The sequence below is a fragment of the Oncorhynchus clarkii genome, chromosome 13, assembly GCF_045791955.1.
Source record: "Oncorhynchus clarkii lewisi isolate Uvic-CL-2024 chromosome 13, UVic_Ocla_1.0, whole genome shotgun sequence".
In the NCBI taxonomy this organism is placed as follows: domain Eukaryota; kingdom Metazoa; phylum Chordata; class Actinopteri; order Salmoniformes; family Salmonidae; genus Oncorhynchus; species Oncorhynchus clarkii.
In genome coordinates, this window is record NC_092159.1 from 33,138,988 (window position 1) to 33,199,935 (window position 60,948).

Below are 60,948 nucleotides of genomic sequence, written 5' to 3' on the forward strand. Positions count from 1 at the left end.
CCATGTGATTAATTTCATACAATTTAAATCATTAGATTATTATAATGTGTGTAAGTGTTAGACTCATTCGATGATTATATTATAATACTGTGTGTGGTTTTAGTCAGAATCAACGTTTGGGAACAATGTGTCTTGTGTTTTGAGAACAGACTATCTGTCTGAGCCAGATCTGGGGAGACCTTGGCTGGGACACTGAGAACTTCCCAGTCCCAGGTCTCTCCCTATCTTAGGGGAGGGTAGGAAGACACTATTCTCACGTACTCCCCTAGGCTCTATTGGCGGGCGGATTTGCTGGTTGGTGTGGAAGTATGTGTGTCGCTATAAATTGAAGGTCCTGTACTGTACACGTCAGAACGTTCCCGTGAATAAACATTTAACTTTGGTAGACTGGGCCTCTGTCTGTTTTTGTTTCTATCAGTATCTTACAAATCCTGATATAACAGACTGAGGGTAACATCATTTAATTGGTAAATGAACAGGAGTATAGAATTCTCCTGACAATAACCCACAAGGCAATTGTGACCTTCTCTTGTGAAGCCCAGACGTAAGAGAGAGAACAAAGTCTAAACCTGGTCTTAACTTCCAATGCTCCATCCCCCTGCCCAACCCCCCTCCACGCCACTCCGCCAACCGCCAGGATGCCCGGCATCAGAACATTCCAGGCATTCCCGTGATTGGCAGATAGCAGGTTGATTGGCATGTCGGACCCCGCGAACACTGGGTACTGGTAAGTACAACCCAACCACCCACTAGCCTAACACATAACACACAGCTGTCTGTGCGGGTCGCTACAATATGATTAATGTATTGTTCGTTTCGCAGTGCGTACCGAACCCGTGCACGGTGGACCCTGTACCCAATACAAATACACGCACCGTTTCACCCCTAGAAATAACACATATGGAATCATGTAGTAACAAAAAAAGTGTTAAATATATTTTATATTTGAGATTCTTCAAAGTAGCCACCCTTTGCCTTGATGACATCTTTGCACACTCTCTCTCTCACATTCTCTGAACCAGCTTCGAGGTAGTCACCTGGAATGCATTTTGTGGATTTTCTTGTTTAATGCGTTTGAGCCAATCAGTTGTTGTGACAAGGTAGGGGTGGTATACAGATGATAGCCCTATTTGGTAAAATACCAAGTCCATATTATGGCAAGAACAGCTCAAATATGCAAAGAGAAATTACAGTCTATCATTACTTTAAGACATGAAGGTCAGTCAATTCGGAAAATGTCAAGAACTTAAGGTTTTTGCTACTGCACTTGATGAAACTGGCTCTAATGAGGAACGCCACAGGAAAAAAAGACCCAGTGTTATCTCTGCTGCAGATGATAAGTTCATTAGAGTTAATTGCACATCAGATTGCAACCGAAAGAAATGCTTCACAGAGTTCAAGTAACAGACACATCTCAACATAAACTGTTCAGAGGAAACTGCGTGAATCAGGACTACATGGTCTTTGGTCTGATGAGTCCAAATTTGAGATTTTTGGTTCCAATCGCCATGTGAGACGCAGAGTAGGTGAACGGATTATCTCTGCATGTGTGGTTCCCACTGTGAAGCATGGAGGTGGGGGTGCTTTGCTGGTGACACTGTCAGTGATTTATTTAGAATTCAAGGCACACTTAACAGCATGGTTAACACAGCATTCTGCAGCGATACGCCATTCCACCTGGTTTGCACTTAGTGGAACTATCATTTATTTTTCAACAGGACAATGACCCAACATACCTCCAGGGCTATTTGACCAAGAAGGAGAGTGATGGAAGTGCTGCATCAGATGACCTGGCCTCCACAATCACCCGACCTCAACCTAATTGAGAAGGTTTGGGATGAGTTGGACCGCAGCATGTATGGGAACTCCTTCAAGACTGTTGGAAAAGCATTCCTCATGAAGCTGGTTGAGAGAATGCTAAGAGTGTGCAAAGCTACGTTGAAGAATCGCAAATGTAAAATATATTTTGATTTGTATAACACGTTTTTGGTTACTACATGATTCCATGTGTTATTTCATAGTTTTGATGTTTAAATGATTATTCTACATGTAGAAAATAGTAAAACATTAATTTTTTTTAAACATTGAATGAGTAGGTGTGTCCAAACTTTTGATTGGTACTGTAAATATTCACATCCCTTTGCCATGACAAATTGAGCTCAGGTGCATCCAATTTCCTTTGGTCCTGTTTGAGATGCCACTACAACTTGATTGGAATCCACCTATCGCCAATTCAATTGTTTATACATGATTTAGAAAGAAACACACCTGTCTGTCTACAGTGCATTTGGAAAGTATTAAGACCTCTTGACTTTTTCCACATTTTATTTCTTTAAAGCCTTATTCTAAAATGGATTAGTTTTTTCCCCTCAATCTACACACAATACCCTATAATAATGACAAAGCAAAAACTCCAGAGCGCAGAATAATAAAGTAAATGTAACATCAGTTTTTTATTTGTAATAAATGTGCAAACATTTCTAAACTTTTTTAGCTTTTTCATTATAGACTATTTTTTTTATTGAATCCATTTTAGATTAAGGCTGTAACGTAACAAAATGTGGAAAAAGTCAAGGGGTCTGAATACTTTCCAAATGCACATAAAATGAGGTCCCACAGCTGACAGCGGATTTCAGAGCAGAAATTATACCATGATGTCCAAGGAACTCCGTAGATCTCAAAGATAAGCTTCATCACAATTCTATCTGGGGAAGGGTATTAAAACAAGTTTTAGTGTTGAAAGTTTCCAAGAGCACAGTGATCTCCATCATTTGGGAAATGGAAAAAATATGGAACTACCCAGACTCCGCCTGGTCATCTGAGCAACCGGGCAAGTAAGACCTTAGTTAGGGAGGTGACCATCAACCCAATGACCACTCTCGACAGCACTTCACCTATCTGGGATTTTTGGGTGTGGCCAGATGGAAGCCACTCTTGAGAACAAGGCCCATAACAGCACGCCAGGAGTTTGCAAAAAAGGCACGTGAATTACTGAGATCATGAGGTAAAAGGTGATCTGGTCAGATGAGACAAATTGAACTCATTGGCCTAAATGCAAAGCGCATCACCTGTCTAACACCATCCCTACCGTGAAGCATGTTGGTGGCAGCATCATGCGATAGGGATGCTTTGAAGCAGTAGGGACTGGAAGACTGGTAAGGCTGGAGGGTACAATGGAGCCAAATACAGGCAAATGCTTGATGAGAACCTGCTTCAGAGTGCAAACGACCTTAGACTGGGTTGAAGATTCACATTCCAACAGGACTATGACCCCAAACATACAGCCAAAGCAACACTGGAATTGCTTCAGAACAAGAATGTAAAAGTCCTTTTAAAAAACTTTTTTAACTAGGCAAGTCAGTTAAGAACAAAGTCTTATTTACAATGACGGCCTAGGAACAGTGGGTTAACATCCTTGTTCAGGGGCAGAACGACACGTTTGTTTGTTAACTTAGCTTTCGAAGACCTTAGAAAGGCAGGGTAGGATAGATATAGGTTTGTCGCAGTTTGGGTCTAGTGTCTCCCCCTTTGAAGAGGGGGATGACCGCGGCAGCTTTCCAATCTTTGGGGATCACAGATGATACTTGTAATAGGGATTGCAACAATTTCGGTGGATCAGTTTAGAAAGAGGGGGTCCAGATTTTCTAGCCCGGCTGATTTGTAGGGGTCCAGATTTTGCAGCTCTTTCAGAACATCAGCTATCTGGATTTGGGTGAAGGAGAAATGGGGGAGCAGAGGTGTATTTGGAGGGCAGGTTGGTTAGGATGATATCTATGAGGGTGCCCGTGTTTACGGATTTGGGGTTGTACCTGGTAGGTTCATTTTTCACCTTTATTTAACCAGGTAGGCTAGTTGAGAACAATTTCTCATTTACAACTGCGACCTGGCCAAGATAAAGCATATCAGTGTGAACAGACAACAACACAGAGTTACACATGGAGTAAACAATAAACAAGTCAATAACACAGTAGAAAAAAATAAAGAAAAAAGTCTATATAGTGGGGCAAAAAAGTATTTAGTCAGCCACCAATTGTGCAAGTTCTCCCACTTAAAAAGATGAGAGGCCTGTAATTTTCATCATAGGTACACTTCAACTATGACAGACAAAATTAGGAAAAAAAATCCAGAAAATCACAGTAGGATTTTTTATTAATTTATTTGCAAATTATGGAGGAAAATAAGTATTTGGTCACCTACAAACAAGCAAGATTTCTGGCTCTCACAGACCTCTAACTTCTTCTTTAAGAGGCTCCTCTGTCCTCCACTCGTTACCTGTATTAATGGCACCTGTTTGAACTTGTTATCAGTATAAAAGACACCTGTCCACAACCTCAAACAGTCACACTCCAAACTCCACTATGGCCAAGACCAAAGAGCTGTCAAAGGACACCAGAAACAAAATTGTAGACCTGCACCAGGCTGGGAAGACTGAATCTGCAATAGGTAAGCAGCTTGGTTTGAAGAAATCAACTGTGGGAGCAATTATTAGGAAATGGAAGACATACAAACCACTGATAATCTCAAGATCTCACCCCGTGGGGTCAAAATGATCACAAGAACGGTGAGCAAAAATCCCAGAACCACACGGGGGGACCTAGTGAATGACCTGCAGAGAGCTGGGACCAAAGTAACAAAGCCTACCATCAGTAACACACTACGCCACCAGAGACTCAAATCCTGCAGTGCCAGACGTGTCCCCCCTGCTTAAGCCAGTACATGTCCAGGCCCGTCTGAAGTTTGCTAGAGAGCATTTGGATGATCCAGAAGAAGACTGGGAGAATGTCATATGGTCAGATGAAACCAAAATATAACTTTTTGATAAAAACTCAACTCGTCGTGTTTGGAGGACAAAGAATGCTGAGTTGCATCCAAAGAACACCATACCTACTGTGAAGCATGGGGGTGGAAACATCATGCTGTTTTTCTGCAAAGGGACCAGGACGACTGATCCGTGTAAAGGAAAGAATGAATGGGGCCACGTATCGTGAGATTTTGAGTGAAAACCTCCTTCCATCAGCAAGGGCATTGAAGATTAAATGTGGCTGGGTCTTTCAGCATGACAATGATCCCAAACACACCGCCCGGGCAATGAAGGAGTGGCTTCTTAAGATAAGAAGCATTTCAAGGTCCTGGAGTGGCCTAGCCAGTATCCAGATCTCAACCCCATAGAAAATCTTTGGAGGGAGTTGAAAGTCTGTGTTGCCCAGCAACAGCCCCAAAACATCACTGCTCTAGAGGAAATACCAGCAACAGTGTGTGAAAACCTTGTGAAGACTTACAGAAAACGTTTGACCTCTGTCATTGCCAATAAAGGGTATATAACAAAGTATTGAGAAACTTTTGTTATTGACCAAATACTTGTGGTGGGTGGAATGGTGGTGGGTGGAATAAGGTGCTTTAGTAACAAAACAGATGGCACTGTGATAAACTGCATCCAGTTTGCTGAGTAGAGTATTGGAAGCTATTTTGTAGATGACATTGCCGAAGTCGAGGATCGGTAGGATAGTCAGTTTTACTAGGGTAAGTTTGGCGGCGTGAGTGAAGGAGGCTTTGTTGCGGAATAGAAAGCCAACTCTAGATTTGATTTTATATTGGAGATGATGTTTGATATGAGTCTGGCAGGAGAGGTTACAGTCTAGCCAGACACCTAGGTACTTATAGATGTCCACATATTCTAGGTCGGAACCATCCAGGGTGGTGATGCTAGTCGGGCGTGCGGGTGCAGGCAGCGAACGGTTGAAAAGCATGGTTTTACTAGCGTTTTAAGAGCAGCGTTTAAGAGTTGGAGGCCACGGAAGGATTTGTATGGCATTGAAGCTCGTCTGGAGGTTAGATAGCACAGTGTCCAAGGAAGGGCCAGAAGTATACAGAATGGTGCCGTCTGTGTAGAGGTGGGTCAGGGAATCGTCCGCAGCAAGAGCAACATCATTGATATATACAGAGAAAAGAGTCGGCCCGAGAATTGAACTCTGTGGCACCGTCATAGAGACTGCCAGAGGACCGGACAACATGAACCTCCGATTTGACACACTGAACTCTGTCTGCACAGTAGTTGGTGAACCAGGCAAGGCAGTCATTAGAAAAACCGAGGCTACTGAGTCTGCCGATAAGAATATGGTGATTGACAGAGTCGAAAGCCTTGGCCAGGTCGATGAAGACGGCTGCACAGTACTGTCTTTTATCGATGGCGGTTATGATATCGTTCAGTACCTTGAGCGTGGCTGAGGTGCACCCGTGACCGGCTTGGAAACCAGATTGCACAGCGGAGAAGGTACGGTGGGATTCGAGATGGTCAGCGATCTGTTTGTTGACTTGGCTTTCGAAGACCTTAGATAGGCAGGGAAGGATGGATATAGGTCTGTAACAGTTTGAGTCCAGGGTGTCTCCCCCTTTGAAGAGGGGGTGACTGCGGCAGCTTTCCAATCCTTGGGGGATCTCAGACGATATGAAAGAGAGGTTGAACAGGCTGGTAATAGGGGTTGCGACAATGGCGGCGGATAGTTTCAGAAATAGAGGGTCCAGATTGTCAAGCCCAGCTGATTTGTACGGGTCCAGGTTTTGCAGCTCTTTCAGAACATCTGCTATCTGGATTTGGGTAAAGGAGAAGCTGGGAGGCTTGGGCGAGTAGCTGTGGGGGGGCGGAGCTGTTGGCCGAGGTTGGAGTAGCCAGGAGGAAGGCATGGCCAGCCGTTGAGAAATGCTTGTTGAAGTTTTCGATTATTATGGATTTATCGGTGGTGACCGTGTTACCTAGCCTTAGTGCAGTGGGCAGCTGGGAGGAGGTGCTCTTGTTCTCCATGGACTTTACAGTGTCCCAGAACTTTTTGGAGTTAGAGCTACAGGATGCAAATTTCTGCTTGAAAAAAAAAAGCTGACTGCGTGTATTGGTCCCTGACTTCCCTGAACAGTTGCATATCGCGGGGACTATTCGATGCTATTGCAGTCCGCCACAGGATGTTTTTGTGCTGGTCGAGGGCAGTCAGGTCTGGAGCGAACCAAGGGCTATATCTGTTCTTAGTTCTGCATTTTTTGAACGGAGCATGCTTATCTAAGATTGTGAGGAAGTTACTTTTAAAGAATGACCAGGCATCCTCAACTGACGGGATGAGGTCAATATCCTTCCAGGATACAGGCAGGGTCGATTGCTACAGACCACCTTCTGCCCCCAGCTGTGCCCTGGACACAAGTGTTTTAGGGAGCGTTTGACAGTGATGAGGGGTGGTCGTTTGACTGCGGACCCATAGCGGATACAGGCAATGAGGCAGTGATCGCTGAGATCCTGGTTGAAGACAGCAGAGGTGTATTTTGGAGGGCCAGTTGGTCAGGATAACGTCTATGAGGGTGCCCTTGTTTACAGATTTAGGGTTGTACCTGGTGGGTTCCTTGATGATTTGTGTGAGATTGAGGACATCTAGCTTTGATTGTATGACTGCCTAAGCATATCCCAGTTTAGGTCACCTAACGGATAAAACTCTGAAGCTAGATAGATCAATTCACAAATGGTGTCCAGGGCACAGCTGGGAGCTGAGGGGGGTCGGTAGCAGGCGGCAACAGTGAGAGACTTATTTCTGGAGAGAGTAATTTTTAAAATTAGTAGTTCGAACTGTTTGGGTATGGACCTGGAAAGTATGACATCTCTGCAGTAGTCTGCAACTCCTCCCCCTTTGGCAGTTCTGTCTTGACGGAAAATGTTATAGTTGGGTATGGAAATCTCAGAATTTTTGGTGGCCTTTCTAAGCCACGATTCAGACACGGCAAGGACATCAGGGTTGGCAGAGTGTGCTAAAGCAGTGAGTAAAACAAACTTAAGGAGGAGGCTTCTGATGTCGACATGCATAAAACCAAGGCTTTTTCGATCACAGAAGTCAACAAATGTGGGTGCCTGGCGACATGCAGGGCCTGGGTTTACCTCCACATCACCCGCGGAACAGAGGATCAGTAGTATGAGGGTGCGGCTAAAGGCTATCAAAACTGTTCGCCTAGAGCGTTGGGGACAAAGAATAAAAGGAGCAGATTTCTGGGCATGGTAGAATATATTCAGGGCATAATGCTCAGACAGGGGTATGGTGGGGTGCGGGTACAGTGGAGGTAAGCCCAGGCACTGGGTGATGATAAGAGAGGTTGTATCTCTGGACATGCTGGTTGTAATGGGTGAGGTCACCGCATGTGTGGGAGGTGGGACAAAGGAGGTATCAGAAGTATGAAGAGTGGAACTAGGGGCTCCATTGTAAACTAAAACAATGATAACTAACCTGAACAACAGTATACAAGGCATATTGACATTTGAGAGAGACATACAGCGAGGCATAAAGTAATCGCAGGTGTTGATTGGGAGAGCTAGCTAAAACAACAGGTGAGACAACAACAGCTAATCAGCTAACACAACAACAGCAGGTAAAATGGCGATGACTAGGCAGAGAGGGTCGGATTAACTGCACACAGAGCCTGAATTCGCGGCTGGGGCCGACAGATAAAAAATAAATAAACAGAATGGAGTACCATGATTAATGGACAGTCCAGCAGGAATCTGCTATGTAGCCAAGTGATCATAGTGTCCAGGGGGCAGCAGTAGATGGAACAGGGAACCCGCCACTACGCTAGCAGGCGACAAGGCGTTTAAAGTTAGTAGCCCTCCGACGGAGGCCGGTTGAAGGCACAGCGGATGGAGTATTCGTCGGCAGACCAGTTGTGGTGGTGCGGCGGGGCGCCGTGTCGACAGAATCCAAGCCAGATGGCGAAAGAGGTATTGTAGAATTTAGTTTGCTGGCCGGGAGATGCGCCTGGCTCACGGCTAACTGGTGCTAGCTTCGTGGCAGTGGCGTTAGCCACTATAGCCAATCGGTAGCAGCGGTGATCCAGTGCCAAGGTCCAGAGTTAACAGCAAGGATCCGGTGGAGTATCGGGCTCTAGCCGTGTATGAGTGGGGTTCGGGTGAACAGCTTAGTAGGCCGGGAGGTGGGCCTCAGGGATAGCTTCGGTACTGGGTGCCATGGTGAGCTAGCTAGCTGCAAGCTGTGAGCTAGCTAGCTGCAAACTAGCTGTGAAGATCCGAAGTAGTGGTCCAGGGATTACGGCAGGAATCCGGCGTTGTTGTGGAGGGACAGTCCAATACTGGTAGACTGGCGAGTATTATCCAGGCTAAGAACAGGGCTGGTATCTGTGCAGAAGGTAAAAGCCGCTAGCAGTGGCTAACAATGACTGAATAGCTAATTAGCTGGTTAGCTTCTGGAGGTTCTTGAATGTGTTCTAAAATTTAAAATAATAGCGATACCATGTCACGTTGGGTGAGCCAGGTTACCGGAAGGTATAATCAAATTAAAAATCGAAAAGAGATTGAAAATAAAATTGAAATATACATACAAAAAATACGAAAAAGACAAAAGTATACGAGACACGAACAAAACACGTCTTCACTGCTACGCCATCTTGGATGGATGATAATTTGTGTGAGATTGAGGACATCAAGCAAATATTGTAGGATGGCCGGGGTGTTAAGCATGTCTCAGTTTAGGTCACCTAACAGCACAAGCTCTGAAGATAGATGGGGGGGGGGGGCAATCAATTCACATATGGTGTCCAGGGCACAGCTGGGGGCAGAAGGTGGTCTGTAGCAAGCGGCAAAGGTGAGAGACTTGTTTCTGGAAAGGTGGATTTTTAAAAGTAGAAGCTCATTGTTTGGGTGCAGACCTGGATAGTAAGACAGTAGATTGCAGTGCTATCTTGTCAGAAAATGTTATAGTTAGAGATGGAAATTTCAGGGTTTTTGGTGGTCTTCCGATGGCAGGATTCAGACACGGCTAGGTCATCCGGGTTGGCAGAGTGTGCTAAAGCAGTGAATAAAACAAACTTAGGGAGGAGGCTTCTAATGTTGACATACATGAAACCAAGGCTTTTATGGTTACAGAAGTCAACAAATGAGAGTGCCTGGGGAATGGGAGTGGAGCTAGGCACTGCTGGGCCTGGATTAACCTCTACATCACCAGAGGAACAGAGGAGGAGTAGGATAAGTATACCACTAAAGGCTATAAGAACTGGTCTAGTATGTTCGGAACAGAGAGTTAAAGGAGCAGGTTTCTGGGCACGGTAGAATAGATTCAAGGCATAATGTACATAGGTATGGTAGGATGTGAATTCAGTGGAGGTAAACCTAGGCATTGAGTGACGATGAGAGAGAGATTGTCTCTAGGAACAGGGAGGTGGAACTAAAAGGTTAGCTAAGGCATATTGAGCAGGGATAGAGGCTCTACAGTGAAATAAGACAATCACTAACCAAAACAGCAATGGACAAGGCATATTGACATTAGGGAGAGGCATGCTTAGCCGAGTGATCATAGGGGTCCAGTGAGTAGCTTGGTGAGCTGGAGACACGGCGATTCAGACAGCTAGCGGGCCGGGGCTAGCAAGCTAGCAAGCTAGCAGAGGGGCCTTAAAGGGACATGGCGACGGAAGAAGTCTGTTGTAGCCCCCGCGCGCAGTTACGTCGCCAGATAAGTCGTGATGGATCAGCAGGGCTCCGTGTAGTAAAAAGGGTCCAGGCCAATTGTCAACATAGGTATAGTGACCCAAGAAATTGAGCTAACAGTTTGAAATGCTCTAGACAGCTAGCAGGCCGCAGCTAGCAGATGGGCATTTAGGGGAGGTCGCGATGGAGGAGCCTGTTGAAAAACCTCTCCGGGCAGATTACGTCGGTAGTCAAGTCGTGATAGAACAGCGGTGCTCCATATCGGCAGTAAAAGGAGTTCAGGCCATTTGGCAAAATAGGTATTGTAGCCCAAGGAGTGGCTGATGGACCTCTTCAGCTAGCCGGGAGATGGGCCTAGCATAGGATAGCTCCAGGCTAATTGGTGCTTGCTTCAGGACAGAGACGTTAGCCAGGAGTGGCCACTCGGATAGCAGCTAGCTAGCTGGTTACTGGCCTAACGCTCCAACCAGTAGGCTACCTGCCGCCTTTAGTGGCCCCAACTTTAGTGGCCCCAACTTTAGTGGCCTCCTGAGTGGCGCAGTGGTCTAAGGCATTACATCGCAGTGCCACCAGAGATTCTGGGTTCAAGCCCAGGTTCTGTCACAGCCGGCCGCCACGGGGAGGTCCATAGGGCGACGCACAATTGCCCCAGCGTCGTCCGGGTTAGGTTTGGCCGGCAGGGATATCCTTCTCTCATCACGCACTAGCGACTCCTGTGGATTTCTCTTTGCCAAGATAATCGATCCACCTGACAGATGTGGCATGTCAAGAAGCATGATCATAATACAGGTGCACCTTGTGCTGGGGCCACTAAAATGTGCAATTTTGTCACACAACACAATGCCACAGATGCCTAATATTTTGAGGGAGTTGGCATGACTGCAGGAATTGGCATGACTGCAGGAATGTCCACCAGAGCTGTTGCCAGATGTTCATTTCTCTACCATGTCGTTTTAGAGAATTTCGCAGTACGTCCAACCACAGATGTCAAAGCTGTAAACAGAGTGCCCCATTGGTGGCGGTGGGGGTATGGGCAGGCAGGCATAAGCTCCGGACAACAAACACAATCATATTTTAACGATGGCAATTTGAATGCACAGAGATACCGTGATGAGATTGTGAGGCCATCAGCTCATGTTTCAGCATGATAAAGCACGGCCCCATGTCACAAGGATCTGTACACAATTCTTGGAAGCTAAAAATATCCCAGTTCTTCCATGGCCTGCATACTCAACAGACATGTCACCCATAGAGCATATTTGGGATGCTCTGGATCAACGTGTATGACAGCATGTTCCAGTTCCCACAATATCCAGCAACTTCACACACCATTGAAGAGAAGTGGGACAACATTCCGCAAGCCACAATCAACAGCCCGATCAAATCTTATGTGAAGGAGATGTGGCACTGCATAAGACAAATGGTGATCACACCAGATACTGACGGGTTTTCTGTGACCAACAGATGCATATCTGTATTTCCTGTCATATGAAATCCATAGATTAGGGCCTAATTCATGTATTTTGACTGATTTCGTTATATGAACTGTAACTCAGTAAAATCTTTGAAATTGTTGCATGTTGCGTCTATAATTTTGTTCGAGAAAACTTGCAAGGAAGAATGAGAGAAAATCCCCAATCCAGATGTGCGAAGCTGATAGATATACCCAAGTCGACTCAAAGCTGCAATTGCCGCCAAAAGTGCTTCTACAAAGTATTGACTTGGGGGGGTATGAATACTTCCTGAATGCATAGGGTACTATACAATTGATATTGTGTGTCTGCTCCCACAGGTAGATAATGGTTGTGAAGTAAAAATCAGAGGAGAAAGCCAACTTTTACTGCCCTCCAGCTGATAAAGAGAGTGGTGACAAGCCTCTTCAGCCTGAAGAATCAGGAGTCCTATAGACATCATGGACATGAGATCAACCACCACTCATGAATTTAGGGCTCTATTCAATGTCGCTAAAGCATTTCAGATTGCACAATAGAAATTTAAAAGGTAATTGCAACATTGCCTTTACATTTATCACACTGAACTTCCACGATACAGATTGATACAGTCCTTAGTGGGGTTGAAGAAACAGGAGGGCACTGGAAAATATGGTTATTTATGACACCATACTTTCATGTGTATATTTTGGGATGCTTGTTTGTACGTGTACAGTATGTTTTGTTTATCTTAACACTGGGATACTCTATAAACTGTCTAGGGAAAGACTACGTCCATATGCCACAGTTCAATTCTGTGATACATTATAAAAAAGAGCCATGAGATGCTTTAAAAATACTAGCATGGGGATATTGGGAAGCCTGGAATTTAAACTGAATATCACCGTTTCACCATTTACTTCAAAGGAAACTATAGTTGAAACTGCGATATTCGATTACGCATGCATACATTTAGAGTACGGCTGGTCCCGTGAATCGAACCCACAATCCTGGCATTGCAAGTGCCATGCTCCACCTTTACCAACTTAGCTAGAGGACCACTTATCAGGTTTCAAATCAAGTCCTCCTGCAGGCGTTTACAGGCTATTATAAACTGGGTGGTACAAGCCCTGAATGCTGACAGCCGTAGTATATCAGACTGTATACCACAGGTATGACAAAACATTTATTTTTACTGCTCTAATTACGTTGGTAACCAGTTTATAATTGCAATAAGGCACCTCGGGGGTTTGTGATGTGGCCAATGTACCACAGCTAAGTGCTGTGTCCAGGATTAATTATACTTTGTGCTTAATTTGAATGTTGAATACACACATTGCCAGAATACTGTGATTAGGTAAAATACCATTAAATGGTGTCATTATTTTATTTGTAAATGTCACAAGAGCATATTTAAAAATAAAAATAAAACTCAACCAACCCCAAATAATGAAAAGCACAAATATTTTATTAGTTTTTTTCTTCTAATAAGGAGCACTACAACTTGTCATTCTTAATACTCGTTCTAGAACAATTCTAAAGTTGAGGTATAAAAGGAGTTCATACAGACTCACAGGTCTTGAAACAGTGGGGTTTTATATACAAGAGAAACTGAGAGACAGAGGTAGAGATAGACAAGGTGGTATTTAAAATACAGTGGGACGAAGAAGAGGGAGAAATATACAAAGATACTAATAAAACAAAAAATGACACATTACATTAAACCTTTTATCGTTTGATTTGGTGCTGTGGAATTCTACGGCCGCAGGTAGAATCAAAGAATTAGAATGGTAGAATATTCTGTGGTAGAATCCTACAGTAGGTTGACTCAGTATTGGCTCAACCTGTGTAGCTCTATTTTTGCATTGAACTGTACTGTTGCTACAAAATACTGGGAGAACTCAAATTCACCAATGATGGCTGAAATTAAATGGATAAGGGAAATCGAGGGATTTCTAAAATGTGTGTGAAGGACGTTTTTCCCCCAGCTGTTGAGGTAAGGGCTGATTTAAATGCATTCAAGATGGCCAACAATGGCTCTAGCATTAATTCAGGAGTTATTGCTAAAATGCGGTTTCACAAATTCTCAAGTTCCAATTGGAATTTACACAGCACCAAACTACAATACCCATAACCCCCACACTGCAACCTCAACGAACATATATCCCAAATTAAAATATGCAAATAATCATAAAAATAAAAAAAATAACTCGACCCCAACCTCAGGAGAATGTTAATGACCAAACAACCATTCAATTCACCCAAAAAGAAAAGCAAAAATAAAGCATTGGGTTTATAGAAAGATAAAAACAAACATTCCACAATCTGTACAGTGACATCCATTTACGACTGGTAGAAAAAGACAGGAAGAGGGAACTAATTTGGTGTAGTAGTGGCAGCATTATTTGTAAGTTATAATAAGCCATATGAAATGTTTATAATATAACAGTAAACAAGGACACTAATTTGGGTAATACAATATAAGAGCGCTCTGTAACGATGTCTGTATTTAACAAAACTCCAATTTTACATTGAAAATGTCCGTATATATGTTTAATATATAGTTTGTCCTTTCTTTATCAAAATGCCCGGTACTCTTAACAGGTGATGTATGATTGTAAAAAGAAAATAAAAAAAAGCTGAATTTAAACTACAAAGGAAATTAAAATCAGAGAAACTCTGATTTGACTCTAAAGACTACCTTGTTTATCATAAAACCAGCGCTGCCTTTTTGGTAAAAGTTATTAAGAACAGTTAAAGCCCTTGCTGATTGGTCAAATCATAGGGCTTACCAATAGGACCCATTTTTACCAGCAGATTCTGAGATGGAGTCAAGGGAGAAAACATGCCTTCCCATGGAAGGCAACAATGCTCTGGCTCTCTGCGGCAACGATGCTCGGTCTCCACGGCACCAATACAACCAATTCTTTAGCACTGGTGTGACGGACATAACAGCCCCCCCCCCATATTACCCCAAACTCAAATGCCACGAGGCCTGACAAAACCATTAAAAAAAGTACAAATACAATTCCCTCTACCAAAATGGGAGACTTTTTATTCACCAACTTTTTGGTGTGAAATATAATCATCATAATTACATTATTGATAACTGGTATTTTTGGTACGATGCAAAGTTCTAGTGTGGCCTGTGAGCTAAACAGATTATTATGAGTAGATGCTACTTTTCAAGCCCTGTCTGGACTGGGGACTTCCACCAGAGTCCTGTTCAGTAGGGCACGACGTAGCAAAACGGTTTGCGACCAAAAAAAACGTATCCCTATTGGCTAAGTTCAGGCAGTAGCATCTCCCCATATCACTCGGTTTTAAAAGGTTTTGGCCCTAATGAACAATACCCTGCTAGTGGTGAGGCCACAGTTGTTAAATACACCAAAGAAGAACTGATAAAAAAAATAAATGTAAAGGCTGAATCTACACTAGATGTACTCAATAACCTCTTTGTGACTTCACGCACTTCGGTGCATGTCGCACACCCCAGTAATGTTCTGATCCAGAGACCGTTTGGTGGAGTATAAACCCAGGGTCCTATTCATTAGTGTACACCGTAAGCTAAATATTTTGCACCGTAGCAAAAATGTATAGCAACGGCAAACGAAAACAAGCATTTCTGTTGGACAAATTCAGGTAAGTCGCTCCCCGTTTCAGCCAGTTTTGTTCCTAATGAATACAGCCCAGCCTTACCCCATAAGGCTGGGCCGTATTTATTAAGCCTTCCCGACTGAGACATCTGAGAACTCTGTACATACAGCATAACGCATCTACTCCTTTTTGGTCTGTGTCTTTGAGAAAACAAAAGTGAAGAAGCTAAATAATTTGAATATTTAAAATAAGACCCATCACTGAACACCTAAAAAAAGCCTACATGCATTGGAAGACTGTCACAAATATTTAAAAACATTTTCATGTCACATCCCCCCCCCACCACCCACCAATGCTCTGCCCCAAAACGTATTTCATGCCATCCATTTCACCGTCCCAACACCATATTTAGGTTCTATCAACAAAATGTGTTTATTTGGTGGCTGGTGCATTTCTTTGTGAAACAACGTTAGGCGGGGGGGGGGGAGCTACAATCAACTAAAAGTAGTTGACCGACAGAGGTAAATAACATCTACAAAGAGTCTATAGCTTTTGATGACTAAGCGAAGGGGGACGCAATAGAAACGACCTCTGGAGGACTAAAGAGGATCATTCATTTCGCCACTCCCTTCATCTTCAGTCCTGTCCTGTACTGTATGCTCAACTCCCCAGAACTACTGTCACCGGGTAGAAGCACCTGGAAAAAGGTGCAAAAGTTTGTGCTTGACAGATCTATGTCCATGTTCCATATGAGGGGTTGTAAAAGGTGGGTGGTGTGTGCATATCTGACCTATAAAGCACTCACTTAAAAATATTCCCCCCAAACTGAAAGCATCAGCAATACTAAAAGATGGAAGGTGCCTGTGTTACTAGTTGGTTCTCAGAGGAATAGAAGGAGGGTGACAATTATCAGGTTGGGGGAAGGAGAGAGGACATCACTTTGGTACAAGCAAGGTGAGCAGAGCACGTCTTGTGATCCCTTTCGCCACAGCGCCTGGCGTTAGTGTGTGTGTGTGACCACTATCACATGCATCAACACCAGAACCTCACAGGGGACAGGTAATGGACAGGCTGTGAACACTGGAGTTGACATGAACATATACACAGGTAATGTACAGTCATCAGTGATCATCACCTGCCCTACACAGCCAGGTTGGTTGGGTTAGTAGTTCCCCAAAGGTCCTGGAGGCGGCGAGGGGTTATGATGTCATGATCAGGCGCCAGTCAGTCTCCTCCCCTAAAAAGGAGCCTCCAGAATTTCTGTAGGATGGAAGGAAGGTAAATGTCTTCTGTTCACTTGTCCATCTTAACGGTCCACAGAAGTGTGTGTACAGCGCCTGGCATGAGTTGCCCAGTCCGGACCGAGTGGAGAGGCGGGCAGGATGGAGGGGTGGAAGAAAAGGGGGGTGTGTCTCAGTTGGAGGTGTCAGAGTGAACGCTGCCAGGGGGGCCTGGTGGAGAGGTGACGGAGGGGGGTTGGGTGTTGTCCTGCCAGCTGTTGCTAGGCTAGAAGTAAAGAACCAGGATAGAAAAACAAAGACAGTTTTGTTTCACCTGTTAATACAGGTGTGTTGTGACCCAAGTAAAATCCACTTGTAAAACACTGCAAATACATTTGCCTGGACTACAAATACTTGGTTGATAGGCATGCATTTCTTTCGGTCTAAATGAAAGGGATACAAAAATAAAGATAATTAGGGAGATTTGACTTACGTCGAGGTGGCGTGGGATGTAGAGTGAGCTAGTGGTCAGCTCCTCATAGCCTGCCGTCAGGTGTGTAGCACGGTGCAGGGTATCCACCTGGAGGGAGACAAGACAGGCGCCATCAGGCGAGATGCATGCACACACACACACTTTCCTTGTTTTACTATCCTTGGGGGGAATTTTAGGTCCCCACAAGCATAGAAAAACACACACGACATGGGTTCAAAAATAATTTGTTTCCTTTCAAATACTTTGTGCATGTTTGGAAGATAACATTTGAACCCAGGTCTGGCACACACATAAACGTACTTGCGGATCAATCAGGGGATACCACAAACACAGGTGGTCATGAAAGGAACTTTAAAGCTTCCACAAACCTCTGCTGTATCTGTCAATGCAAAAACAGCATGGCTCTTGGTTCGGACTTCTGGTTCCCTACTAGCTAACCTCTAATCACTTGTCTGTAAAACCCTCACTTTCTGCCTCTCTGCAGTCACAAAACGCTGCCTACCGTCCGGTTAGCCAGGGAGAATCTCAAAATTGCATTTGTCCCCTCTCCTCGCCTCCTTATCAAAACCTCTCTCTGGGATGAGAAAGCCAGCGGTCTCTCCCCTCTGACATTCTCCTCCAATTTTGAGAAGCATGCGAGGGGAGCGGCGGACACGACGACTCAAGGAAAGGATTTTCCCTCAGCCTCTCTGACACTGACCGTCAGGCTGTTTACAGCAGAAATCTGTGGATCCTCTTCAACAACAACAGCGCACTTCCACAGGTTTACAAACAGAACAGTGACGAGGTGGAGGGCAACAACAACGGCAGAGTAATGGGGGAGTAGAGGGGTCCTCAGGCTTCCGTGGTGACAGGATGGAGAGAGATAGCAATGGGCTGCATGCGTCCAAAACGGCACCATCTCTCTCAAAAGTAGTGCACTACATAGGGAATAGGGTGCCATTTGGAGAAGCAAATGTGGACATAGAGCGATGAAATGGATGGATAAATAACTGGGGGAGAATGGTAAGGTAGGCACACCAAAGGCTTAACTGAAACAAGGTTATGTGGAGGGGGCTGGAGAGAGAGGGGAGGAGGGTCAAAATGCACCACGAGGTGTGTTTCTCTACTAAGTGGACCAGGGACAGGAGGTCTTGGGTTGGGTGTTAAAGAATCAGGGGTGATGCTAGGGCAGGGGTGAGGAGAGGGAGGTTGGGGTCATCATAGCTAGTAGGTGCTAGGAGGAGCTGCTGTCCAGGAATTTTTGGGTCACTGGTTTTGGGGTGGCAAAATCCTGGAAACCTCCCCAAAATGCCCTGTTTTTTTCTTCTTCCAGAAATCTTGTTTGAACAAATTCCAGGATTGCCTTCACAATTCACTCCTGATTCCAGAAATCCTCCAACCATGATTTCAGGAAAACCAGGACATTTTGGGAACATTACAGGAATTGTGCAACCCTATAGGGACTGGGTTGGAGGGGGTTGTGGTATTGAGGCAGGCTTTCCTAGAGGTCCTCAGTGCATACCTGGGGCTGCAGAGAGGGGGCGATGTTGAGGACGGCCTCCCCAGCCCCGTTGAGGTTCGAGGGGTGCAGGCCGAGGTAGGCAGCAGCTGCAGCGTCGCCTGCATGAGACAAGCTGTATGACCCCGACGACCCTGCAGGCAACACACGCTGTGTCAGCCAATCAGGCATCTCAGTGTGGCTCTGTCAGTCAGACACCTCTGTGCGGCCGTGTCAGCCAAATCAGGCACCGCAGTGTGCCAGGGGTCAGAGATCACAGTTCAACCAGGAAGTTAAAGGACACTGGCTTTTGAAAAGAGACAGTCAGACCCGTGCTCACAAACCGTTTGCTAGTGTTGAAAACATGAGGATCGTGGACCAGTCAGAGTATTTAGAATGGGTTGAGCAGTGAATTAGTCCCTCATGACACAGCCTTCTGGGTGTCAAGATGATCCAATACATGTACAGATGGATCCTCAATTCCCAACTTCCTCACATTGCTGTGAATTAAGTATGAGACGAGCGCAGGAGAATATGAAAATGGCCAAACTATAGGCCAACTGCAACTTTCTTGTTTGAAACGGACCAAAATCAAGACAACACAAATATGTCTTATTAGATTAAAAAAATCAGGTCAACGTTTTAGTTACACTGTAACAAGTGAGCATCATAAAGTGGAAGTCAGACATAATCAGTTGGCAAGTCTTGAGTCCTAACACTCGACAGTCCACCAGCGAGCTGTAATCTTACTGCGGTAGAGGCAGACCATAGAAATAGAATCCAGATAATAGATTCTATTTCCATGAGGCAGGCATACAGCACGGCTCACAATGACTGAATGGTACATCACCTACCTGCTCCTGTCTGCTTCCTGAGCAAATAGGGGTAGCTGGTACATAAGGGTGCGTGTGTGTATATACTGTACACTCGTGTGTGTGTGTGTGTGTGTGTGTGTGTGTGTATACTGTACACTAATGTAAAGGTGTGCTGGCCCCTACATAAAGACAGTTTGCAGTAGTAGTAGGCTAAATAAATAATGTTAAAATGATGACATCGAAAGAGGAAGTGGTGAAATTGAACAGAGACCATTCAGAAAAGAAAAAAAAACACATTGGTTAGTGATTGGAATTGGATTTATGATCAGATGGGGGATGACGGTCATTTCCTACTACATCAAAGATGCTGCTGAGTCAAGATACATTTAACCCTGAAAATGACCACTTTCTACAACAATAAGGCAACTTTTAACAAGGAGATTATCAATCTGGCTCAAAGTAAGATAGTGTAAATAATCTCTCCTCTATAGAAAACCTTGTGAGTGCAATAACATCACAGCAACGCAGACAACAAACAAGCAGAAGAGCAGTAGAAAAGTCTGATGGAGAGCCAGACAGAGGCATACAGCCAGACAGAGAGCGAGCCAGACAGAGAGAGTCCTCGTTCCATGTATGTGGTTCTACACTTCTGCCAGTGTGTATGAACTACACTGTGTGTGTGTAATAGCATGAACATCAGCTGATTGGTGTGAGGAGGCAGGGTGATTGAGATATGGATGGAGGGGTGGGGGTCAGGGGTGGTTGGAAGGGGCACACGGTACCTGAGTTGGGCGTCGCCGGAGAGTTAGCCTGGCTAGCCTGCGCCGACACGCTGGCAGCATCCACCGCTGTTTTAACTGCGTAGAGGTTCGCTTCCTCCTGGAACTTACCAATGTTCTTCTTGTACCGTATTCTCTTGTTGCCGAACCAATTAGAAACCTGAGGGGGAGACGGATAGACCAGTGTATTAGTCAGTGTTTTCCTTATATTTCTTTCCAGGGTTGTATTCATCAGTGAATAGCTCTGTAGCAAAAGGTTTCCCAACGGAAAACGAAAACAAGCGTTCTTACTGGAAAATGTCAGGTAGTCCATCTCTGTTTCAGTACATTTTCAGTCACCTGACACTTTCAATTGAAACCAAATAAAGCCAAATTATTTTAGGCAGGGGAACCGGCCCCCCACCTATACACTAGAATGGGAAAAGCTGGTTTCAGTACTGATAAGTCCACTGGCAGCAGAAGCGTGTGGTGCGGTACGGTACCTGTGAGACTGTGATGGCACACTTCTTGGCCAGCTCTTCTTTGGCCTCCTCACTGGGGTAGGGATTGGACAGGTGGGAGTAGAAGTACTCGTTCAGCACCTCTGTAGCCTGCTTGTTGAAGTTACGCCTCTTACGCCTGACAGAGACATCGATACGACACACACACACAAAGTCAGTCAGACAATATTCATAATCTCGGAACAATTTTAAAACGCGCTGCAGATTACAAATTAAATTACTGCAAAACTCTTGAAAAGCACACACGGACCTGGCGTCGAGGAATCTGGAGCGTAGAATCATGACGGCCTCACAGGTGCTCTGTTTGAGCTGCATCTGGATGGAGCTGAACTTGCGGTGGATGATGGCCACCATGCGCTCGATCTCCTTGGGAGAGATGGGCCGCGTGCGACTCTGCTCCCTCAGCAGGTTCATCACGTGGTTGGTGAACTCACTGCACGCCTGGGGTGTAGGGCGGAGGAGGAGGAGAAGGAGGGAGAGATGGGACTTTCAAAACAAATTTGAAACTTAAATTCAGTTATACAAAATAATACAAATTCTCAGGAACAAACCAATCTTTGAAGGAGAGCGAAATGTGTGTGCTGTTCCTATTTCTCCAGCTTAGATGGGGAAATCTGTGTAAATGAGTCTCTCCCTCTCTCCTACCTGTTCATATTTCTCCAGCTCAGAGTGGTAGATCTGTCTGATCTGTGCCAGCTTGGCTCTGTAGTCTGAGTGTTCGATGCCGCCGTCGGCACCGGGTGACCCTCCTGCTGCTGCTGCGGCCGCAGCTGCTGCAGCCGAGCCCCCGCCCTTCTCCGGGCCAGACACGCCCTCAGCCAGCAGCATGTTGTCCAGGCGCATGATCTGGGGGTCTGGGGGGTCCTCATCCTGAATGCCTCGGATACTCAGCACTTGAGGCGAAAAAAAAGAAGAAATTCAATATATCAAATCAATCAGGCATTAAGGATAAAAAGGGTTGTCTCAACTGCAACGTCAGGCTCATTCAGATTCAACCCCCCCTTTTCCCTTCTTTTAAAAAAAAAACTTTATTTAACTAGGCAAGTCAGTTAAGAACTTAACAAATTCTTATTTTCAATGACGGCCTAGGAACGGTGGGTTAACTGCCTGTTCAGGGGCAGAACGACAGCTCTGGGATTTGAACTTGCAGCCTTCCGGTAACTAGTCCAACGCTCTAACCACTAGGCTACCCTGCCGCCCCTTCCCCTACCCTAGACACTTAACTTAAAGTAGATCTGAGGAAGTTGGATAGGTATAGGCAATATGGTAGTAAAACTGTCAGTAAAAGCTGTCAAAACAACCCTGCCAATTCTCTCGTCACTTAGCTATTGGTCACAAATGGCACCCTAAAAGCAGTGCACTATAAAGGGGATAGGGTTCTAAAGTAGCAGTACCCTATTCTAACACCAGGTGGCAGTGTGGCGCCTCAGTTGGTGGCAGGCTGCCAGTACAGAGCAGAGAGAGGCAGGCAGGCAGGAGCAATGTGAGACATGGGCGGAGTAATGGGAGTGCATGTGCTGTCACTACAAGCTCGGCTGGCCATAAGTACAGCTTTCAGCCGCTCCGCTATTCCACTGTATTAAACCCAGGACCTCTGTCAGCCCCCAGCCATGCACTCATCTCTCTCTCTCTCTTACAGATAGACACACACACGGAGGCACACAGTACACTCAGGTGCAAAAACACGCGTACACACTGCTCTCAATGCACACAGACTCCTATACACAAACTTCTGACTCACAGCCTTTGTTTTAACACCATCATGCTATACTGTACATTGCCCTTTCAAGCAACTATGGTCAATGTGCAAACGACCCAGGCAAGCATCTTGGCTTGGTTTGGCTCAGTAGCGTGAAGGTGGTATAAGGGGCCTGTAAGCACTCCTGTACTAAAAGCCAAGACCAGTAGCTTTCTGAGCCTGTTCTGTCCAACTTACTGTTCTGCTGCTAACAGTACAGGAATATATTCTGAACAAAAATATGTAAAAGTGTTGGCCTCATGTTTCATGAGCTGAAATAATTGAGAAATAAGCTTTTTGTGCATGTGGGACATTTCTGGATCTTTTGTGTGCACAAATGTCTTTACATTCCCGTTTGTGAGCATTCCTCCTTCGTCAAGATAATCCATCCACCTGACAGGTGTGGCATATCAAGAAGTTGATTAAAGAGCATGGTAATTACACAGGTGCACCTTGTGCTGGGGACAATAAAAGGCCACTAAAAATGTGCAGTTGTGTCACACAACACAGATGTCTCAAGTTGAGGGAGCGTGCAATTGGCATGTCGACTGCAGGAATGTCCACCAGAGCTGCTGACATGTAATGTTAATTTCTCTATTATAAGCCGCAGCCGTTGTTTAAGAAAATTTGGCAGTACGCCCAACTGGCCTCACAACCGCAGAACACGTGAAACAACGCCAGCCCAGGATCTCCACATGCGTCTTCTTCACCCGCAGGATCATCTGAGACCAGCCACCCGGACACCCTCTGCCCTCCCAGGCCCATCCATGGCTGCGCCCCTGCCCATTCATGTGAAATCCATTGATTACGGCCTAATGAATTCATTTCAATTGCCTGATTTCCTTATATGAACTGTAAATCCGTGAAATTGTTGCATATCGCTTTTATATTTTTGTTCAGTATATAAACGTGTGTATGTCGACGGGGTTGGGTACAGCTGGAGACACATTTTCCTCTTGCATGGAATAATAAAGTATTTTTGTTAAAGCCATTACTATCAGCTGTAAATGCCTTGTTCTGCACAGCTTACAGTTCTGGAACAGAGGAAAAACAGGACAATTCTATTTCTACCAGCTTTGTTCTCTCTGGGTTACCACAGCCACGGGAGAGTTATGCTGAACAGTAAATGCATCATCTGGGATATTTCCTGCAGTTCAATGTTAATGATATAGGCCTACCCATTGATTCTTGAAAATTATACACAACCAAGTGGCAGGGTTGCTGTTGGACTACAACACAAACTCTGGATTGTGGCTTTAACATGTAGTTACTGAACACTTGAGGTAAGGATGTTTGCACAATAAAGTCAGTATCCCTTCTTTTAGTGTACTACTTTAAAGTGCATCCTAACAATTCTGCCCACTCTCTCCCCCATCAGTCTTCACATGCCCTAAACAATGCTCTCTCTTCTCTTAACTTCTATCCAACTTTCCCTCCTTTCCTAGAAACTTTTTTCCTCCCCTGCTGTTGCCCTCCTTTTTCTTGTTCCCTCTTGCCTGTTGTTTTCACCATCTAGATCCGCTTTCTCTCGGTTCTCTCCGAGACACATTCCTTCTCTGTTGCTCCCCCTCTCATGGCTCAGGAATGTAGCAGACCCAGCGGACTGAACGAATGACCCCGATTGGCCCATCCCTCTCTCCCTCCCTCCTTTTCTCTCCCTCTCCACTAACAAAGCTGTACTTTAGTACTTATAGGCTAGTTAGAGAGAAAGTGCTTTTAAGATGTGTATGCAAACTATGCAACCACTTCCTACGTTTTCTAAAGTTTGGTGTGTGCTGGTCTGAGTAGATTGCTTTAATAGTGTTAGAGGATTAGCCTATCCTGCTATCCTGTGTGTGTTGTGCATCTGTGCTCTCCAGTAAGTTTGTAGCTTCCAGAGTGTGTGTGTGTGTGTGTAGAAGTCAGTGTGAGCTGTCCGGTCCCAGACACTGTTCCAGACTAACCATTTCCCGATCCAGCAGAGGCAGCAGCCAGTGCAATACACTAGAGGCTCAGAATATTCATCAGACATTGGCTCGAAAAACTTGAAATAGTATTTACTACCTACCAAATATTTTAGCTGCGCTTGACTGAGCTTGTGTAGACCAACAACGTCAATGGAATAGTCCCAAAGGTACAAACCCCACCCATCTAGCACTCCAGGCAAAACACACTTAATCAAATAAATGTGTCAGGTAGTGTTATACATGGATGCAGTGGTCATAGAAGAAGGAGTAGCCAACTGACCTACAGCCCAAAGGGTCAATCATGCCTCTCCGGGTCTTTCCCCTCCATCCGGCCCCCAACCTCTCTGCTGAGACACACCCTCCCACCCGGCATTATTATAGCCCCCAGCTGTAGCCCCTAATGACCTCAAATTCCACTAATTACTACAACTATTAAGCTGTGATTTCTGACAATCACACACACAAAACTATTAGCACTCAGTACTGAGCAGTCGTAATGCATTTTCCAATAAAGCAATAAGGAGCTGGTGTTTGCGGCCACAATACAATTCTATAGTAAAAACCACACAATAGCACCCTAGGGTTAGCCAGGTTGTGTGGCATTTTGAGAGTGGCAGGGAGAAGAGAAGAGGCACAAGGCGAGAAATAGAGGAGAGCTACAGCCATACTATGAAATATTCAGGCTCTCCAGCTAGGGTTTCCACTGCATACATAATCCCGAAGCTCATTTCTGCCTCACAGCCAAAATCGCTATGCTGTGTCGTAGACACACCTGGTTCCTGCACACAGGCTAGAACACAATTGTGCGTAGTAGACCTAGTAGGTAGCGCAGGTAGGTAGGTACACACCCACTCTCTAGGCCCCTCAAACTCAACTCGGGAGTTCAAAGCCAGTTCCACTGCATTTTTTACATATATATATTTTTTTTTTACATGGTTTTTATTGCTCCTCTCTATTCAGGGAGTGATTTAGACCAGGGACACCAGGTGTGTAATTAATGATCAGGTAGAACAGAAAAGCAGCAGACTCCGGACCTCGATGGGTCAGAGTTGAGAAGCCCTGGCTCTCGGCCTACATGTGTGGCAGGGTGAGGTTGAAGGCCACCCTAACAGAGCAGCAGTGTCTTCAGTAAATTAGGGGGAGATGCATGTACCCCGAACACATTCAGGCCATCATCCATCCCTCAGCTCATGGCGCACACACACTTCTATCTTCTCTCGCTCTGTCCTGCATCCCCTTATCACTCTGACGACCCCCCCCCCCCCCCACACACACACACGCTCTTGTATCCCCCTTTCTCCTCTCTCCCAGCGCCTCCCTCTGTTCTCCATTTCAGTCGAGTTCTCCATGTGAGCTGCAATCCCTCATGCTGTCAGCCCCCACCTCTCCTCCTCCTCTCCTCCCTGTAGACAGACAGGATTAGCATTTTAATTGCATCAGCTCCTTTGAGTATTCTCAGCCTTTCGCTGAGGGAGAAAACCAGGGAGAGGGGGAGAAGGGAAAAATAAAAAAGGTAAGGAGAAAGGGTAGCCTAGAAGGAGAACCAAGGAGAATTGGAAAAACAAGGGAGTCACAGGAGCAGACATAAAAGCAGAGAGAGAGGCAGAAAAAAGAAAAAAAAAGTGGCAAGAGGGAACAGCAGAATGATAAGAATGGAAATGCTCTTACCACTATTCCATAACTGGCCATAAATAAATCCAGAGGAAAAGAATGGTTGAACAGAAAGAAAGTTAAAAGCTACATGTAACCTTTACACAAGAAAAAAAAAAACTACATACGAGTCGAGGCTTGACATTCAGGCGAATTCGCCGCCAGTACCAAGTGAAAGGATGTGGGGGGGGGGGGATGAGAAGGATGTGCAGTAAACTTTGTGAAATAAATTCACTATGAGCAAACCTCCCAGTCTAAGACGAGGTAGAAAATATGATAAAAATATCACATATATATAAAACATTTTAAATATTTTCAACTCAGTTCTATGACACCCATAGAATTCTATAATGAGTACTCGTCATTTGAAATGTTATGATGAAAGCAACCTAGTGAGCGTTCTGTGGCATCAGGAAGGAAGGAGTGTAAAAGTGACTCTGGGCCCCGGGAGGAAATTGAAGACTGTTACTGAACCCACAGGTTGAATTAGGATCCCTATGCTACAGCGGGAGTCATCTGAGTGCTGTCTGCAGTAGTATTCCTACTCCAGGGGTATCCTCTTCCATTTTCCCTCCTCCTTCTAACACAAATAATAACATATCCCTGGTGTAACAGAGGTGGTGAAGCACGCTCAGATGACAACGAACCTTGCCTGAGACCTGAAGCAAGGCTTTAGCTCAACAGGCTAACACAGTCTTGAAACCCAGTCGGTTACGTCCACTGGCAAACATGCTGTACAAAAGGTGAGGCTAGCGGTTCATAAGTAGGGAGCTGAGGGCATCGTAACATCTTAAAGTACACAGGGTGTACATTTGGACTACATTCTGTGGCGCAGCGGTCTAAGTGCTAGAGGCGTCAGTACAGACACCCTGGTTCGAATCTGTATCACAACCGGCCGTGATTGGGAGTCCCATAGGGCGGCGCAGAATTGGCCCAGCGTCTTCTGGGTTTGGCCGGAGTAGGCTGTCATTTTATATAAGAATGTGTTCTTAACTGACTTGCCTAGTTAAATAAAACATTTAAAAATGATTCATTCCACCAAGTTGAGTGGTACTTTTTGGAGAGGGGCAGTAGTGAGGAAGGATGCGTCAGGTCTTGCTTTAAGCAGCGTCTGTGGTTGCAATGGTCCTCCTTACTGAAACCCTGTGGCACACACCCAGGTACACACTCACAAAAAAACAAACAAACGGTCAGTGTGCTTCCTTCCTGAGTGAGGGAGTGGTGAGCAGTCAATGTCAACACAGTGTGATGAGGAGTGTGAATGGAAGATGTCCCACCCTGGGTAAACACACACCAAACACCATTAAGCATTAAATCAACCCTTCATTAACTAGAGATGACAACTATGGAGACCAGAGCAAATCAGGGACAAAAGGCTTCAATCAGATCTAGGCCTATATGGCTCAACACACACCATGTTCTCAGGTGCTCTATATGAACCTATAGCATCCAACACATTCTCCATAATAAGTATCCACTAGACGAGTGGATGGTAGAGGAGCAGCAGGTGAAGAGAGGGTTGAGCAGTATTTAGGATTTTTAAAATGTATTATTTATTTTTTTTACCTTTATTTAACTAGGCAAGTGAAGTGAAGAACAAATTCTTATTTACAATGACTGCCTACACCGGACGATGCTGGGCCAATTGTGCGCCGCCCTATGAGACTCCCAATCACGGCCGGTTGTGATACAGCCTGGAATCGAACCAGGGCCTGTCGTGACGCCTCTAACACTGAGATGCAGTGCCTTAGACTGCTGCGCCACTCAGGAGCCCTCAGAGTTTAGGCAGAGGGTAGATGTATCCCTTAAAGTGGCCGTTGTCCCTCTATCCATCCTTAACTAACCCAGTCTTTACTCCCTCTCCTAGTTTTGTCATGACACCAGAATTTTGACGATACCAAACCCCCCAAAAAAGCTTATTAGCCAAAATCACAGAATGGCACTTGATAAAGACAGAAACGTGCTCTGTTCAATCGTTGAGCATCATTTGAGTTCAATCTCATAACATTTTAAAAGTTGATGTCAAAATGTCAAATACAGCCAAGTATGTATTCATGAATACATTATACAACTACTTTGAAGTTTTTACCAATCTAACTATATAAATGGTAACCATTGATTTGAATAGTAAATCTCTATTGATATACTGGGTAAATCAAGATGTAGGCTAGGAGGCCTATTCACTGAATGCATTGAGCTTGTTTTACCTGATTTCATGTAGCTGTAGATGAAAAATTGGTTTGCCTTCCATTTGGGACTTATTTTATTGTACTGATCAACAACATTTGCATAGAAGTAGCAATCTCTTCTTATATATAAGTTTGCGCTCTCTCTTTAAACCCAGTAATGATGTCATTCATGACAATGCACACAGTCAGTTGAGGTCGTGAAAAAGAGACATGACAGGCGATGGGGGAAAGTAGCGTTGGACATGATGGAGAGACGATTAAGTGAATTAAAGTTTTTGGTGACAAATGATTGTATTTTAGCACAAAAAGTAATAGGGTAGTGAATTGATGTTAGCTTCAGCAGTAAGCTAGAAAGGAAAGTTAGCCTACAAAGCTGGAAGCTACCGGTATCTTCTTGCATTGGAATGTGTTCTAGCCAACACGGACAGTTTTGCAAACAGTAATTAACAGTTTCAACATTTCTACATGCTGTGTCGCATTATTCAAGTGTGTTAACTTCTGTGCAGCATGAGTGGGGAGCTAACATGATGCAGCCCAGACTCCAGCGAATGAGTAAGTGGAGCAGACAAGAAGCAGGAAGCTCGAGCTATAAGGAGACATCGGTTGCGCTGATAAGAGACTTGATCCTCTCAATCAGTATACGACGTGAGACACAAGTAGAAGTACCGAAAGTAACAAATTCTAGTACCGAACCGTTTTTCATGTTCTAATATCAAAAAGGTATGACGATTCAGTATACCGTACAACACGACATCTCTCCCTTTCCCCGTCTGTCTCCATCCTTCCTTCTCCATCCCTCTCCCTCAAATAAAATGTTATTTCACATGCGCCTAACACAACCTTACCGTGAAATTCTTACTTACAGGCCCTTACATATATATATATATATATATATATATATATATATATATATATATATATACAATTTTACCCTGATGTCCTTACACAGCTCTCTAGTCTTGGCCATTGTAGAGAGGTTGGAGTCTGTTTGATTGAGTGTGTGGACAGGTGTCTTTTATACAGGTAACGAGTTCAAACAGGTGCAGTTAATACAGGTGGAGAACAGGAGGGCTTCTTAAAGAAAAACTAACAGGTCTGTGAGAGCTGGAATTCTTAGTGGTTGGTAGGTGATCAAATACTTATGTCATGCAATAAAATGCAAATGAATTACTTAAAAATCAAATAATGTGATTTTCTGGATTTCTGTTTTAGATGCTGTCTCTCAGTTGAAGTGTACCTATGATAAAAATGACAGACCTCTACATGCTTTGTAAGTAGGAAAACTTGCAAATGTTGTACTTGTTCTCCCCACTGTGTGTGTGTGTGTGTGTGTGTGTGTGTGTGTGTGTGTGTGTGTGTGTGTGTGTGTGTGTATATATATATATATATATATATATATATATATATATATATATATATATATAATAACAGCGTTGTTGGTTAATAAGTTAGTAAAATATTTTAATAGAAAAGTTACAATGAAACAAGGCTATATAAAAAGGAGTGCGGGGGGGGGGGGGGGGGGGGGGGGGTGGGGTGTACAGGTTAGTCGAGGTGATATGTACATGTAGGCACCTCATCTTCCCCCTCTTCTGTCTCATCAGCCCAGCTGCCTGCTTTCCCGTGCTCGTTAGTCGCCTCTGAAGGAGCTCCTAAAGACTTTGAAAAATGAACTCTCATTTGAGAGGTTGTTAATTTGCAGCGTTATGCAAATGAGGTGCCAATTAAGCAATAGATCAGAGGAGCAGCGGCCATTTATAACAAACCAACGAGTACCATGACAGTCAGATGTTACCGGGGAGAGAGCTGGATGGTGGTTGTCTGATTACACTAGCACTCACTCTAATCAAATACAGTGATTATATTAAAATAGTATTATAGCACAGATCTATGGAACTACAATGTTCTCTAATTAGTTAAGCTACTCACAAACATAGCCTGCTTAAAACAAACTATTTATTTTTCCTTTGTTTAACTAGGCAAGTCAGTTAAGAACAGATTCTTATTTTCAATGACGGCCTAGGAACAGTGGGTTAACTGCTTGTTCAGGGGCAGAACGACAGATTTGTACTTTGTCAGCTCGGGGAATTGAACTTGCAACCTTTCGGTTACTAGCCCAACGCTCTAACCACTACGCTACCCTATACAGCCTGTAGAGCAGGGTTCCCCAAGTGGTTTTATTTGTCCCTCCAAGTGGTCTAAGCAAAAAATAATTTGATTAATTGTTGGACAGAAGACTGTAAAACACCAGGAAATCAGCTCCAAGTGATTTTAATTGAGGAAATTTGTTACAAAAGTACTCCCATGCATAAGAAAGAGACAAGTGATTCTATACAAAATGTTAACAAGGTTTGAAATTGTGTTTAGTCCAATTATATCGTTTTGGACTTCTTGCGATGAATTTGTGGTCTACAAATAATTAGTAATTATGTTCCGGCCTCCTGACCATCCTCCCGTGGCTGAATCTAGTTGATGATCCCTGCTGCAGACCGAGTTTTGTTTATGTGTATTATTGTATGAGTGTTGTGTTTACACCTTTGTGGGAGACTGCCAGATTAGAGTAGATTAACCAAGTATCCAACGCCTAAATCCAAGGTGTCACCAATCTAAACTCCCTCTCCGGAGAACAACACAGCAGCTCCACATGTTAACCAGGAGAAGAAGTCCTAATACTGCCAATAAGCCACTAACTAATCCTGGGCAGTCTCACACACACATAAGGAAGGTGCAAGCCACAACATATGCCAGTGTGTGGTCTATTAAATCAAGTTGCTATGTATGAGTTAGAGAGAATTCTATCCAAGTGAAGTGAAGGCCCTTTTTAAATTTTTTTTTTTGATATATATTTTTTTTTACATGTCTGTTAAAAAGTAATGCACTTTAAAAGGCACGGGGGGGGGGGGGGGCATTTTGGACACAGTCATGGTGTGTGTGTGTGTAAAATATACAAAAACATACTCTCTCTGGGACTCCGGTTGGTGTGGAGGAGTCCTACAAGTGCTTATTCTGGACCCAGATCTGTTTGTGTGTCATCTTGCCAGCTCTTATGGTCATTGTCTGCAAGACAGCACCAACATATCTGGAACCAAGCTAGAAGGCTCCCTCCCATCATTTGTAATTAATCCTTCAATTAGTGGGGATTAGGGCACTGGGAGCTCTGACACTCCAACTGCCCGCTACTGCCACCATTAATGCAATCCAGGGGAGGCCACATTTACATGTCTTTAATTAAGAGGACTGACAGTGGCTGCTTTTACAACAAGCTTCCCACTGACCGGGAGAGAGGGAGAGGAGAAACAAGCTGAGGGGTATTGGCTAAGATCACTGGAACACAGGCATGGCTTCCGATGTAGGATAGATCATACACTGTCATCCCTTGCATCTATGAATTTGAGAGTAGGTAGGCCTAAATTTCTCCAGCGGTATCACTCAGCTTTATAGCAAACCAAGTGACGAAGCTGTCTCTTTTCAAATTGAGGAGAGGGCCTTTAAAGAATGAAACACAGAATCTCACTGCCAATAGGTACTTTTTTGTATTTGCAAGAACAATAGTGGTATCTGCTGCATGCTGAACCAGTAGCAACAAACCTACTGATTCTACTTGCAGAAGCGTAATGCTCAGCAGTGGCCAACAAGTTAACTTTGGGCCAATCCAAGAGCACAACCCCCCTCAAAAAGTGGCCATTTTCTCCATACATCCACAGACATGCTAGTCACACCTCTCATGCAATTAGGCTATGGAATGGTAGTGCACAGACACAATGCACACAACACTAGCTAGTTTGGAGGAAGTATTTAGTGTTAACATAATTAAATGACAATGGATTAGCTAGTTTCCATGTAACAGCTGCCTGTGTTAGCTGCCGAGTTAGTGCAGTGTCCTTAGCTAGCTAGCTATGTTGTGCTAGCTATGGAATATGCTAACTTTAGCTAGCTAGCTAAACATTTGGCTATGGGCTGGCACTGGCAGCATGGGATTATGAAGAGTGAATGTAACACCAACCTTGCTCAGAGCCGATCCTGACCTCTCTGGGGCCCTAAGCAAAATTCTGCTATGGGGTCCTCCTACTTGACCCATGTAAACCATTTGCCATTGCCACAGTCACACCTGACACCCCAGTGCTCCCACTACAATCCTCCCTCCTTTAAAACAGTTTGCTCCATCTCTCAGTCTAAGAATAAGTAGACCTATGCAGAACAGAACAGAACTGAATATTTTCTATAGAATCTTAAGAAAATATTCACTTAACATTAACAAGAAATTGTAGAAGATTTAAGATGTAAAAATATAACACTGAGCTTTGGCTCTGCTGCCTGGTAATTAGTCCAGTCCTCACAATATTATACAATTAGCTTTGGCTATACAATGTATGTAGGGTATGGCTGCAGCTATAAGTCTCAAAATAGTAAAATAAAACCCATACAGCTATGTGATTAACTTAGGTTCCCTCTACAGCCTAGGCATTTTCAGCATCAGCTGATGTAATAAGGGCTTTATAAAATACATTTGATTGATCAGGATGGGTACCAGTCTATCTGGACTGTCTGGAAGAAATTGAGAAAGTAGGTCACAGTTAAGCAGTCATTTACACAAACCGCATTTCTGCCATACAATCTTAAAATGTTACGAAGTGTGTAAACATTTGAATTAAAATCTTACCATCAAAATATTCCTCTTCTGCACTTTGAGGCAAAATCATCAATGTCATCATCATAGGACATGTTTCCCTACGATTTATACTCATGATGGCCAGACCACTCTGTGACACAACCTTCCTGTGACATGGAAGACCTCAGGTAGCTTTTGATGAGCTCACTGCCAATGCTACCGTTACTGGTAGGATGACTGCAACTCTTAGGGCTATCCAAAGGTTAGGATAGAATTCCTCCAGGTTTTTCCCCACAGAGAAAGGAAAGCAGCACAAAAGGCTTATTCTTATTCTTATCTGAATCTTATGTGCCAGATCCATTCCACTGATGTCACAGTCATCTCTGAATGCTAGAGAGTTTTAAACTTCCATGCAGAGAGCCTTTAAAGATTCACTGGACATCTGAGAGGCAGTGCTGAAGTTCAGCAGCACTCCATATTTGCTTGAGTGTTTCAAATATCTCATCCATGGATGTCACTACAATGAGTCGACTAAAATGTTGAAGTAGTTGACTTCAAGGTTTTTCAGTGCATCAGTCACTGGTTCATCAGGAGCCTCACAGCTGAAATGTCCCTTGCTGTTTCTCAGTCTTGTCTCTTTCAGAACGGCCTCCACATTAATTTCTTCACAAATGCTTTTTGTTGTCTGGGCCGAGAATCCAGTTTCCCGGTATGTAGTGAGGGAGGCCTTTGCATTTGTGATGAAATTCTCTGCGATATCCAACTGCATTTAGGAGTCTGTTCACCTTGTTTGCCATTGTCAGTATCTCACACCTACTCTCCCATCTTGTGTCACTCCATGTCTTCACAGTTATGTTCACATGTTTCTTGAAAACCCTCCATCTTTGTGCACCAGCTGAAAAGAAGGTGAAGCGCTTTTCAGACATAAGGAAGTGGATGGCTGCAAACTTTCTACTTTTAAACTCGGACAAAACAGAGATGCTTGTTCTAGGTCCCAAGAAACAAAGAGATCTTCTGTTGAATCTGACAATTAATCTTAATGGTTGTACAGTCGTCTCAAATAAAACTGAAGGACCTCAGCGTTACTCTGGACCCTGATCTCTCTTTTGAAGAACATATCAAGGCTGTTTCAAGGACAGCTTTTTTCCATCTAGGTAACATTGCAAAAATCAGAAACTTTCTGTCCAAAAATGATGCAGAAAAATTAATCCATGCTTTTGTCACTTCTAGGTTAGACTACTGCAATGCTCTACTTTCCAGCTACCCGGATAAAGCACTAAATAAACTTCAGTTAGTGCTAAATACGGCTGCTAGTATCCTGACTAGAACCAAAAAATGTGATCATATTACTCCAGTACTAGCCTCCCTACACTGGCTTCCTGTCAAAGCAAGGGCTGATTTCAAGGTTTTACTGCTAACCTACAAAGCATTACATGGGCTTGCTCCTACCTATCTCTCTGATTTGGTCCTGCTGTACATACCTACCTACAAACAGCTGGAGGCAGGGCTTTCTCCTATAGAGCTCCATTTTTATGGAACGGTCTGCCTACCCATGTCAGAGACGCAAACTCGGTCTCAACCTTTAAGTCCTTTACTGAAGACTCATCTCTTCAGTGGGTCATATGATTGAGTGTAGTCTGGCCCAGGAGTGGGAAGGTGAACGGAAAGGCTCTGGAGCAACGAACCGCCCATGCTGTCTCTGCCTGGCTGGTTCCCCAGGTTCGGGGGGCTAGGGTCAGTTTGTTATATCTGGAATATTTCTCCTGTCCTATTCGGTGTCCTGTGTGAATTTAAGCGTTCTCTCTAATTCTCTCTCTCGGAGGACCTGAGCCCCAGGACCATGCCTCAGGACTACCTGACATGATGACTCCTTGCTGTCCCCAGTCCACCTGGCCGTGCTGCTGCTCCAGTTTCAACTGTTCTGCCTTATTATTATTATTATTATTATTATTATTATTATTTGACCATGCTGGTCATTAATGAACATTTGAACATCTTGGCCATGTTCTGTTATAATCTCCACCCGGCACAGCCAGAAGAGGACTGGCCACCCCACATAGCCTGGTTCCTCTAGGTTTCTTCCTAGGTTTTGGCCTTTCTAGGAAGTTTTTCCTAGCCACGTGCTTCTACACCTGCATTGCTTGCTGTTTGGGGTTTTAGGCTGGGTTTCTGTACAGCACTTTGAGATATCAGCTGATGTACGAAGGGCTATATAAATACATTTGAATATGTTGATAACTGGTAGAACAAATAGATTATCTTCTATATTACATTTATTTCAAAAAAATAAAAACACCCTATTAAATAACAGAATATATTTAAAATGTTCCTTCTGCAGAACTGTGAGACACAGCGCATACAAAATAGTCTTACATCTAAAACCGTTTTAACTTTTTAATTTGATACATATATCAGGGTTAATTTGCTCATCTATGGCCATACTATTAGGTAAAATTACATTAGACCTGATTCATTACAGCTTATTATTGTATTAAATTAATAGTTTAGTTCCAAAACATAAAAACACTTTAGCTCGTTTCTTAAGTGTCTATATTGCAATAGTCTACACACGCACCCTAGAAATACAATGGATTTTACACAGCATGCTACGATTTCCAGAGTGCATTTCAACTCCCATGGGATGCTGGCTGGCTAGTAGCTACTGCTAGCAAGCCCAGACAAACGCAAAGTAGTCTTAATATATTGCTATTATAGCTAAGTTATGAGTGCATTTCCCAAAACTTTTGGGTTGTAATCATAGTATAATGCTCACATGAATGTCATGCTGAATACACTATGTTCATGTCACCAACTAGGTTTCCATCCAATTGGCAACAGATATGACAGTATTCTAGAATCAGCATAAAGGAAATATGCATATTTTCCCACCAGCGGTGTTTCCACCAAACAGACTTATGGATACAAATCTGTGCTTGATGACATGCACACAAAATGTATTATTTCGCTCAAGTTTTCATTTACCGAATGAAAAGCTAACATTCAATGTGTTTCCATTGCATTTCCAACTCCACCAATAGTTGTTACAAAAACTGTTGCGTTAAATAGCCTATTCTGGTCTGAGCACGTGTGCTCTAGCCAACAGCTTGCAGATACTGCGCAGGTAGGCTAGTCTACATGAGAATATTATTGATAAGACGAAGAACGTTATTTATCTGACAAAACGGCAGCCAAACGTGAAATCATTATGTCACCAGAATAAGAGCCTGGATATTTATTGGAAAGAGCATCAAGATCACTGTGCACTTTCACCACTCTGAAGTTCATAACTTATTTAATCTTGTAGCCTAATAAACTGTATGTTTTCCCAAGTCGACATGGGAGGACAACACACCAGATCACGTGATTCCAAGTTTACTTCAATATGGTTATTATTTCAATATTGGTGCATAAAAAGGAGTTTCCACCGTCCCCTCGCACAATTAATTGTACAGACACGAACAAACATGATCTGTCGACATTTAGAAAAATGTACCGAAACTTCCCGTTTCCATCAGAGCTGTTGTGATTCATTTTTTACGTTACGACCTTACCTCACATAAAAACATGGTCACTGTCACTCAAACCTTAATCAAATGTTGTTGCTAGTAGAATAACATTACAATGCAGATGTCATGTGTAAAATAGTTTGTCGTTTTGCAACAAAACCTCCCTTGCCCTGTACTGCTTTGTAACTCCTTCCACATAGTTGTTTTGATGGGCTGGCCCTCATCTGCTCTGAAAGCAAAGTATTCCCAGAACTAGCTCCAGAAGCGAACTTTGTCAAGTTGCGGGCGTGGAGGTACAATGTTTGTTATAAGAAGCCATGCCGTCAGTATTTTCTCTCTCTCCTCTCGCTTTTCAAAAGTGGCTTGCGCTGTGTCAACTGCATGCGCAAGTAGCCTGGCTAGTTTACTACAGCCCCCTTGAGAAGATTCAGAAAAATTACTAGACCGTCTCGATCCTCTCATTCCGTATATGACATGAGCCATTTGACAGAGGAACCAAAAGTACCAAATTCTAGTAGCAAACCATATTTCATTTTCTAGTATAGAAAAAGTACAGAAGTTTCAGTATACCGTGCAGCACTAGTATTCAGCCTGCTTTGTTCAAGTTGTAAAGGGTTTCATTTACAAACCAAGTTGAGAACAATTCTCTGTTCTACATTCAGTTAACAAGCTTCAACCCAGTTGTCCTAATGTGTTGTAAATATTGCGTTTCTCTTTTGTCCCAAGTGGCATACTGTACAAGGCCTATATGAATTTCCCTTTAGCCAAACCTTGGGCTCGGCCTGCTCTTCAGCCAACAGACGCCTAAAGCTTCAACCTCGTAAAAAACGCATTAAAAGTCTGAGTTTTCTCCAACAACTCATTAAGTTTTACAGCTAGGTTCAAATGAAGCTCTTTGAAAAATAATAATAATAATTAAAAAGGGCTTAATTAGTCCTGTGATTCACTGGACGGCAGGGCTGATGACTAGTCTGGTCGGACACAGCCATAGACAAGTTTTTCTCAACATTTTCTGTACTTAACCGGGCAAGATAGGGGTTTTGCTCCTTGGAGAACATTTTACATGAAATCTAGGCCTAAAAAAGCCGAAAGCTTTTTTTGAAAGCCGTCTAAATAAGTGTCTGAACTATCTCAAGCAGCGATCAGCATCATCCCAGGTAACAGTAGCGATCCACAGACTGGAGGTTGACAAACACTGATCTAGAACAGTCAAGGATGTCTAGGGTCGGAGACATTCAATATTTAACGGTGTTGTCCTTTATGGTTCGGTTGGTAGGGCATGGCGCTTGCAACGCCAGGATTGTGGATTCAATTCGAGCCAACCATACGTAAAACGTTTGCACACATTATTAAGTCGCTTTATATAAAAAGCAGCTGCTAAACGGCATACATTATATTATCAATTTTAAATTGTCTAGTACTAGACAACTAGGCTCACTTCAGGAAAAAATTACAGCTTATTGCTTTTTTCAATCAACCACCAATAAAAGAAAAACAGCTTCATCTGGAGCCTAAAAAACAACATGGCTGTTGCTTAAGTGGCTTGAAGTCGATTTCAAAACCCTGGCTTGCACCTCGGCAGAAATATTTCAATAAATGGACGTGCTTGAGTTAGTCATGTTCCGCCATTAGTTTTTATGGCTTAGATCTTGAAAACATTCTACAACACTGGTTCAGTCAAACCTCTATGCTGGCTTATTCAGTAGAGCATGGTGCATGCAACGCCAAGGGACGTGGGTTCGTTTCCAGCTGACCCATACGTAAAAATGTACACATGCATGTATGTCGCTTTGGATGAAAGCCTCGGCTAAATGGCATATTAACCAGGAAAAACAACAGTGCAGAGAGAGGGTGGGGGAATTAAAGAAATGTGTAGTGTCATGTCGAGAGAGAACTTAGCTGCAGAAAAGGCAAGAGAGCACGCAAGCAAACTAACATTAAAAAGTAATAGCAGTGGCCTTTGACAAAACTTTCCCCAGCAGCTATTTTCACTGCCAATGCCCAAGAGAGAGAGAAGGAACCAAACAAGCCGTCAACCCAGAATGGAAGCAACGGAATTGTCTCTTCAACTTTGATCAATTCCTTTCTCTCCCTCTCCCTTCGGATGGCTTTTAATGTGTCAGAGTGAGTCTTCACTTTTGACAAAATGAAATGTTCACACGTATGAAGGTAATGTTTAACGTGAGAGAAAGAGGGATAGAGAGAGAAGAGGGGGGAAGAGAAAAATAAGAATAAAGAACGAGAGACTGGTGGAGAAGTGAAGGGGGAGAGGGGGTCCTGATATTTTGAGCAGAACATTTCCTTAACAATGAAAACAATCTACCCAACTGCAGCACTCAGAGGAATTCACCTCCCCTCCTCCATTATTACCATATCAAAGCCCGGAGTTCAGAGCAAGTCTTCTCTTTCAAGAAGCGAGAGAAGGATGGGTAGAGGACAAGACCGAAGCAGCAGGAGTAGACCAGAGCATGGACTTTGCTTTTATCCCTGCTGTTCAGTGTGTGTGTGTAAAGACTACAGAAAATCTAGTAGAGATACTAGAGGACTACTGATTGGGGCCTTCCATAGGCTGCAGGAGAGAGAGGCTATGCCTTCACTATATTGAAACAAACAGTAAAGTAACATGCTAAGGAAAAAGAAAGAACAGGTCAGAAATCAGCTCAATGTAATTTAGGCTTTGGTGGCATACCGTATACCGAGATATTTGGAAATAGGGCTTACACTGCTTAAAAAGGCTTCTTTAAACTTTATAGGGATAGCCCCCCTTTTCCAATTTTTGCCCAAATCCAACTGCCTGTAGTTCAGGCCCTAAAGCAAGGATATGCATATTCTTGGTACCATTTGAAAGGAAACACTTTGAAGTTGGTGCAAATGTGAATTGAATGTAGGAGAATAACACACAAGAGCTGGTAGTAGAAAATAAAGATACTTTTTTTAAAACAGGTATTTTTCTACCACCATCGTTGAAATGCAAGAGAAAGGTCATCATTCTAGCCATCACTCTGGTTGTAATTCCGATCGTGTCTACAAGATGGCAGTAGTGTACGTGCAAAGTTTCAGATGGATAAACTTGGAAGTATGAGTGAACTACAAGACTTTTATTGTGAATTCCCCAGGTACATTTGGGCTAATCATATTCCATTTTCTGCAAGTATATCATCAAATCTGTATACTTGGACTTTGATTTAGCTTTCCAAGTATTAGTAGCCATTGCAAAACCAGTTTTCAGAACTCCAAAATGAAAAGGCATGCTGCCGTACAAGATTAGTTACATTTTACGACATATACATGGTTTCCTGTAAATCCCAGCTCATTGGCTATCTAGCTAGCTTTGTTTGACCCCGATTGCTCATTTGACAAAGATAGTCGTTCAAGTGATGGCTGACGCGTCGGCGTGCCATGAAGGCGTCACTCTCTGACCAAATATGTCGTCCTATAGGATATACTACACCCCTAATGAAATAGTGAAGTCTTGTTATCTTCTTGGATCTCTGAGGAATAGATACGAACGTGATTTGACTTGTTGAAACAACGTTTAGGGTGAGATTTTCACAGATACCTTTTTTTGCTAATTGAACGGGTGGAAATACAAAATCAATCGCGCATGCTATATGGACCTTTTTAGGGTATGAAAAAGGATTTTATCTAACAAAACGACACTATGTTCATGTTATGGGACCCTTTGGATGATACATTCTGAAATCTTGCTCTAATTTAAGTACACTTTTCACATTCAGAAGTGAATTTATGAAACCTATAGCAGTGGAAAAAAAGTGTTTTGTTGTTAGGAGCTCTCAAACAATAGCATGGCATTTTTTAGCGGTAATATCTACTGTAAATTGGACAGTGCAGTTATATTAACAAGAACTTAAGCTTTCAGCCGATATAAGACATAGGTACCGACATTTGTTTCTCTAAAATCTGCGATCTTGACATAACGAGCTGCATGATTAACAACTGTCTCGTTGATAGAATGCCGATCCTTAAGTTTTAACCAGTTTCCTCTCCTTCATCTACAGCCTGATGGTATTTTTTAATAACGTCAAAACGATTTACTTGACTTTTTTTTGTAGCTACTCTAAGTAAAAAATTGCAGTCAACTTGTGCTATACGTTAGGTGATAAAGAGTGTTAATTTCATACATTTTTTATCTTGAAACTTACGGTAGTACCCAGTCACATGGTGCTTGTCTACAAGCACGCTCAGCCCGCTCATTAAGTGCCCGCCAATGGTGGCAGATTGACGAGGGAGACATTTTCTGAGTTAAACTGACCATGACACACCTCCAACAACACATAAAACCTCACATAATTCTGCCCCAAAACATTGACAATCTCTCTCAGAAGCCCTTATGCTGCTGGTTAAGGTGAGGGTTGATGATACACAGAGGTGCAAAATATTTTGTCCCATTGCGCTCTAGCGACTCCTTTCGGCGGCCTGGCGCGTGCACTTTGACTTCGGTCAACAGCTGTATGGCGTTTCAAGACTAATTACCAATTAAATATCACAAAATTGGGGAGAAAATGGGGTAAGAAGTACAAAAATAATGATCTAGCATAAATCATATTGCAGATATAGAATACGGTAGAAAGAGTATGTGGCCTTTTCTGTAGCCTAGAGATAAAATGTATGACGGACACTTTTTACATCATGCAGGTTTCTCCGATCAAATAGCCAAACAGCGCCCAATCAACAAAAAAATGCACCGTCATGTTAACAAACAACATATCCTAAAAACAGGTCAGGGTCAAAGTAAAATGTACAATATAGTGTTTTCCAGGAGTTTCACTTCCATGAAGTGTTTTCCAGGAGTTTCACCCCATTGTCATGATTTGTAGTTTCAAGTTTGTATGTGTCCATTTGCTGATCATAGCAAAAAAGAAAAATCTGCATTTCCCGCTGTGTAAAGACATTGCAAATAGGCTCATGATAAATTTGTGTAGCTGATATTCAGAACTTAAATAGACAAATCAATTTGTCACAGGAATCAGGACTAATAAAGCCAATGCAACTGACTGTTTTAAAAATGGTGGGCCTACCACATGGATGGGCATTCATAAAATTCCACTGCTGTCCGAAATGGTACGCTACACCCCAGTAAATACGAGCCAACGACTTTTGACCTTTTTTTGGTCTTGTCCAGATGTTCTTTTTTTTGTGTTTTACAAATGGTAGGCTTCCCACATAAGATGTTGATTTTCATGAATGCCCTTCAGGCAACAGTGTAGGCTACACCTCAGTAAGCACAGCCCAACACCCTTTGGGCATTTTTATTGGTGCAGTCCGAACTGGCGTTGATTTACACATCCACGGACATTGGTTTTTGGTCCAGTCCAAACCAGTCAGAGACCATGTGTGGTTCAGATTTTGACCAGTCTGGAACAGCTTTGATTTTGCCCAAACTGATGTCTATAAATTAACGTATTTTCTACTTTCATAGCAGAATACCTGACAATGTGACTGACCCAAAATTAAGGAAAGCTTTGACTATGTACAGGCTCAGTGAGCATGCACTTGCTATCAAGAGAGGCCGCTATAAGTAGACCTCTCGAGGGAAGACAGGCTATGTGCCCTCTGCTCACAAAATATGGTAGAAGCCGAGCTGCACTTCCTAACCTCCTGCCAAATTTATGACCAGAGACACATATTTCCCTCAGATTACACACCAAAAATTGGAAAACAAATTCATATCATGATAAACTCCCATAGCTATTAGGTGAAATACCAGTGTACAACCACAGTAGCAAGGTGTGACCTGTTGCCACAAGAAAAGGGCAACCAGTGCAGCACAAACACCATTGTAAATACAACCTATATTTATTGATTCTCTTCCTACTTCAACTATTTGCACATCTGCATTGTCTATCCTTTAACTTTTGTGAGTATCATGTTTACTGTTAATTTCTGATTGCCAAAGCAAGGGAAATTAACAATGTAAACATATGTTTGAATTGAGACAGAGCAAGGGATACAGAGAGCAGGAGGAAGGGATGCCTTCTTCTACTATTCCAGAGATACATAATGGAGCCTGCAGGGTGTCTTGTGGAGATGAAGGGAACAGGGAAATGGCAGATCAGGTAGGCCTATACAGAGCTGGTAGGAAGAGGGCCACTAAATACAAAATAGCCGGCAGACTGGAGCAGTGGCTGAGATTCTTGACAATAGCATAGGCCTACATACAACCACAGGTATTGTAACTCTTTAACAAGCTGTTTTGCATGGATGCAAGTACACTGAACAAAGATATAAAAACGCAACATGTTAAGTGTTGGTCCCATGTTTCAAGAGCTAAACTAAAACATCCCAGACATTTTCCATTTGCACAAAAAGCTAATTTCTCTCCAATTTTATGCACACATTTCTTTACATCCCTGTTAGTGAGCATTTCTCCTTTGCCAAGATAATCCATCCACCTGACTGGTGTGGCAAGAAGCCCATTAAACAGCATAATTACACAGGTGCAAACGTGTACTGGGGACAAAAGGCCAGTCTAAAATGTGCAGTTGTTGTCACTAGAGGTCGACCGATTAATCGGCACGGCTAATTAATTAAGGCCGATTTCAAGTTCGTAACAATCGGTAATGTGCATTTTTGGATGCCGATTATGGACGATGACATTGCACTCCATGAGGAGACTTCGTGGCAGGCTGACCACCTGTTACGCGAGTGCAGCAAGGAGTCAAGGTAAGTTGCTAGCTAGCATTAAACTTACCTTATAAATAACAATCTTAACATAATCACTACGGATCATTGGGACGCTACCGTCCCACCTGGCCAACATCTGGTGAAATTGCAGAGCGTCAAATACAAATGACAGAAATCGTATTATTAAACATTCATGAAAATATAAGTGTCATACATCATTTAAAAGCTTAACTTCTTAACTTAACTTAACTTCCATGCGATTATCTGAGGAGAGCGCCCTGCACACAAAATCATTACATACATTTTCCAACCAAGCAGATGCGTCACGAAAGTCAGAAAGATAAAATAAATTACCTTTGAATATCTTCATCTGGTTGCAATCACAAGGGTCCCAGCTACATAACAAATGGTCATTTTGTTCGATAAAGCCCTTCTTCATATCCCCCAAAAAGTACATTTCAATGGTGCGCTTGACTCAGTAATCCAACGGTTTCCCCTCGTTCAAAATGCATACAAATGAATCCCGTAAATTACCAATAAACTTCTAAACAAGTCAAACAACGTTCCTACTCAATCCTCATGTACCATATTAAGTAAATATTACGATACAATTTAAGACGCACACTACAGCCAAAATGGGAGCCACTTAGAAAAACTACAAATTCTAGCTCATTTAAAAAAAAAAAACAAGCCTGAAACTCTTTCTAAAGACTGTTGACATCTAGTGGAAGGGCAAACTGCAATCTGGGAGGACTTCTTTCTATATTCCCATCCATTGTAATTAGAGGTGGGCTGGAGGGGGGAAAAAAACTGGATGATTGTCTTCGGGTTTTTGCCTGCCATATATCAGTTCTGTTATACTCAGACATTATTTTAACAGTTTTGGAAACTTTAGAGTGTTTTCTATCCAATATGTCCAATTATATGCATATCCTAGCGTCTGGGCCTGAGTAACAGGCAGTTTACTTTGGGCACCTCATTCATCCAAACTCCCAAATACTGCCACCTAGCCCAAAGAAGTTAAACCTGCATATTTAGTTAAAAGAAATGTATGTTTGCAGGCAATATTAACTAGGGAAATTGTGTCACTTCTCTTGCGTTCTATGCAAGCAGAGTCAGGGTATATGCAACAGTAGGGCCGCCTAGCTCGTTGCGAACTGTGTAACCATTTCTTCCTAGCAAAACACGTAAATCATTTGCCAGATTGTACATAATATTGAAGGTTGTGCAATGTAGCAGCAATATTTAGACTTATGGATGACACCCATTTGATAAAATACAGAACGGTTTCGTATTTCACTGAAAGAATAAAAGTTTTGTTTTCGAAATGATAGTTTGACCATATTAATGACCCAAGGCTCGTATTTCTATGTGTTGATTATATTATAATTAAGTCTGATTTGATAGTATAGTCTGAGCGGTGGTAGGCAGCAGCAGGCTCGTAAGCACTAATTCAAACAGCACTTTCCAGCAGCTCTTCGCAATGCTTGAATACGGCGATGTTTATGACTTCAAGCCTATCAACTTCCGAGATTAGACAGGCAATACTATAGTGCCTATAAGACCATCCAATAGTCAAAAGGTATATGAAATACAAATGGTATAGGGCGAAATAGTCCTATGAATCATTTTATAAAACTACAACCTAAAACTTAACTGGGAATATTGAAGAACTGGGAATATTGAACCACAAGCTTTCATATGTTCTCATGTTCTGAGCAAGGAACTGAAACGTTAGCTTTTTTACTGCACATATTGCATTTTCACTTTCTTCAACACTGTTTTTTGCATTATTTAAACCAAATTGAACATGTTTAATTATTTATTTGAGACTAAATAGATTTTTATTTATGTATTATATTAAAGTTAAAAGTGTTCATTCAGTATTGTTGTAATTGTCATTATTACACACACACACACACACACACACACACACACATACAAAAACTGGCCTATTAAAATCGGTATCGCCGTTGAAAAATCATAAATCGGTCGACCTCTAGTCGTCACGCAATATGAGGGCACATATGAGGGCGCGTGCAATTGACATGCTGACTGCAGGAATGTCCACCAGAGAATTTAATGTTCATTTTTCTACCATAAGCCGCCTCAAACGTCATTTTAGAGAATTTGGCAGTACGTCCAACCGGCCTCACAAGCGCAGACCACGTGTAAGCACACCAGTCAAGGACCTCCACATACGGCTTCTTCACCTGCAGGATCGTCTAAGATGAGCCATCCAGACAGCTGATGAAACTGCGGGTTTGCACAACAAACTGTCAGAAATCGTCTCAGAGAAGCTCAAAGCGCCAAGGTCTTGACCTGACTGCAGTTCTGCGTTGTAACCAACTTCAGTGGGCAAATGCTAACCTTTGATGGTCACTGGCACACTGGAGAAGTGTGCTCTTCAGGGATGAAGCCCAGTTGCAACTGTACCAGGCAGAAGGCAGACAGCGTGTAAGGCGTTGTGTGGGCGAGCGGTTTGCTGATGTCAACGTTGTGAACAGAGTGCCCCATGGGGCTATGGTATGGGCAGGCTATGGACAATGAACAAATATTTTATTGATGGCAATTTGAATGCACAAAGATACTGTGACGAGTTCCTAAGGTCAATTATTGTGCCATTACTCCGCTGCCATCACCTCATGTTTCAGCATGATAATGCACTTCCCCATGTCGCAAGGATCTGTACACAATTCCTAGAAGCTAAAAATGTCCCAGTTCTTCCATTGCCTGCATACTCACCAGGCATGTCACCCATTGAGCATGTGTGGGATGCTCTGGATCGATGTGTGCGACAGTGCGTTCCAGTTCCCGCCAATATACAGCAACTTCACACAGCCATTGAAGAGTGGGACAACATTCTAAAGGCCACAATCAACAGCCTGATCAACTCTATTAGAAGGAGATGTGTCACGCTGCATGAGGCAAATGGTGGTCACACCAGATACTGACTTATTATCCCCACCCCTACTTTAAAAAAAAGGTATCGGTGACCAACAGATGCTTATCTGTATTCCCAGTCATAAGAAATCCATAGATTAGGGTCAAATGCATTCATTTAATAACGACTGTTTTCCTTATATGAACAGTAACTCAGTAAAATCTTTGAAATAGTTGCATGTTGCATTTATATATTTTGTTTAGTGTATTTCAAGTAATAACCATGGCAAAGCTAAAGGTGACATCCAAACCAAACTGATTTAACCTATAACCATTGGCGCTCTATGCCTCCATTCCATCCAGCCACACATTTTCAGGCCTCTGTCCACCAGAAAGCTTATGTGAAAAATCAAAGGCATCAGGGTAAACAAGGCCGCGGGTTGCCTGGGCAACAGGCTATCCTACCCCTTCCAGCCTACTCTGTTCCTATGAGGAGAGAGCAATAATGCACTGCTGACAGGTCGCCATAACAGGCAGCAGTGCAGCAGCACTTTCTAACTGTATTTACAAAAGGAGAGCGATATAAAGGGGAGAGGAGAGAGGGCAAGAGAAGGGGAGAGTAGAGGAGGATGGGGAAGTAATTAAGGCAGGGAAAAGAGAGAATCCATGAAAAGGAGAGGTAAGAGTGGAGAAAGAAGGAGGGCAGGTAGCTCTAAAGCCCAGCCTCTCTCCTCCCACGCTAGCCACCATAACCATCAATCTGCCATCCATCCATCCCTCCACTCCTGAGCCAGCTTCCTCCTTTGAACCATGCCAGAGAGCGCTAGCTGACTAGAATAGCTAATAAGATAGGAACTAAGAACTTTTTAATGAGAGCCATGGCTGGTCTGGAAAAGCTGCACTACGTGACCAAAAGTATGTGGACACCTGCTCATCAAACATCTCATTCCAAAATCATGGGCATTAATATGGAGTTGGTCCCCTCCTTTGCTGCTTTAACAGCATCCACTCTTCCGGGAAGGCATTCCACTAGATGTTCGAACATTGCTGCGGGGACTTGCTTCCATTCAGCCACAAGAGCAATAGGGAGGTCAGGGACTGATGTTGGGCAAATGGTCCTGGCTCGCAATCAGAATTCCAATTCATCTCAAAGGTGTTTGATCGAGTTGAGGTCAGGGCTCTGTGCAAGCCAGTCAAGTTCTTCCACGCCGATCAACAAACCATTTCTGTATGGACCTCGCTTTGTGAAAGGGGCATTGTTATACTAAAACAGGAAAGGGCCTTCCCTGAACTGTTGCCATAAAGTTGGAAGCACAGTATCGTCTAGAATGTAATTGTATGCTGTTGCGTTAAGATTCTCCTTTACTGGAACTAAAGGGCCTAAGACGAAAAAAAATAGAAAAAAAGCCCCAGACCATTATTTCTCCACCAAACTTTATCATTGGCACTATGCATTGGGTAGTTAGCGTTCTTCTGGCATCTGCCAAAACCAGATTTGTCTGTCGGACTGCCAGATTGTGAAGCGAAATTCATCAATTCATCAAACGCGTCTCCACTGCTCCAGAGTCCAACGGTGGTTACACCACTCAGCCCGACTCTTGGCATTGCGCATGGTGATCTTAGGCTTGTGTGCGGCTGCTCGGACTTGAAAACCCATTTCATGAACCTCCCAATGAACTGTTCTTGTACTGACGTCCAGAGGCAGTTTGGATCTCGAGTGTTGCAACCAAGGACAAATTATTTTTTACACGCTATGCGCTTCAATGGTCCCACTGAGATTTGTGAGGCCTACCACGAAGCAAGTGAGCAGTTGTTGCTACGAGACATTTCCACTTCACAATAACAGCACTTACAGTTGACCGGGACAGAAATTTGACGAACTGACTTGTTGGAAAGGTGGCATCCTATGACGGTGCTATATTGAAAGCCACTAAGATCTTCAGGAAGGCCATTCTACTGCCAGTGTTTGTCTATGGAGATTGCATGGCTATGTGCTCAACTGTATATACCTGTAAACAACGGGTGTGGCTGAAATAGCCGAATCCACTAATTCAAAGGGATTTCCACATACTTTTGTAAATATAGCGTACTGTCGCAGATTCTATCCCTGCCCTTTGAAATTGCTCAGACACAAAAAATGTAGTTCAAATTGATGATATTAGCTTGTTTGCTTCCAGCAGGTTAAGATCAGCTCAGCATAACAAAAACAACCACCTACTTTCCTTTCAAATCTTAGTTACCAAATCAACCAATGAGATCAATATCCAGTCAAGTGTTCGGAGGTATCAATAGGTAATGAACCAGGTGCCAAGGTTTCCATTAACGAACCAATAGAAGCACCCATAAGGCCTATATGTCTGAAACAACCTGAAAATATTGGTGTAGAGTTCTGGTCCGTAACCCAAATGGCACCTTCTTCCCTATATAGAGCACTTATTTTGACCAGGGCCTAATGGACCCAGTGAACGAGTGCTCGTTCAAGTTCTGCACTTCCCTTCCTCGATTTAAAAAGGAAAGCACTGGCATAAGAGAGATTGTGGAAACTCCCCAGCTCATGCTTACACCAATCCAATGCTTTGAAATGTGTGGAGAGAAGTAAGGTAACTGACAATAAAATTGTATTCTTTTCACAGAAATGTGGGTTTAAGTTATAAAACAATTCCTATTGAGTGCACATTTTAGTAGAACTGAGATTCAGGCAGACTGGGATGATAGTTGAGAACAAAAAGTGGAGACTCACCGGTCTTCTCTTTGATCTCACACAGAACGCTGAAGAGGGCAGGCTTCATTCTGTGACAGTTCAGGGCGTGTTTCCTGCCGGCAAGAAAGGAGAGAGAGCGAGAGAGGGAGAAGAAAGAGAGCGAGGAAGAGAGGGAATTGGAGGTAAGATTAGAATATATGCCTGCTTGTCCTAGTCATTTCATAGCATATGCCGCGCCATGGAAAAGCGAGCTAAATTAGAGTCGATGAGGTTTGTCCATCCAGCCTTGATCTAGTAGTGCAAGGTTCTGTATTAATGGACTTATAAAAGCTCATTTAAAAAAAGAAAAAAGTAGTTGTATTATCACACACTCAGTTTCACATTGAGCTTAATATCTTGGTCCCCCATAAGCACTGTTATCAAGTTACCGCCAAAGCCATGTTATTTTTATACACACAGTACTTTTTGGGTGAAAGCATACTCTGCTGAACACCCACTCAGCGACACTTGACTTTTAATTATATTATAAACTCTCAATTAGAAAATTTAATTATGCAAACACAAACTAAAAATGGGCCAGGCGCCATCACTGGTAGACCGGGGCCTTATTACTAACGAGCACGCAGGGCATGTGCCCTGGGGCCCCAACCTCCAAGGGTACCCATCCAAATGATTATTATTTCCAGCACCCAAACAAAACTTAGTTAGGTACCCAATACTGCTTGGATAGCATATGAACACGGCATAAGCCATGGCAAAATGTTTAGAATAGCAGGAAATTTGCTTTAAAACGGCTAAATTCTCTCTCAACCTCATTGCAAAATGTGTAGGATTGCAGGTTTACCACTGGTAGTCATCGCAAAGATTGCGAAGCTGCATGCGGCTCTGGAATTTAAATGGCAGCTCGTGAAAATTCAATTTTAGTAGGGGGTCCTTGCCCAGGGGCTCATAATATTTAGGAGGTCTTGACATTAAAGTTTGAAAATCCCTGACACAACACACACACAGAAACATGACTCACATATTCCTCATTGCTCTGATCTGTGCAGCGTCAGTGAAGAGCTTAATATTGAGCCCTTCCAGAGTGTCATGATAACTCCCTAGAGCTGTGATCCTCAACTGAAGGGAACCGTTATGATTTTTATTTTTTTTGCATCTATGCCTATTTATAAAACCACAAAACATCTCACACTCAAACTCATGAAATACATTGGGGAATCACATGCTGAAATATGCAACAGCTAAAACATACAGTCATGGATTTGATGGATAAAATAAATTGACCAAAAAATACAGGTCAAAATAATACTACCCAAAAGGGGAGCATGACAAAGGTAAAAAGGTGTTCAACTGATGAGCTGTTTTGAAACATTCCCGACACAGGCATCAGAGAGAGAAGGAAACAACCATGATACAATATATGAATGAGTAGGCAACGCCTAACCTCAACACCCTACCATGTAGGAGGCCTAACCTCGGCTATATCATATGGGGAAATGCGTGAGTATTTATACGCCGAGAAGAAGTGTATATTGATGTGTCTGCCGATAACGAGGGAATCGCTCGTTACATTACTTGTTCGAGCGAGTGCATAATTGTGTCCACCTGTGTGTCAGTCTTAATTCCATATTTTTATTTAACCTTTAATTACACAGGTTTGTCTCACTGAGCAACATTTTTTATTTTGCAAGTGAGAGGATTTGAGTGGGAGGGGGGCCATGGAGGGAGATGGGGGTCAGGGGGGGTATGAGCAGGAGCTGGTGTGGTGCTCGTGCTCTCATGGGGCATGCGGTCAGTCCTGTGGGTCCTGTACACTACTGACCTGTGCTGGAAGTTGAGTGGCAGGCCACCCCCTGCCGTGCCCCCCCCAGCTCCCCCTCCCTCTGCGGGGTCATCCGATCCGCCCCAGTGCGCCGGCGACTCCTCTGGCCAGCATCTGGATATGGGGTAATAGGGGGAGAGGATGAGGGGCGGGCAGGACAGGTTGAGTGATAGTGCACTAGTATGGCACTGTTGTTGTCGTCGTCGTCTCCTCCTCATTTGTTATCTCCGATGCCACCCCAGATAGAAAAACAGCCATCCTACCACACTGGGTCAGACCCGGTACATAGTGCACCACCAGGGCACTGTGCTGTTCAGCCATCTCATCTGTTCTCTCCTGCCACCCAGCCCAGACAGTCCCCCTCCCCGGGTCAGTATAAGAGCTATGTATGTATGCATGCATGCAAGGGGCCCCACAGATGGCCTAGGCAGGCTACATTTGATGGCGTGTGTCTGCGTGTGCAGAGATACACCCCCCAAAAAAGTGGAGGTCACCTCTTTGGCCCTCTCGTCTAAAGTTTGAGTGATAGGAGAGCAATTAGTCCAAAATCAAAGGCTAAAATGTCAATCATAGGATTGAATAGGCCTTTATCAGACCATCTAAAATCATGGACTAGGGCTAATCCATGATGGGCTATATCATGTCCAAGTCGAAAACAGTTGACTTTCTCCATCTTGCTGCTGTATTGAAATACGTAATTAACTTTCATCCCTGGCACGTTTTCAAATGTATACTGTGTTTGTATTTTGTTAAACTTTCAAATAAAAAACTAATCAATCTAGCCTACCTCTGCTGAGAGAAACTACTAGTGAGTAATTTCACTGATCTAGAGCATCTCAGGTCTTCAGACCTGCATATACAACTAATTAGGGTTGTCACGATACTCAGCAGTATCATGGCAAAAACAAAAAACATGAAGCGGACTACATTTTCTAAAGAAAACAGTCCTAATGCTGAAAACAAATAGCCTTACGTTGTCACCCATAATCATGTTTATTTCCCAAGCTATAGCACACAATATTTTACATGCAGTAGATTTTTCTTAAAGGACCCAAGAGTTCAGTCTGATACTGGTATCGTGACAACCTTACACCTCAGAATAGGCTTTAGCTGCTGCCTAAGAGTTTCTGACTCCATCCTCAGATGAGAAGGCCGGAGACATGTAAACAACAGGAGTAGGAGTGGTGGTAGAACTCCTTTAGGAGTGCCAGAGATGCATGCTCGGTCTATCCTAGGGCAAACATTAAGAGCCTTCTTGACGGAATCACTGAATCCCTTCTCAGAAAAATGTTGCCTATGTTTAATTGTTCCAAAAATGCTATCCAAGTCAGAGTACTGGTGGTGTGGTGCAACTCTTTAATTAGTACCAGAGATGCCCTGATATGGATTGGCATGCTGTAGTCTGGTAGGGGGTGGGAATTATAAGTATCCTCTTGATTAGAGGTCGACCGATGATTTTTCAACGCCGATGCCGATTATTGGAGGACAAAATAGCCGATACCGATTAATCGGCCGATTTTTAAAATGTATTTATTTGTAATAATGACAATTACAACAATACTGAATTAACACTTATTTTAACTTAATATAATATATCAATAAAATCAATTTAGCCTCATAAATAATGAAACATGTTCAATTTGGTTTAAATAATGCAAAAACAAAGTGTTGGAGAAGAAAGTAAAAGTGCAATATGTGCCATGTAAGAAAGCTAACATTTCAGTTCCTTGCTCAGAACATGAGAACATTTGAAAGCTGGTGGTTCCTTTTAACATGAGTCTTCAATATTCCCGGGTAAGAAGTTTTAGGTTGTAGTTATTATAGGAATTATAGGACTATTTCCCTCTATACCATTTGTATTTCATTAACCTTTGACTATTGAATGTTCTTATAGGCACTTTAGTATTGCCAGTGTAACAGTATAGCTTCCGTCCCTCTCCTCGCTCCTCCCTGGGCTCGAACCAGCAACACAACAACAATTAGCGCGCGCTAACTAGCTAGCCATTTCACTTCGGTTACACGAGCCTCATCTCGGGAGTTGAGAGGCTTGAAGTCATAAACAGCGCAATGCACAACAAAGAGCTGCTGGCAAAACGCACGAAAGTGCTGTTTGAATGAATGTTTACGCGCCTGCTTCTGCCTACCACCACTCAGTCAGATACTTGTATGCTCAGTTAGATTATATGCAACGCAGGACACGCTAGATAATATCTAGTAACATCATCAACCATGTGTAGTTAACTAGTGATTATGATTGATTGTTTTTTTATAAGATAAGTTTAATGCTAGCTAGCAACTTACCTTGGCTTACTGCATTCGAGTATCCTTGTGGAGTGAAACGAGAGAGATGCAGGTCGTTATTGCGTTGGACTTGTTAACTGTAAGGTTGCAAGATTGGAGCTGACAAGGTGAAAATCTGTTATTCTGCCCCTGAACAAGGCAGTTAATCCACCGTTCCTAGGCCGTCACTGAAAATAAGAACGTGTTCTTAACTGACTTGCCTAGTTAAATAAAAATATATATTTTTGTTAAATAAAAAATAAATAAAAAAATCGTCCCCCAAAAATACAGATTTCCGATTGTTATGAGAACTTGAAATCGGCCCTAATTAATAGGCCATTACGATTAATCAGTCGGTCGACCTCTACTCGATGGACTAATCCAATCCCAGACTCAAAAAAAAAAGAAGCTAGGCCTACCTAATCATGCGCCGAAAAATGCTAGGCAATTAAAAATAATAAATAAAAAAAATGAACTAACTGCTTAACTCTGAACATCTCTCAGACACAGAGTATAAATCTATAGCACAGACATCCAAAAACTCACAACCACATCATGCACACACCATAGACATTGGGGGGGGGGGGGGAGAAGAAGAAGAAAAAAAGAGGTCTTCAACATTGTACACACACAAACATTATTTTGGGCCTAATTTTTTTCTTGAACACGTATTCCAGTTAGTTACGTCTTCAAAGTTATACCCTTAACAGTAAAAGGTAATATATCCTTGAGTTCATCAGAATCATCATAAGCTGTGGGTGTAGCGTCCAGCACCCCCATCTCATTAATAGAAACTAGATTTTCGGACAGCTGCACTCCCGTACACGTTTTAGGAGAATTGATTGCACCCCTTGCAAAATGAAAAGGATGCACACCACGAGGACGGGAGGGAGTGAATTAATTAAGAGAACCAGGTGGTCAAATGTGTGGTGGAAAATCACTAGCAAATGACATCACACACACTGGTCTCGTATTGGGACAGCCGGATCTTTTGTTCACAATTCTGAACCCCCCCCCTGAATTCAGCTGACCTACAGCTCCTCAAAGTCACATGGCATATGAATATGGGCAATTTGCTTATTGTCATGCACACACCAAGAGTCATGATATGCAAACATATATTATGCATGCATTAACAAGTGAAGTGAAAGACCTAAAATATTGATGATTGCTCTGTCAAAACAAGTGACTGATTAACATGTCCTATAAATACACCATGCTATTATATTTCCATAGCCATGTTGACGTGTCATATCAGATCTGGCAATAGAAATAACTTTTACAAGCCCACACAAGTGAAGTCCCTCCAACATTTTAACTAACGACCATTTGAATTTCAAAAGATCACCGACAGCGACGGCTCAATTAAAGGCAACCTGATTATCTATGCTAATGACAATGTTGGAGATTAATCAAGTGTATTTATGTGTGCAAACGTGCACCCTATATAGTGCAATATGCAACAAAAAAAAAGTGCACTATATTGGTAATACGTTGCCATTTGGGACGCATTCCTAAATGGTCCTTGCTATCTGGGTTCTTTGGTACGTCCTTACCACATGGATGTTAACATTTACAATGGCTAAGGTAAGAGTTATGGGATCCTGGATAGCACTAACACACCATTTATCTAGCAGGGCTAACAATTTGGCAGGCCTGTGATGGGAACAAATGGTTTGATTGCGCTTGCATGTGTTCAGTGATGTAACCAAAAATAATAAATAAAAAAAATAAACACTAAATGAATGCTAATGTAATTGAAATAGGAAAAGTAACTTCACAACCTTCATCCACTTTTTATTTAAAAAAATGGTGGTCTGACACACACCTTCATTAGGATGTAGGTTGAACAATCGTAGATAGTACAATCTGTCAAGATTAAATACTAACCCTTAGCAGAGTTAAACAAGTTGAAATGTGTCTTTAAAAGTGTGAACTGAAAATGTATTTATACTACACGCACTGTCACATGGCATGGTCATTTGACGAGAGCCAAAAACGTGTTTAAACTTAACACATTGGGGAAAACTTCAGCTTTCATGTAGTCATGCCCACTCTTCAAGAGATCGAGGTGAACCGACAAGGTATCATAGATCTGAATGTTACATTTTACATAACCCGGGTAACACTGTTTGCCCTGGCTTTCCAACTAGCTAGGAGCTAAATCAGACGTGCTATTTGCATAGTTGAAGTCGGAAGTACACTGGGGTTGGAGTCATTAAAACTCGTTTTTCAAACACTCCACACATTTCTTGTTAACAAACTACAGTTTTGGCAAGTCGGTCAAGATATCCACTTTGTGCATGACACAAGTCATTTTTACAACAATTGTTTAGAGGGATTATTTCACTGTATCACAATTCCAGTGGGTCAGAAGTTTACAAACACTAAGTTGACTGTGCCTTTAAACAACTTAGAAAATTTCAGAAAATGATGTCATGGCTTTAGAAACTTCTGATTGACTCAAATTATGTCAATTAGCCTATTGGAGGTGTACCTGTGGATGTATTTTCAAGGCCTACCTTCAAACTCAGTGCCTTGTTGCTTGACATCATGGGAAAAAACAAAAGAAATCAGCCAAAATCTCAAGAGATTTAAAAAAAAAAAAAAAAAAAATTTAGACCCCACAAGTCTGATTCATCCTTGGGAGCAATTTCCAAATGCCTGAAGGTACCACGTTCATCTGTCAAAACAATAGTACGCAAGTATAAACACCATGGGACCACACAGCTGTCATACCGCTCAGAAAGGAGACGTGTCCTGTCTCCTAGAGATGAACGTACTTGGTGCGAGAAGTGCAAATCAATCCCAGAAGAGCAGCAAAGGACCTTGTGAAAATGTTGGAGGAAACAGGTACAAAAGTATCTATATCCACAGTAAAACGAGTCCTATATCGACATAACCTGAAAGGCCGCTCAGCAAGGAAGAAGCCACTGCTCCAAAAACGCTGTAAAAAAGCCAGACTATGGTTTGCAACTGCACATGGGGACGAAGATCGTACATTTTGGAGAAATGTCCTCTGGTCTGATGAAACAAAAATGGAACGATTTGGCCATAATGACCAATGTTATGTTTGGAGGAAAAAGGGGGAGGCTTGCAAGCCAAAGAACACCATCCCAATTGTGAAGCACAGGGGTGGCAGCATCATGTTGTGGGGGTGCTTTGCTGCAGGAGGGACTATATTATATTGAAGCAACATCTCAAGACATCAGTCAGGAAGTTAAAGCTTGGTCGCAAATGGGTCTTCCAAATGGACAATGACCTCAAGCATACTTCCAAAGTTGTGGCAAAATGACTTAAGGACAACAAAGTCAAGGTATTGGAGTAGCCATCAAAGCCATGACTTCAATCCTATAGAAAATGTGTGGGCAGAACTGAAAAAGCCTGTGTTAGCAAGTAGGCCTAAAACCTGACTCAGTTACACCATCTCTGTCAGGAGAAATGGGCCAAAATTCCCCAAACTTATTGTGGGAAGCTTGTGGAAGGCTAACCGAGACATTTGACCCAAGTTAAACAATTTAAAGGTAATGCTACCAAATTGAGTGAATGTAAACTTCTGACCCACTGGGAATGTGTAGAAATAAAAGCATGAAATAAATCACTCTTCTATTATTCTGACATTTCACATTCTTAAATTAAAGTGGTGATCCTAATTGACCAAAAACAGGGAATATTTACTAGGATTAAATGTCAGGAATAGTGAAAAACTGGGTTTAAATGTATTTGGCTAAGGCATATGTAAAGTACCGACTTCAACTGTAACTGTACATCAAAACATGAAATCAGGCAAAGATGCCACGATGTGTGAAAACCACTGTGAAAACCACAATGCAATGAGAGATGTTCTAATCTTGAGCTGTAAAATAGGAGCCTAACGTTAACTCTTTAGTCCAAAAGACCTTGGCTCTGCCAGACAAAAACAACCAAATACTCCATCTAAACGTGAATAGATTCTTAATTGCGGTACGTTTCTAGAAACATAAAGCAGTCTTTCATATCACATCAAAACATTTTTAACAAATGCTAAATTTACACTTGCTGTATACTGATTTAACCGGTTGTAACAGTTGCAGCCGAAAGTATTTTTCAGTGACAACACGTTTGTGTGGCGTCAGTCTTCTGTTTACACACAGGTGTTTGGATACGCTGCCAATTAGCACAGGTAGTCAACTGTCTTCCGTAAAACAAGCGCTTTAACTTGGAAATATGGCCACGTGGGAACCCTAAAGCACAGTAAAAAAAGTGAGCGGTAATTTAACCTTTTGTTTTTTGAAAATGATTTCTTGCTGCTATGAAAAATGCTACAATCATTATGTTTCCAAAACTGTAACACAAGCGATGCATGTTACCGTTTAGCTTATGCGTGGGGCACCTAACACAACTCCACTAGCCAGAAGACACCATTGTCACTAGGCGTTAAAGGTGGTTAGCATCTATGAATGTGCTAAACCAGGGGTGTCAAACTAATTTTGTCCCAGGGCCGCATTCTGTCTTCAACGAAGTACGGAGAGCTGCACTGAAAATGTTATATTTCCTTGCCTTCAAAAATCGGAATTTGATGCTCCCTGACTGTTTAGCTTAAATTATTTTTAAAACTTTTTTTTGAGAGCTCGACACAGTCAAACTGTATGACTGTAGCTCCATTATCATTTATACAGTTAAGATTTTGTTTTAGTAATTTAAAGTATTTTGACTGTTTTCCTCCACACAAAAATAAAAACGATTTTACTCAACGCATGCATGATTGGACCCCTCGTGGGCCGGATATGGCACTTGGGCCGTATGTTTGGCACCAATGGGCTAGGCTATATAAATATGTGTGTGTGAGGAGCCTGTTTCCTTTATTCGTGTAGCCCTCCATTACATTATTAGTCAGAAATGAAATCTTCTGTTGACAAACCACAAGTGACTGAATAAAGCAGCGTGCATCACATCAAAAAATGTCCATCATTGTACTGTACCAGGCAACAAGCGAGCAACAGAACACAAGACGAAAACATATCGTCTCATCTTCGCTCCAAATTTCCCTCGCAGCTCGTTTCTTACCTGGCCTGCGCCTCGTCCAGGCTTTCGTCTGTGATGGCCATGATCTGTTGTAGAATATCCCCAATGTCTTGTTGAGGTTGACCGAGCTGTTTCCTAACCGAGTCTGGGTCGCCAACGTCGCCTTGTGATAACCCGCCGAGTCCGGTGAGACTCGCCAGCATTCGCGTTTGATCATCCATAGCTACTTAAAAAAAACGGAGGTCCTTTCCTCACAATCGAATTCACACAGTTAGCCAGATAGCTAGCTAACAATGAAACCCCCAGCACAAATCATACGCCACTGGCTGATAGTAATTAATTACAGCCAGCTAACGTTAGTTAACCTAAAAAAAAGAATTCCAAAGCAGTTCCACATTCATAAACGATTTGTGCTACTCGCCGATGTCAATAACCGGGGCAAGCTGCTATAGCGAATAAATGCTGCTAGCTAAGCAACTGTCAAGCTAGCTGTGTTGCCCTAAGAAATATACAGGGGGAAAAAAGCAACGGACACATGCACCTAAGTAGGGAGCTGGCAGACAGCGCCTTGCGCTAATACAAGAAAATCGTTATGTCCGGCAAATAAAATATGCATTCAAAATAATGCAAAAAATAAAGACAAAACAAAATGTGGCAACACCTTGCTAGCTAGATGCATACATCAATAAATCACACTCGCGGTGGTTCAGAAGGGGCTTATCAAAAAAATAGTATTGTTTACCCAGACAGGGAAAAAGCTGCGCGAGGACCAGTGTGTCTCGTTCACATACCAGCTCGCGCTAGCTGGTGTAGCTAATGACCAAATTAGCTGGCTAAGTAGCCAGTTAGCTAGACACTTCTTGTGCAGAAAACAAACTCGTATGGCATCGGTAAAGAAAATAACTGATTATAATTTGATAACACTAGCTATGCAAATAACAGGCAACATGTGGGTTCATTTAGATAACTATGCTGGCGCAAGTATATAACGCTAGCTAAGTTTTAAAAATAATATAATATAATATATATATATATATATATATTTATTAAGTGGGACCACAATGCTGAAGCTCAAAACATAGCTAAGTTGATGTGTGCTAAAATAGAATCACATCATCGCAAATGATTGATCAATTCCAAACAAAATTAGAAAGTGGGCAATACTAGTTAATAAGGCAACGACACTGGCATGCTAAATAGTTAGCTAACAGGATGATCACCGGTGTATTTTCACGGGTCCTCAGTGGGACAGTCACTCTCCTCCCACATAAAAACCACGTTTGAGGAAAAAAAAGTGTTTGCTGAAAGTTATAATGGCATTTTCCACCGGTCAGCCACGGCAAGTTGAATGCCATTACACTCTCGGTTGCAGTAGAGTGTGTGTTTTCTCTGATCCTTTTATTTTTGCAGGACAAAGGTTGTCATTTCCTCCCTTCTGCTTACGAAGCCACAGCAAACTGACTATACAATATCGCGCGTTCAATTCATCATGCAACTGCGTCACCGCACCTAGGCTGTCAGATCTTATTGATGAGATATTTACCGTCCATTTTATTGAAATATTTTCCTGTTTCATATAAACTAATCCAGGGCGACATGAAAAACTTCAGTCGGCTATTTTAGACTTTTGTTTTGAACCACTTCCCTGACATGCAGATGACCCATGTCATCTGTATGACACTGAACAGTGTTAGCCCACTGAGCTAAGGCTGGCAATTAGGCATTCAGGTTACAGGCATGGTTCCTATTTATGTCAAAGGACTTCAAGGAAGCACTTCTGCTACAATAGTATACTGCCAAGAGGTCTTGACCTCAGTGGCACAGGTGATACACTACATTTGCAGGGGACAGATCAAGGGGATGAGTTTGAATAAGTGTACTTATTGGACTTGGCTAAGTGTCAGTCTGAGACAATTGTAATTAGTAGTGCAAGCTTGCTTTACTGTCAAGATCACCTCAATCCTGAAATGTCAATCGATTGAATTACCACCACGCTCAACCCATTGACCAAATCAATGACTGAATCATACAGTACTGGGACCAATATTGAAGCATCTCATTATTAATCTACAACAAATGTGTCAAATTGGAACAAATCACACCATCAAATAGGCCACTATTAAACAGGCTGTGTTCAGAAACATTCAATGAATGAAACTTCCTGTCTTTTAGTGTGAGAAATATGGACAGCACAGATTGAATACAAGCGTCTTCATTTTTTTACACAAACGCGGACGTTTTTGCTGTCATTTATCACTCAGATGAGAGAGCAGCTCCACTAGATGAATTGGGAGACTGAATAGACATGGAGGGAAGGCTGACTGCTGTGCTGGAATGATGGGTGTATACACCACGAAGGGGAGTGCACAGGACAAAACTGGCTGTGGATTATGCTGATGCTCGGCGCATCCATCTTCTACAGTCTATGCCTAATCAATCTGAAGTTAGAGAAGGGAGAGGGGGTAGATTTTTACAAAGACCTGGCCTAACAGGGAGAAAAATCATTTTTACAGCACCAACAGGCATTTACACATCAGAAGTAGGCCCAGGCCTGTTATGGTCACAAGAAACCATCACGTTTATCAGTAATGTTAAGCAGTGGTGTCAAAATATCTAAATAAACTATACATGATCAATAAATAAAGTAATCCATATTTTTTGTATCTAGTTCGGTTATTTTTCTATTTATATCCCTGCTGTGAATGTTGTTTTCTCCAGTGCATGAATGTGTGTCTTGACTACTTTCAATTTGTAAGCAGGAGAAGCCCTCTTTCTCATCCCACAAGCACCCAGCCTTATTTTAATCTAAATAAGAATCAATCTCTTGCCGTGCACCACCCTCCCTCCGTGATTCCCCAGCACTCACGGTCACAACCTCACTTTTCTCCCACTCCTCTATCCTTTCATTCTTACTATGCAAGAACAACCCACAGAAAATACATATGTTTGTAATACAGCAATAAATAAGATAAAATATCATGGTGATTTGAGTCAGTATTTAGTGGTCAGAACTTGAACCTGTCCGATTCCTTTTACATAATTTCTTAAAAAACAGACATCATATTGTTCATGCAAGTGTAACCCTATTGACTGTTAAACTTCTGAGGAAATATTCCTCGTTGGGGCCACATTCAGTTGTTCATCATGTTTCTCCTGGTAAGAGGAAGGCTCAACCTTATAACATGAAAGATGGTGAGAA

General features: G+C 42.8%; 1 protein-coding gene across 4 annotated transcripts; it reads right to left on the minus strand.

Annotated features, from left to right (window-relative positions):
* Positions 1 to 13,339: 13,339 nt before the first annotated feature.
* On the minus strand, positions 13,340 to 58,435 carry LOC139364553 (pre-B-cell leukemia transcription factor 1-like). 4 transcript variants are annotated; one of them, XM_071101376.1, is made up of 9 exons: positions 57,792 to 58,435; positions 50,466 to 50,579; positions 48,683 to 48,756; positions 21,422 to 21,669; positions 21,027 to 21,217; positions 20,759 to 20,894; positions 20,280 to 20,436; positions 17,203 to 17,289; positions 13,340 to 16,995 (listed from the first exon to the last, which is right to left on the minus strand). In XM_071101376.1, exons 1-8 carry the CDS (start codon positions 57,968 to 57,970, stop codon positions 17,246 to 17,248), a joined length of 1,143 nt encoding a protein of 380 aa, XP_070957477.1. In that variant the 5' UTR covers positions 57,971 to 58,435; the 3' UTR covers positions 13,340 to 16,995; positions 17,203 to 17,245. The 4 variants fall into 4 exon arrangements, with proteins under 4 accessions (XP_070957477.1, XP_070957478.1, XP_070957475.1 ...); XM_071101374.1 differs by lacking the exon at positions 50,466 to 50,579 and adding an exon at positions 18,707 to 18,837 and having other exon boundaries at positions 16,735 to 16,995; positions 20,388 to 20,436; XM_071101377.1 differs by lacking the exon at positions 50,466 to 50,579.
* Between the last annotated feature and the right edge of the window lie 2,513 nt (positions 58,436 to 60,948).

Bases quoted from the DNA above. Each gene is read 5' to 3' on its own strand.
- LOC139364553 (XM_071101374.1), bottom strand. From the start codon at position 57,970: ATGGATGATCAAACGCGAATGCTGGCGAGTCTCACCGGACTCGGCGGG. The intron at 20,437-20,758 runs GTACCGTACCGC...TCTCCCCCTCAG, and splicing joins GTGCCATCACAGTCTCACAG to GTTTCTAATTGGTTCGGCAA. The intron at 18,838-20,387 runs GTAAGTTCCAGG...TGTTGCCTGCAG, and splicing joins ACGGTACAAGAAGAACATTG to GGTCGTCGGGGTCATACAGC.